The sequence below is a fragment of the Nyctereutes procyonoides genome, unplaced genomic scaffold (assembly GCF_905146905.1).
Source record: "Nyctereutes procyonoides isolate TBG_1078 unplaced genomic scaffold, NYPRO_anot_genome, whole genome shotgun sequence".
Taxonomy (NCBI): Eukaryota; Metazoa; Chordata; class Mammalia; order Carnivora; family Canidae; genus Nyctereutes; species Nyctereutes procyonoides.
In genome coordinates, this window is record NW_026575147.1 from 19,005,158 (window position 1) to 19,075,470 (window position 70,313).

The following is a 70,313-nucleotide window of genomic DNA, read 5'->3' on the forward strand; positions in this document are numbered from 1 at the left end:
ATTTCTCTGAAGGACTATAAAACAATAATGATGTAAATTATTTTATTGTAAGTGCTGCTCTACACTCGGGCACTCATCCTTGATTTTACCAAGACCACCAAAGACAGGTCCACCTCTACTGAGTTCCCCTCATCTCCCTGTGGATTCTTCTCCATCGTCTCCCCCTTCCTGGGGCCCCTAATTCCTTCCCATCCACTGGGTTTCTGACAAGCCCTGCAGCTTCTCTCTATTTGAGAATTTCATTTCTTGATCCCCACTCCATAGTGAGACATGGTCCAACGATCTGTCCAAGTCCAGCATGTGAATCAGTGACCAGATGCCTCTTTAGATTCCAGGAACCAGCAAGAGAAAAAATAAAAGTAACACTGAATTTAGACCCAAATACTCAAAACTTCAGAGACCCATCAGACACACCTACCACTTGAAGGACACAGCCTCTCCGAAGTCCCAGGCGCTAACTGGAGAGGTTTAGTTCCCACTTTCCTCCCCTAATGTGCCAGCTGTTCCCTGAAGGTCAGTATCTCTAAGGGACCTAACTTGCCTGAACAATAGATAGTTCAAAGCAAAAGTACTGAACATTGGCTGGGATTTGAGCCCAGGCCTCCCAAGGGGGAGGCCAGCACCCTACCACTGAAACACCAATACTCTCCAGTGATGTGCTATACTAGGTCAAATCAGAAAGAGTCAAGGGGAAGGACTTCGAAAAAGCAACTGTCAACTAGATTTTCACAGTGCTCTCTTTGAACAACATAGTCAAAAAAACAAAAAGACACCCAGAACAAAGGCTTGCATAAGAGATTTAATGTCAAGCAATGCTACGAAGTTTTGACATTTGAATCTAAATATAGGATTTGAAAAAGCCTAATTCTAAAGTAGGCTCTTTACAAGTTGGTAACAGATGTCTGTAGAGAAACATCAGAGATTCATCTTGTTTCTTGTCTCTGGTCCATATCTATCATGGACCTGTGGAAAGTTGACTCCTTTGCTTGCTGACACATTCTCTTTCCTCACCCATTGCTTTGTATCTCCCAAACCCTTTCCTCCCACCCTGGGGATGAACACCAGTTCTTTTCTCCAAGCAGGTGTTCAGTATCCAGTGATGGTTCAGGAGGCTAGACTGGTGGGCGAGGATGTGTCTGACTTAATCCAGAAGATCTGGGTGATAACTGAGTTTCTCTCCTTCTAGGCTTCTTTGGAGTCCCTGGAAAAGGCCAAGGATTGACTCTTGCTTTTAAATTCTTCTGCCAGACACAGACCTCTATAAAACCGAATAAAAGAAAAATTTTCCAATATTTCCTCCCTTCATCATATGCTCTGACCTGGCCACCCAGAAAGGCTAGTTCAGAGAAGTATCCCAAATTTACATAGATACTCAACCCTCCTTAACTGTGAGCTACTCACAGTGACTCCCTTTACTCCAAGGAAATGGAGTAAAAAGTGATTTTTACAGTGGAGAAGCCTAACAAACACTACCTCAGCTAGCTAATCAAGATTAACATCAACAGTGGTAAGTTATGGTAACAGTACATACTGTTAAATAAAGTTCAGGGATACCTGGGTGGCTCAGTCCATTGACAGTCAGATTCTTGGTTTCGGTGAAGGTCATGATCTCAGGTTTGTGGGATCAAGCCTTGGGTCTAGCTCTGGGCTCGGGAGGAAATCTGCTTCTTTCCCTCCTCCAACCCCAAGTCCCATGTGTGTGTTCTCTAAAATAAATTAATTAAAAAAAAAGTTCAACCAAGTAAATTTGAAGACAGAATTGGGGTTTGGTTTGTTTGTATGTTTTTGCATTTCTTCTATGCAGAATTTTCAGTTTCTTCAGTTTTTTCTGGGATATCTTTTTCTTCTGTGCAACCTTCTCCTCTGGTTTAGGAACAATCTTCTCTTTTTCAATAACGATCATCTCAATGTGGCAGGGAGAGCTCATGTATGGGTTAATCTGGCCATGAGCCCTGTAAGTTCTATGCTGCATCTTGGGGGCTCTGTTCACCTGGATGCACTTAATGACTAGAGAATCTACATCTAAACTGTTACGTTCAGCATTACTCTGCATTTTTAAGCATGCGCAGTAAAAGTTCAGTGCTCCTTCTTGGGCCACCTAACCTTGTGTCTAGCCCCACTGTCTGGCCCGGACAGGCCTACCAACTCCAGTGACAGAATGGCACACACTCCTTCTGCAAAGTGACATCTTTCAGATACTCGGTGGCTTTTTGGATATGCATCCCCTCCCCTTGACGGCCTGGGCAGTTTCACAGGTGTTCTTAAAGTGAACACCGAGGCTTGAACCTTTTGATTTGTATGATTTTGTAGGATTTTCTGGATCAAGTGATAGCGAACCATTTTCAGAGGTTACCTCATGCTGCTTCAGGGAAGAGGCTTGAATTGGCTTTTTAAAAAGATTCCTTAATCAGGCAGCATCTCAACCAGCAAGCAGAGGAGGGCTCTGCTGGGCTTAGCAAAGGGAAGTTTTGTGGTTGTTGTTGTTTTAAAGACTTATTTATTTGAGAAAGAGAGGGGAGCCCTGGGGAGGGGCAGAGCAAGAGGGAGAGTGAATCCCAAGCGGACTCCACACTCAGCGCAGAGCCCCAATGCGAGCGGATGCCGTGGCCTTGAGTTCACCACCCTGGGATAGGACTTGAGCAGAAACCAAGAGTCAGATGTTTAACCAACTGTCTCACTCAGGCGCCCCCTAAAGGAAGTTTTTAAAGGCAAAGAGAAGGCATTAAAAAAAGAAAGACAGGCAGCCCGGGTGGCGCAGCGGTTTAGCGCCGCCTTTAGCCCAGGGCATGATACTGGAGACCCCAGATCGAGTTCCATGTCAGGCTCCCAGCATGGAGCCTGTTTCTCCCTCTGCCCCTGTCTCTGCCTCTCTCTCCGTCTCTCATGAATAAATAAATAAAATATTAAAAAAAAAGAAGAAGAATCAGCAAAGAAAAAAAAAAGAATCAGCAAAGAATGTATTATTTAGGCAAGGTTGCCCTCCTAAGGTGAGAGAAAGGTGTCTACCAGTAAAGTTCCTAGTATTGACCAAGAAATTCCATGTTGACTGGTTAAAGGCTACATTACTGGGTTAAAACTGCAGTTAGATTAGGTAGTAAGTTTCAGTTTACTTACCTGGGGCTTTAACCTAAATGATGCCATTTGGGGTCTGTGGTTTTCTTTTTAACAGTACCCATAATACCAAGTGATAAGAATAGTACTTTACCTCCCCAAGCCCATAACCCCAGTCAGATCATGAGACAAATATCTGACAAATCCCAGTTGAGGGACATTCTACAAAGTACCGGACTTGTACTCCTGAGAATTTTCAAAGTCATCAATAACAGGAAATCTGAGAAACTGTGACAGTCAAGAGGACTGTAGGGAGAATATAATGGGATCTTCTAGGTGGAATCCTGGAATAGGAAAAGGTCATTATGTAAAAACTAAGGAAATCTGAATAAAATACGAACTTCAGTTAATAATAATGTATTCATTCAATTATGACAAATGTACTCTTCTAATGTAAGATGCTAATTGTAGGGGAAAAAGAATGCAGGGTACATAGGAATCTTCTGTACTACCTTCTCAACTCTTCTATAAATCTAAATCTATTCTATTACAAAGAGTAACAACAAAAAAAAAGGTCAGTCCAATTGTAAAAGTCATTGTCATGAACAAAACACTTAAAATATCTTCACAAAAGATTTCTTTATGGCCAAGGGGCATAAATAAAGAAATAACCATGATTAATTAATTAATTAATTAAAATACCATGATAAATCATTACATACCTATCAAAATGGGTACAATTTAAGAGACAGAACACTCATGCTGACAAAAATGTGTTACCAACTTTATCTCTTGTTGGTGGTGAGAGAGTAAAATAGTTCAACCATTCTGGGAAACTGATAGATCCTAATAAAGTCAAAAATAAAAATATCCATAGGTGCCTGAGTGGCACAATCAGTTAAGCAACTGACTTGGTTTCGGTTCAGGTTGTGATCTCCAGGTGGTGATCTCAGCATTGTGATCTCAGGGTGGTGAGATCAAGCCCCATGTTGAGCTCCATATTGGTTCTGTGCTGGGCATGGAGTGTGCCTGGGATTCTCCCTCCATTCTCCCTCTACTCTCTCTACACCAGCCCAGCAAGAAATATTATATTATAGGGGGTCCTTTACGTGAAGAGAGAGCCCAAAAGTAACATGGACCAGAAAGGATCAGAGACACTATACAGAAACAGTGACTTTACACGTAATACAATGGCACTAAATTTATATCTTTCAGTAGTTATTCAGAATTTAAATGGGTTAAAGGCCCCCAATCAAGAGATCCCTGAGTGGCTCAGCAGTTTAGCGCCTGCTTTCAGCCCAGGGCACGAACCCCGGAGTCCCGGGATAGAGTCCCGCATCGGGCTCCCTGCATGGAGCCTGCTTCTCCCTCTGCCTGTGTCTCTGCCTCTCCCTCTCTCTCTCATGAATAAATAAATAAAATCTTTTTTAAAAGGCCCCAATCAAAAGACATAGGTTATCAGATTGGATAAAAAAGCAAGATGCATCCATATGCTATCTGCAAATGACTCACTTTAGACCTGAAAACACAACCATATTGAAAGTGAGGGGGTAGAAAACCATTTATCATGCTAATGGACATCAATAGAAAGTGGGGATAACAATCCTTATATCAGGCTAATTAGATTTTAAATCAAAGACTGTAGTAAGGGGGCAGCCCAGGTGGCTCAGCGGTTTAGCATCGCCTTCAGCCCAGGATGTGATCCTGGAGACCCGGGATTGAGTCCCATGTCGGGCTTCTTGCATGGAGCCTGTTTCTCCCTTTGCCTATGTCTCTGACTCTCTCTGTGTCTCTCATGCGTAAATAAATAAAATAGAAAAGAAAAAAAAAAGACTGTAGTAAGGGATAGGGATGAAGAGGGACACTATATCATAATTAAAGAGTCTACTCAATAAGAAGATCTAACAATTATAAATATTTATGCCCCTAACTTGGGAGCAGCCAATTATATAAAACAATTAATAACAAAATTAAAGAAACACATTGATAATAATACAAAAATAGTAGGGGACTTTAATACCCTACTCACACATAAAAAAAAATACCCTACTCACACAATGGACAGATTATCTAAGCAGAAGATCAACAAGGAAACAAGCGCTTTGAATGACACACTAGACCAGATGAACTTCATAGATATATTCAGAGCACTCCATCCCACAGCAACAGAACACACATCCTTCTTGAGTGCACATGGAACACTCTCCAGAATAGATCACACACAGGGTCACAAATCAGGTCTCAACTGGTACCAAAAGACTGGGATCATCCCCTGCATATTTTCAGAACACAATGCTTTGAAACTTGAACTCAATCACAAGAGGAAATTTGGGAAGAAATTGAAAGACGTGGAAGCTAAAGAGCATCCTACTAAAGAATGAATAGGTCAACCAGAAAATTAAAGAAGATTTTTTAAAATTCTTGGAAACAAATGAAAATGAAAATGCAACTGTTTAAAACTTTTAGGATGCAGCAAAGGTGGTCCTAAGAGGCATGCATATAGCAAAAGAAGCCTTTCTCAAACAAGAAAGGTCTCAAATACACAACCTAACCTTATACCTAAAGGAGCTGGAGAAAAAACAGCAAATAAAGCCTAAACCCAGCAGGAGAAGAGAACTAATAAAGATTAGAGCAGAAATCATTGAAATAGAAAACAAAAGAACAGTAAAACAGACCAATGAAAGTAGGAGCTGGTTCTTTGAAAGAATCAATAAGATTAATAAACCTCGAGCCAGACTTATCAAAAAGAAAAGAGAAAGGACCCAAATAAATAAAATCATGAATGAAAGAGGAGAGATCACAAATAACATTGAAGAAATTCTAAGAACATATTATGAACAACTATACACCAACAAATTAGACAATCTGGAAGAAATGGTTGCATTCCTAGAGAAATATAAACAACCAAAACTGAGACAAGAAGAAATAGAAAACCTGAACAAACCCATAACCATCAAGGAAACGGAAGCAGTCATCAAAAAGCTCCCAACAAACAAGAGTCCAGGGCCAGATGGCTTCCCAGGGAAATTCTACCAAGCATTTAAAGAAGAATCAAAACAAATAAACAAACATACAAAAAATAAAGAAAAATCAATATCTATTCTTCTGAAGTTGTTTCAAAAAATAGAAATGGAAGGAAACTTCCAAACCCTTTCTATGAGGGCAGCATTACTTTGATCCCAAAACCAGACAAAAACCTGAAAGGAGAATGATAGATCAATACTCTGATGAACATGGATGCGAAAATTCTCACCAAGATACTAGTCAATAGGATCCAACAGTACATTAAAAGTATTATTCACCTCGACCAAGTGGGATTTATTCCTTGGTTGCCAGGGTGGTTCAACATCTGCAAATCAATGTGATACACTACATTAATAAGGGAAAGGACAAGAACTGTATGATCCTCTCAATAGATGCAGAAAAAGCATTTTACAAAGTTCAGCATCCTTTCTTTACTAAAACTCTTCACAGTGTAGGGATAGAGGGAACATACCTCAAATCTTAAAAGCCATATATGAAAAGCCCACAGTAAATATTATTCTCAATAGGGAAAAACTGAGAGCTCTCCCTCTAAGGTCAGGAACACAACAGGGATGTCCACTCTCACCGCTGTTTTCAACATAGTACTAGAAGTCCTAGTCTTAGCAATCACACAACAAAAAGAAATAAAAGGCATCCAGATTGGCAAAGAAGTAGTCAAACTCTCACTCTTTGCAGATGACTTGATACTCTATGGAAAACCCAAAAGACTCCACCCCAAAATTGCTGCTCATACAGGAACTCAGCAAAGTGGCAGGATATAAAATCAATGCACAGAAATCAGTTGCATTTCTATACACTAACAATGAGACAGAAGAAAGAAATATTAAGGAGTCGATCCCATTTACAAGGTCACCAAAACCCATAAGATATCAAGGAATAAACCTAACCAAAGAGGCAAAGGATCTATACTCAGAAAACTATAGAACACTCATGAAAGAAATTGAGGAAGACACAAAGAAATGGAAAAACAACATTCCATGCTCATGGATTGAAAGAATAAATGTTGTTAAAATGTCTATGCTACCTATAGCAATCTATACATTCAAGGAAATCCCTATCCACATACCATCAACTTTTTTTCACCGAGCTGAAACAAACAATCCTAAAATTTGTATGGAACCAGAAAAGACCCCAAATAGCCAATAGAATGTTGAAAAAGAAAACCAAGGCTGGTGGCATCACAATTATGGACTTCAAGCTCTATTACAAAGCTGTTACAAAATCATCAAGACAGTATGATACCAGAACAAAAACAGACATCTAAATCAATGGAACAGAATAGAGAACCCAGAAATGGACCTTCAACTCTATGGTCAACTAGTCTCTGACAAAGCAAGAAAGAATATCCAACAGAAAAAAAGTCTTTTCAACAAATAGTGTTGGAAAAATTGGATAGCCACATACAGAAGAATGAAACTGGATCATTTCTTCACACCATACACAAAAATAGACTCAAAATGGATAAAAGACCTAAATGTGAGACAGGAATCCATCAAAATCCTAGAGGAGAACACAGGCAGCAACCTCTGTGACCTCAGCCACAGCAATTTCTTTCTAGATCAATCTTCAGAGGAAAGGGAAACAAGGACAAAAATGAATATTGAGACTTCATCAAGATAAAAAGCTTTTGCACAGCAACGGAAACAGTCGACAAAACCAAGACAACTGCCAGAATGGGAGAAGATATTTGCCAATGACTTATCAGATAAAGGGCTAGTATCCAAAATCTCTAAAGAATCTATCAAACTCAACACCCAACAAATAATCCAATCAAGAAATGGGCAGAAGCCATGGACAGACATTTGTCTAAAGAAGATATGCAAATGGAAAAAAGACAGATGAAAAAATGCTCCACATCATTTGTCATCAGGGAAATACAAATGAAAACCACATTGAGATACCATCTCACACCAGTCAGAATGGCTAAAATTAACAAGTCAGGAAATGACAGATGTTGGTAAGGATGCAGAGAAATGGGAACCCTCATACACTGTTGGTGGGAATGCAAGCTGGTGCAGCCACTCTCAAGTAGATAGTGAGGAACAGTATGGAGGTTTCTCAAAAAGTTGAAAATAGAGCTATCCTATGACCTAGCACTACTAGGGATTTACCCCAGTTATACAAATGTAGTGATCCAAAGGAGCACCTGCAACCCAACATTTATAGCAGCTATTTCCACAGTAGCCAAACTATGAAAAGAGTCCAGATGTCTATCGACAGATGAATGGATAAAGAAGACGTGGTATACACATGCAATGGAATATTACTCAACCATCAAAAAAAAGAAATCTTGCCATTTGCAGTGATGTGGATGGAACTAGGGGGTATTATGCTGAGCAAAATAAGTTAATCAGAGAAAAACAATTATATGATCTCACTCACATGTGGAATTTAAACAAAACAGGGTCATAGAGGAAGAGAAGGAAAAATAAAAAAAAGACAAAACCAGCAAGGGAGACAAGCCATAAGAGACTCTAAACCATAGGAAACAAGCAGGGTTGCTTGAAAGGAGGTGGTGGCGGGAAAGGGGACCTGGAAGATGGACATTAAGGAGGGCATGTGTTGTAATGAACACTGGATATTTTTTAAAAGATTGTGTTTTGTTTGTTTGTTTATTTATTTATGGGAGACACAGAGAGAGACATAGGCAGAGGGAGAAGCAGAGTTCCTGCCGGGAGCCAGATGAGGGCCTCAATTCCAGGACCCCAGGACCATGACCAGAGCCAAAGGCAGACGCTCAACCACTGAGCCACCCATGCATCCCAGCACTGGGTATTTTATAAGATTGACAAATCACTGACTTCTACTTCGGAAACTAACAATACATGTTAATTGATTAAATTTAAACTAAAAATAAATAAATGTTTAAAATGAATGAGAAATAAATCCCATGAAAATTCAAAAAGAAAGAGAGAAAGGAAGGAAGAAAGGCAACGACCTCAACCAAAGGAGGGAAGTCCGTATCTAAGAGGGCTCAGTGCAAATAGAAGGTTTTCCATATACAGGCAGTGAGCACAAGTCTCTTGTGATTATTACTACACCGGATTCCGGAAGACACTGGCCCTGCCATGCTGAAATCACCCCAGGTCCTGCTTCTGAGAGCAAGCATGTCAACCTAAAATCGTCAGGAAGCAATAATTAAGCAAGAGTATTTATTTGGGATCAAATAATTGCCTTTTGGCATACACATATTTGATTAGCAACGCTAATAGTTACTTAAATATTTTAGTTGCTTAGTGAGAATTTTTTAGGCTCTACTCTGCAAAGAGTTCAGAGTCCAATGCAGGGCTTGAACTCAAGACCTTGGGATCCAGGATATGGTGCATTAATCCCCAAATGTCCTATAATAACTTTTGATTGGTGTTGATGGCAGAAAGCTAATTTTGACTAATAATTGATTGCTAAGACTATCACTAAGCAAAGTCTCTTCCTATGGCAATTTACAGGTTTTTGGAATCAGTTCTCATAATATTTGGGGTTTGACGCAATTGAAAATTTCCTGGTTCCGGAGGCCTGAGTGGCTCAGCGGCTGAGCGCCTGCCTTTGGCTTAGTCAGGATCCAGTCCCACATCCGGTTCCTTGTGAGGAACCTACTTCTCCCTCTGCCTGTGTCTCTGCCTCTCTCTCTCTCTCTCTCTCTCTCTCTCTCTCTGTGTGTGTGTCTCTCATGAATTTAAAAAAAAAAAAAAGTTCTTGGTTCTACCCAGTGGAGAGGTGCTTAATTAAAGCCCATCTCCTTAATGGCTTCCCGGCTCATTTTAAAACCCCTTCACGCAAGTGGCCCAATTCCATTGCATCTTTCAGATTTTTTAACAACTGGAAAGGCGCTCTAAATTTCTGGACTAATATAAATTTTCCCTAATTTTATCTGGATACCAGTTACTTTTAGCAAAATTCACTGGACTGTGGACTTAAGATTTGTGTACTCTATGTTCAATCGTTTACTGTTCAAAAAAAAAAAATTGGGTGGAGGGAAATGTCATCAAATTAAGATTTTATTTTATTTATCAGATTTTATTTAAAGTATTCAGGGGATCCCTGGGTGGCGCAGCGGTTTGGCGCCTGCCTTTGGCCCAGGGCGCGATCCTCGAGATCCGGGATTGAATCCCACGTCGGGCTCCCGGTGCATGGAGCCTGCTTCTCTCTCTCTCTCTCTCTCTCTCTCTCTCTCTCTCTCTCTCTCTCTCTCTGTGACTATCATAAATAAATAAAAAATTAAAAAAAATAAAGTATTCGGTTGGAGTGCAAACTCCCATTTCATCTCATTTCCCTTTTGGTCTAAAAAGGTCCCGCTGTTTGAAATATCTCGACGAGAAAAATGACTGTAGCCTCACCATTCATTTTTAGGAAGATATCAACGCCGGATGGCACGTCCCTCTCACCTCCTTCCAGGCCTGGGGCAGTGCAGCATTTCAAGATGCCTGTGACTCAAGGGTGCACCGTGGGGTTTCCCCTTGTCTGGAGCAGCACCCCGGGAGTCACAGGAAACCGGGAAACCGTGCTCTTGAGCCTCTGGCGAGGGGCGCCCCTCACGCAGGTTTTTAACCCTCGCCACAACCTGACATATTGCTTTGAGGGGGACTGGAACCGAGCTTGCTAAGAAGCACGACGCAGAGTACTTAACACTGCCCAGAGGCCCAGGGCCGGGGCGGCCTGCAGCCGTGTTTTGAAGTTCTATCTAAAAGCCTTCGGGGACGCCTGGGCGGCTCAGCGTTTGGGCATCTGCCTTTAGCTCAGGGCATGATTCTGCGGTCTGGGAATCGAGTCCCACAAGGGGCTCCCTGCACGGAGCCTGCTTCTGCCTCTGTGTCTCTAATGAATAAATATTTTAAAGCAAACAAAAGTAACTAAAAGCTTCCATATTTTGCTGGGTTTTGTTTTTAACTTGTTTACTCACGGGAGGCACATTGAGAGAGGCAGAGGGAGAAGCAGGCTCCACGCAGGGAGCCCAATGTGGGACTCGGTTCTGGGTCCCCAGGATCACACCCCGGGCTGCAGGCGGCGCTAAACCGCTGCCCTCGTTTTGTTTTGTTTTTAAGAGAGCTCCAGGTCTACGCAGGTTTTGTTCTTTCGGGGTCTCTTTTTCCTTCCTTCCTCCTCATTCAGCTACGTTAACAGCCATTGTCCTCTCTCCAGGATCCCGCCCTTACCGCTTGCGCAAGGCCGTCTAGGAGGTCTGGTTGACCCCGGACGAGCCTCCTCAGTTTCTCGGCCTCCGTTCGCCACGCTCCTCTCTCGGGACCTTTAGGCGACCACCCCCCCAACCTCTGCTCCCCCCCCCCCGCCCGGCACCGAGCACGCCTGGGGGGAAGCTGCTCGTGCGGAGCCCCACGAGCTGCTGGCGCGCGGCGGCCTTTCCTGCTGCCGGCGCTGCAGATGCTGCACAATGAACTGTGACAAGTTTGAGAAGTTTGAAAAAGAAATTTCAGCTTTGAAAAGCCTTTCATTATTCCCATTCACGGGGCTAAAAGCTAAAGAGGACAATGGAATTCATTCAACGAGCCCCAGTGGAGCGTCTTGGTGAAGGTGCAACCTGCTCCCCGCATGGGGACACAAGAGCGATCACTGCCCTCGTAGAGCTTCCCTGCTTGGCACAGGACACGAAGAAGGAAGCCACCTCTCAGGTGACGAACACGCTTCGTCGGCTCCAACTCCTAGCCCCCGGTTTACCGAGGCTTTGGAACTTACACTGCCTGGTGGTGGGCACGTCCCCGAGGTTAGTAGGTACTCACTACCTAAGAAGGCCAGGGGTGCAGAGCGACCTGTGTCTCTGTGGCGCAATCGGTTAGCGCGTTCGGCTGTTAACCGAAAGGTTGGTGGTTCGAGCCCACCCAGGGACGGAGTGCCTTGTCAGACTTTTAATTCAGTGCTGCACCTGCGTCACATAAAAACTACAGTACCGGATCCTGGGTCCCAGCCAACTCACATAAGCTCACTCTTAAGAGCACCCACCTCCCCAACCTGATTCCCTTACAGTACCTGCTGGGCTGTCAGTTTTATAGCTCTAAACAGACCTCCTCAAACAGATATAAGAACCCAGATTCCAGTGGGTAAAATTTTTCTATTCTGCCCTGAAAGAGTGGATGAATAAGTTACACTTTGATTTTTAAAAAATAAAATCTAAAATTGTTTGCAAACATTTTTCAAAACTGCTGACTTTGGGAAGATTGTTCTTAAGGGTACTTACATTTTTTTTTTTAAATTAAGACTTTGTTTTTTATTAAAGATTTTTATTTATCCATTCATGAGAGACACACACAGAGAGAGGCAGAGACATAGGCAGAGGGAGAAGCAGGGTCCCTGTGGGGAGCCCCATATGAGACTCCATTCGGTGACTCTGGGATCACGCCCTGAGCCAAAGGCCTACGCTCAACTGCTGAGCCGCCTAGGCCTCCCAAGACTTTATTGTTTTTTAGAGAAGTTTTAGGTTCACAGCAAACTGAGGGAAAGGTACAGAGATTTCCCATATACTTCCTACCACCCACCCCATGTATTGACTCCCTCATTGTCAACACGCCCCAAGGAAGTGATGTATTTGCTACAACTAGTGAACCTACATTAATACATCATAATCACGCAAAGGCCATAGTTTATTGGGGTTCACTCTTGTTGTACATTCTGTGGGTTTGGACAAATGTAAAATGAAACCATTATGGTATCACACAAAGTAGTTTCACTACCCTAAAAATCCTCTGTGCCCCCTTTCTGGCAACCACTGATCCTTTTAGCTTCCAAAGTTTTGCCTTTCCAGAATGTTATATAGTTGGAATCCTACAGTATGTAGCCTCTTCAAATATCCTTCTTTCACTTAGTGATACACATTTAAGATTCCTCAATGTCTTTTCATGGGTTGGCTACTCATTTCTTTTTACTGCTGAGTAATAATTCATTGTCTGTATGTGTCACAGTTCATTTATCCCTTCACCTATTAAACGACATCTTGGTTGCTTCTAAGTTTTGGCAATTGTGAGTGAAGCTGCTCTTGGCATCCTTGGGCAGGTTCTTGTGTGGATGTAACTTTGCAACTCCTCTGGCTAAAAGCAGGGAACCTGATTACTGGCTCACATATTAAGAATATTTTTAGTTTTGTTAGGAATTGCCAAACTGTCTTCCAAAGTGGCTGTACCATTTTTAATTCCCTCCAGCAATGAATGAGGGTTCTGTTTCTCCACATCTTCGCCAACATTTGGTGTTGATGTGCTTCAGTTTCTTCATGTGTAGCATGAGGTCAACAATGGTAACCTGTCCCCAGGAAGTGCCTGGATTTGGTAATTGCTCTATCAATAATATTGTAATCAGTGGAATCCTCATCATAATTATCCTCTGCATTTTTTGGACAGAAGCATTTCTCCCAAAGTATATGTAATATTTATTTTACCTCTTTCATATTGCTTTTGCAATTAAGTTGGTTTTATGCTTTTGTGATTATGAAATGTAAGCACCATCATTCTTGTACACATATCTTTGGCTACCTGTGCAGGTATTTCTATAGTGTACAAAACTGGAAGTGCAACTACTATATTATAGTATTCATATGCTTCCAATTTTAGGAAATCCTGCAAACTTGCCTTCCATAGAAGCAGTATCAAATTATATTACAATTTCTTTCCCAGCCTATCAATGTCCCTTTCTTCATTTACTTGCGAAGACAACAATCTTTCTGAACCTCTATCTATGATATTCTGATAAGGGAAGTGGTACCCTCCTGACTTAACTAAAGAGCAGGTGCAACAGAGGGACATTGTGAACATTACAGAGACATTCTATTGCATATGTTGGACAGCTAAACTTTCAGGATGCAGTCATTGAATACAAAGTCCTTGAATTACTGTCATTGTTTTCTGTAGTCAGCTGAGTCTAGGGCAGAGGGCTCAGGGTGATTGCTTTGCTTCCTCCCAAGTAGCTTATACAAGGGGAGAAAAATCTGACTCCAGATGGCTTTTCTTCTTTTTAAAAAGGAATCTTGGGGGCACCTGGCTGGCTTAGTTGGAGGAGTATGTGACTCTTGATCTCAGGGTCTTGGAGGTGCCTGGCTGGCTCAGTTGGAAGAGTATGTGACTCCTGATCTTGAGATGGTGAGTTTGAGCCCCATGTTGGCTGTAGAGATCACTTAAATAAATAAAACTTTTAAAAAAGGAAATCTTGGTTTTGCTTTTATTTGATGGCAAGACTCTAATGCCTGTTCTCCTTGCTATGCAGTGGTGAGTTGTCAAGCACATAACTGTCTCTGTATTTTTCCTTGACAGTTTTGTCTTGCTGTGTCCATAAAAATGAGCCCATCTGAAACATATCATTGGAGCCAGTAGAATCCTACCCTTGACTGGCTCCTCCTACACACCTGGACCATTGTTGCTATTGGCTCAGTTCTTCTGTTGAATCTCATGAACGGCAAGTGAGCTTCTTGCCTTTCATACACTCAGTCGGGTGATTGGAAAAGTTTTTTTTTTTCCTTTCTTATTTTTGCATCATTATTTCCCTCTATTAGCAGGCATCAGTGCATGATTTTTTTAAAGATTTTATTTACTTATTCATGAGACACACACACACACACACAGAGAGAGAGAGAGAGAGAGAGAGAGAGAGGCAGAGACATAGGCAGAAGGAGAAGCAGGCTCCAAGCAGGAAGCCAGATGTGGGACTCCATCTGACACCCTGAGCCAAAGGCAAATGCTCAACTGCTAAGCCACCCAGTTGTCCCATGTTTTAATTCTACAAAATCAATTCCTGAGGCTAATCTTTGTTGAGTGGTAGTTGACAGAGATCTATTCCCTGTTAGGTAGATGACAACTCATGTAGCCTGAGTCTTTTTGATTGTCTGTTGTGCTGAGGATTCTGGTCGGTATTTTCTGGCATTTGAGATTACAACAAGTTGTTCACATCTTGTCCTTCCAAAATTTGGTATGAACCTGATACTTGTCAATACTTGCAAGAGTGGAATGCCAATGATAAGGATGATCTTCATCCACAGTGATGTCCCTGTAGGAACTCTTGGCTTTAATAAACTGCTATATCTAAAAGAGATCTTAGCACAGGAAGAAAACAATTTTTTTAACTTGCAAGGGGCAACCTTCTTTGATTGGAATACTTAGGTTTCTAAACAGTTGAAAAAAATGTTAATGTCCATTAAGGATTGTATTTTAAATCAGAGCACAAAGTAAGGAAAGACATTTGTATCATAACAGACAAGAAATTAAATCAACAGCATGTGCTTTTCTGACAAATTAATATTCATTACCACTTTCTATAATTGTAAGTTTGGCTTGATAAAAATGGATGAAAGCAATGACTTCATGCACAGATCTATCACCTGGAAGAGACTGTCCTGTGAGACTCAAAAGGGTATCACAGAATTACTCAGATTATCAGCAATGGGGGTCCTTCAAGGAGGTCATTTTGCTTAATCATTTTCTTCTGTGTCCTTCACTGTTAACCCTTGTTCATAGATTCTATTGGCCTTTGTTTCCACATTAAATGCTGTTACTTACCACACTTGGGAATGCCCACTAGTCTGATGGAATTCTTCCCTTTTATACATGTTTTCTTAGAAACAAATCAGTAGGGGAATCCCTGGGTGGCTCAGTGGTTGAGCGTCTGCCTTCAGCCCAGAGCCTGATCCTGGAGACCTGGGATAGAGTCCCATATTCATTGAGTCCCACATCGGGCTCCCTGCATGGAGCCTGCTTGTGTCTCTCCCTCTCTGTGTGTCTCTCATTAATAAATAAATAAAATCTTAAGAAAGAAAGAAATCAGTATACTTTCTCTTCCTCCACAGGGAAAAAAACAGATTAGGCCTCTAAACATCTAACTAGTCAGGGTAATCATAATCACTTACATAAATTTTATATATAAATTTAAAATAAAACTAAGAATGTCTAGAAAAATGTTATTGCATATGCTTTAAATGTGATATTTCTTTTATTTTAATTTAATATTATTTATTTTAATTATTTTTTCATATAGACTCCACCCCCAAAGTGGGGCTTGAAGTCATGACCCTGAGATCAAGAGGCCCATGTTCTATCAACTGAGTCTGCCAGGTGCCCCTAAAGGGGATATTTCCTTAAAGAAAAATTTCAAAATCATATCCTTGGTGTTATGCACTACACAGCTTCTCAGACCTCAAACTGCCACCTTCATTCCTTGTCACACATTGATTTTTTTTTTTTTGCGTGGTGCTTGCTTTTATCATAGCAACCACCAAAATCCAGTTTTGTGAAGATATCATTGAAAAGAAAGTAGCATAATCTAATGTTCATGAATTTTATTGCATGTAAAATACATCTCAATAAACCTGACTTTTAAAAAGACTGACAATCACAAATGCTGACAGGATGAGGAGTATTGGAGACCCTTAATTCTGGAAAGAGTAAATTCTAAAAATTTTGGAAAAAAAATTTGGTTGTGCCAACTAAGGGTCACATATTCATGGTCATATATTTTAGCCCAGAAATACTACTTTTAACTACATACCTCAGTCCTGTGCTGTCCAGTATGATAGACACAAGCTACTTGAAGTACTGAACACGTGAAATGTTGTTAGTATCACATGTTGCAATGACAGTATTTTTGGTGTAGTAGGTCTATTACAATAATAGTAAGATAGATTTATCTCTTTCATTTTACTTTTTAAAATGTGCTAGAATATTGAGAATTATATGTGACTGGCATTATACTTCATTGAAATGGGCTGTCCTAGAGAAATATATATGGCCACTGAGAGACCTATCAAAGAATATTCATATCAATCCAAAATATCATAAATTGGAACCAACCCAAATGTCCAAGAGCAGAATACATATATTGAGATACAATTCACACAAGGAATATGGAAACAAGAAGTACTGAGAAAACATGGATAAAATTCACAGATGTGATATTGAGTAAAAGTCAGACCAGTGCTTCTCTCCCAACAAAAATGATTCAATTTATGTGAATGTAAAGGGCAAGAAGAATTAACATCTATTGTTATAGGTAGGGGTTATAATGAGGGGTGTGGTATGGAGATTACTCTGTGAGACCTGAGATGGGAAAAGACATGAGAAAGATTTCTGTGGCTTCTTAATGTTCTATACTTCAAGTGGTACTACATCAGTAGTTATTCAGGTTGGCTTACATTGGTAACGGTTTTGTAATGGCACAGGTTTATATTTAATACATCTTGGTTTAAAAAAGTTTGGGGGAAAAATAAAGTTTGGGTGTGGGGATCCCTGGGCGGCTCGGCAGTTTGGCACCTGCCTTTGGCCCAGGGTGTGATCCTGGAGTCCCAGAATTGAGTCCCGCGTCGGGCTCCCGGCATGGAGCCTGCTTCTCCCTCTTCCTGTGTCTGCCTCTCTCTCTCTCTCTCTCTCTCTCTCTCTCTCTCTCTCTCTCTCCCTCTCCCTCTCTCTGCCTATCATAAATAAATATTTTTTAAAAAATAAAAAAAAAATAAAAAGTTTGGGGGTGCCTAGGTGGTTCAGTCGGTTAAGCCTCTGACTTTGGCTCAGATCGTGATCTCAGGGTCCTGGCATAAAGCACCACATTGGGCTCCCTCCTAAGCAAGGAGTCCGCTTCTCCCTTTGCCCTCCACCCCCCCCATAAGTAAATAAAATCTTAAAGAAATGAAAGAATCTTTCTTTCACAAAGGAAGTTGGGGAGAGGGGAGTCACCATACTCATTCCACAACTAAAATTTCAAAAACTTTTGGAGCATTCACAAATGGCTTAGGTGGCTCAGCAGTTGAGGTCTGCTTTAGCCCGGGGGTGGGGGGTGTGTCGGCGGGGGGATGGGAGGGTGGGTGATCTTGGAGTCCCAGGATGGAGTCCCACATTGGGCTCCTTCCATGGAGCCTGCTTCTCCCTCTCCCTATGTCTCTGCCTGTCTGTATGTCTGTATCTCTCCCTCTGTGTCTCTCATGAAAAAATAAATAAAATCTTAAAATAAATAAAATTCAAACAGTTGTATACTTTGTCCCAGTTCTCAATAATATGGGGGAGGGAAAAATTCCCTTTAAAAAACAAAAAACAGGGCAGCCCAGGTGGCTCAGCAACGGTTTAGTGCCGCCTTCAGTCCAGGGCATGATCCTGGAGTCCCACGTCAGGCTCCCTGCATGGAGCCTGCTTCTCCCTCTGCCTGTGTCTCTGCCTCTCTTTATCTATCTCTGTGTCTCCCATGAATAAATAAATAAAATCTTAAAAATAAAAATAAAAAACAAAAAACAAATAGCCAAAAAGTTGATCTGACGGGTTGGTCAGCTTCACCAGAATGAACTGTCCAGACTAGCTATTTGCTGGCTTTCAGCTCATCTGTCTGCCAAGGAAAGGAAAAAAAAAAACTCCCCATTCTCGAACCTTCTGTGTTTTTTTTTTTCCTTTCTGCTCTCTTTCCCATCTCTTTTATAAATCCTGGCTTTGTCTTTGTTTAATGACATTCTTATAACTGTTCCAATTTCTGTAAGTCAACAATGAGAGATAACTCATTCAAAATCTCTTTACTACTAAGATTGACATATAATTTTCATATTCATCTCTGTATATACATCATAGCTCGGAGGTGGAGATGCTTCTGAGGAAAATGTAGCCATTGGACCATCCCAAGACAGGTCCTTTCTAGTCTTGAAACAAAGCCAGTTCCCAATTAGAGGGTATGGTTCACATGCCCACTGTAATTTTCTCTGTCACTCTCCATTCTGGTCCTGTGTGTCCCACTCTCAGCTTCTGGTGGATCTGAGAGACCTGCTGTTTGCTTTGCTCTAGGATACTCTTCCATTCTGGGACAGACTTGGGGAGTGAAGGGTATTGGCATCCAGAGTCAAAGCTCCTAAAGTGCCAGGGTTTTGCTGGAAACCTTTGGTTCCCATCGAAGGCCAAGACCTCCCCATCACTATTTAAGTCCTACCTCAGAACTGTGTCTTTACTTGTCCATCACGACCATTGTTTCTGTGGCTTCCATTTTTGTTCTGCGGTCTTGGCTGTGCTATAGAGAAATTAGCTTTGCAAAATTGAGTAAAAATGCTGCTCTTGGAAATCAAACGCAGTGACCTGGGGAAGGGACAAAAATTCTACCAGAGACCCTCAATGGCTGACATGACTCTCTGATTCCTTGCATCACCTAATCCACACAGAGATTGCATGGCTCTGTATGGCCTCCTGCCAGCAAGAGCCTGGAGTCATGCTCTTGTCCCAGGAACTTTCAAAAACAAGGAAACTTCTGCACCGTACAACAGTGGACCAACACAGAGCTTCAGCAACATCAGTCAAACCCGGGAGGAAAGGCATGAAGCCACCACCTGGTGGCTGGCCGAATGACCAGCCAAGGGACTGAGACCCCATCTGTGAGAGAGCAGGACTGGCTGAGGCTCCCTTGACTCGGGAAGGTGTATGGCTCTGATGAGGAAGCAGAGACAGCAGGGGACATATGGTCCCTAGGGTTGAACCAACGTTCAGCTGTACCTAGGCAGCTGAAAAAAGCCCTCGAGAATTGTTACTGGGGGCTCCTGGGTGGTGCAGTCCGTTAAGCATCAGACTCTTGGTTTTGCCTCAGGTCTTGATCTGTTGGGCTCTGCACTCAGCAGAGTCTGCTTAAGACTCTCCCTCCTTCTCCCTCGGCACTTCCCTTCACGCATGCTTGCTTGTGTGTGTTCTCTCTCTCTCTCTCTCTCTCTCTCTCTCTCTCTCTCTCTCTCAAAGGCATCTTTAGAAAGAATTGTTATTAGATGTGAAGTGTCATTACTTTGGTTACTGCCACAGAGAAATAAGGCAGATGATTTTATGGTATGATGATTATTCTCTAACCTGTGTTATCTCTGCTCTAGCCACTGGCCACGTGTAGCTATTTGAACTATGAAGTACAAAAAACAAATTTGAAACTTCGCTTTCTCAGCACTACCTACAATGCAAGCACTCAACTGCCATATGTGTCCGGTGGCCTCCGCATTTGAAAATGCACATCTGGCTCTTTCATCTGGTGTGTCAGTTACACATAAGATGATTTTATTTCAAAGTCCTGACTTCTCCTTCAGCATTAGATTCATTTTAGTCCATCTGGTACATCCCTAGCACGAGCAGCTCCTGTGTCTCTACTGATCTCTTGGTTTTTCCCTGAGCTTTATTTGAGGGGAGGGCTCTACGGTTTTCCCTTGGCTGGCAAAGAAGAACCATTCCATGCCCTGGCTACTGCAGGGCAGTGGTAAAACCGAGCATGACCGGGGTTTTCTTGTGTTGATCATTCCAGCCCCAGCATTGCTCTAGGTTACTGTAAGGCTGCCTCTGCCCACGCCTCAAGGGAAAGCTTGTGGAGGCTCCTGAGCTCTGCTGATTACCTCTGTTCTTAACTATAAATAACTACAAGATTTTTTCCTTTTATGTAATTTTATAGTTACATCCTTTTTGTGCCAATGCCTACTGCTGTTGGAATTGTGATGCTGATATACAATTAATTTTTAAAATAAATTTACTGCGTAAAAGATGTAAATCAAAGTATGGAAAATATTACCTAATCGATGCTAAAGGTCCATGGATGTGGCCAAATATGGAAGTGCTATGTTCATTAATGAACTTTGAAAAGCATGGTTCTGTCTCATCTTTATGGGATACCCTCCCTTCCGCTTGTCACTCCAAAGCACTCCCTTTGCCCTAAGTCAGTAGGCTGGAGTGCTCAGCGTCTGTCTCCTCTACACTTTGAACACAAAAGGCAGTCTTTTTTTTTTTTTTTTTTCATCGAGCTTCAAGGGAGCTTCCATGTTCAGACCATTAAGAAGAGTCGAGATTTAGAGAGAAAATGACTGGGAAAAATTAGAGAGGGTGACAAAACATGAGAGGTTCTGGGAAATGAACAAAGGGTAGTGGAAGGGGAAGGAGAAGTGGGCGGGGGGGATGGGGTGACTGGGTGACAGGCACTGAGGGGGGCACTTGACGGGATGAGCACTGGGTGTTATACTATATATTGGCATATCGAACTGCAATAAAAAATATTTTTAAAACTTTAAACATTAAAAAAGAAAGAAGAATCGAGATTTAATAAAAAGTCCTGGTTGGGACATGTGATTGCATGGTCTCTGGAGCCATGGAGTCTGTTTCGGGGGAGGACTAAATCGCTGTGTGTGTTCTTTCTCCTTTATTTCACCAAATAATTCTCAGTGTTTCGTAGGCTTTACTTTGAATTTTCTATCTCTCTCTCTCAATCTCTCTCTCTCTCAATCTTTTTCAAAATCAAAGAGGTTGGGCAAGAAGGAGGGGAAGCAAATCTTGGTGAAGTCTTCTCAGTTAACCCTGGCAGGATGGTCAAGCCCAATGGCTCTGGAGGCAAACTGCCTGGCTCTGAGTGCCAGCTCTCACCATCCCAGGGCTGGGGCCCTTTGAAAGTCAGCTCGGCCTTTCCGTGTCTGGGTATTCACACCTGCAACGAAGGGTGGTAATAAGCTATGCTATCTCAGGTCGTTATGTGGACTAGACAAGTTATACGCGGTACAGCACGGAGGGACGTTGTGCTGGTCACACAGTGAAGCTCTGAGAAAGCTGTTAATAGTATTATAATTAAGACTTTTCTTTCCACCTAACTGCACCACTGCTGACTTTCGACATTCCCCAGAATAAATGAGGAGTATTAAAAGGTTTGGTTGGCCTCTTCCCCTCCATATTGGTGAGCAGCACTTGGACAACCGATTACTTGATAATTTTGATGGTGATTTAACTGACAGTGGAGATGGCATGGCAGGGAACTGGATCCAACTTCATCAAATCCTTGTAGCTTGGACAAGCATGATGATGGTTCAGCTCATGGAGGACAGTCTTCTGCACATGCTTCTAGCAAGTGCTTTTAATATCCAGCCAGGCTTACCCCAAATATTATTAGAAAACTTCAAATATGAACCAGTGATCCCCTCCTATTTTAAGAAAAGAAGAAGAAGGAGAAGGAGAAGAAGAAAGAAAAGAAGAAGAAGAAGAAGAAGAAGAAGAAGAAGAAGGAGGAGGAGGAGGAGGAGGAGGAGGAGGAGGAGGAGGAGGAGGAGGAGGAGAATTATTTATCTGGAAGATGTAGATTTCCTCTTTCAATGATGATGGAGTATTTGTAGTAAACCAGTTTTCACCCTGAAAGGCAAGAAATAAAAATAGATAACAAGATAAAAATTTTCATCGGAGAAATAGAATCAATCTTATTTTCTTCAGGTCTGGCTGTGGAGCCACAGAGAGACTCCGAGAGAGAGACGGCCCTTCCCTCCGCAGTCACGGCTATGCCACTCGTGGGCTCTGTGCCACTTAGAACGGTTTCTCGCACTTCCTTTTCATCCCTTCGTTCCAAGGCCTGGATTTCTCTTGACACTGTTCGACGGTAATGGCCACAGGCCTCCTGTCAGCGGCTTTAGCGCAGCCCAGGAAGGAACCCAAGGGACCACTTTTGCCCAGAGGGTACCAGAGTCTCCTCCCCCTTCAGCCCAGAGGACCGCGGAGGAGCCACAGCGAAGGGCTGGGAACGGAAGAGCTCAGGTCCGGGGCCGCGGGGCCCGCGGGGGCGGGGGGAGCCGGTCCCCGGGTTCCTGGGAGGATTCCCAGCCCCGAGCGCTGACCGCCCTGCGGGGACCGCCCCGGCGACCGCCCCGGAGGGCGGGTGACCCCAAGGGGGCGGCGGGGGCGGCGGGGGCGCCTGGGGCTCGGACGCAACTGACCCGCCCCCCCTTCTCCCAGAAGGGGGTCCCAGCACTGGGGTCTCTCCAATCGGATCTGGAAACCCTGCGTTGGATGCGGATCCCGAAGCCGGACTGCCGAGGCCCCCAGAGTCTTGGCCGCCCGGGATGGTGGAGACGCGCAACCCCAGCCGGGCCCGCTCGGGGCTGCGGTCCCCCCGCCTGCAGGCTCGCGGATGCTCCCAGGGCCCTTTGCACTTGGAAAAGAAACTGGTGGGCAGGACAGTAGTGGCAGGACCAGGCTTTTCAGGGTCCTGGCAGAGGGCGCCGCCAGCGGCCTGGTTTCCGTAGTGTAGTGGTTATCACGTTCGCCTCACACGCGAAAGGTCCCCGGTTCGAAACCGGGCGGAAACAGCCCTCTTTCTTACCCCAAGTTCTCTTCTTGCTTCAAACACACAAAGGACCGTGGTCTCGGCCAATGGGGCCTCGGCTTGCGCAGCTCCCTCTGCCATTCAGAAATAAACAAAACAAACCTCACACCTCACCCCTGGGGCTGGATGGGGTTCTGCTGCTGCCTGAAAGACTCAGACTCGCCAGCACTTGACAACCTGACTGGCCTCCTTGGTCTGCTCCCCTCACGCTGGAGATCAGGCCAAGAAGAGCACACAGGGCAACCTGGACTTCAGGTTACTTTTACATCCAGAAAACCCCTGATCTGCTCCTCTGGCCCTAAGTCTCCTCTACAGGCTGACAGGTGCTATGGCTCTGAAAACCAACACGTTCTTCCCTGTGCAGCAACCTTGGGCAGCAACCTTGGCTTTCCCCCCACCCCCCACACACACACCACCATTACAGAAAGGTAGATTTGCCCGTCAGAACAAAAGAAAACCAACTGCGCCTGGGACTCAAGCCAAAGATGCCTAGATTAAGAGTTTCAGGCTCCACCTAATGAGCCCACGGGGACGCCAAAGGAGCCTTTCAGGCACCGTCCTCAGGAGGGCCCTTGGACTAGCTCGAGGTCATGAAGTAGAGGGACTCTGCTCCTTGCCTGCTGGGAGCCAAGGCCGCCCCTTACTCCTAAGGAAACGGAGGCTCAGAAAGAGAGCATGGCCCTGGCTCTGCCACACACAGGGCTAAGCTAGACCAGAATGCAGCACAGGCCAGTGCCCTCGTGGTCAGGCCTCAGAGCCCCAGGTGTGGCTGAGGCTGGGAGAGGTGAGGAGCAGGGGGTAGGGCTGGAAGCCATTGGCAGCTGGATTCAGCCCTGGGCCCATGGGACACCTCCCCACCCCGCTGTTGCTCTCTCTGACTGGGGAATCTAACCTTTATTTTCTGGGTTTTCATCTGCTGGAGCCAAAGCAGGGGTCCCTTTGGGACTACACTCTGTCACTCCTCTAAGGCCAACAAGCAAACTTTGAAACATACAGAACAAGTTGCAGGAGTGGTAATATACTGTATCCCTCCCCTAAGTGCACCAGTTAACATTTCCCCACATTTACTTTCTCCCTCCATCCTCATATTTACATCCTTATATTTACTGGACATCATTTGAAGGCACCTGGCAGACATCTCAAGACAATTGGTTGGGCCGCTCTTGCTCCCTCCCTTGGGCAATGTCCCTCCAAACCGGCATGACCTTTCTTCAGAGGCCAGGGGAGGGCTTTGTCCTCTGGAGGAGACCCCGCTTGTCCCTTCAGGAACCAGACATCTCTTGCCTCCAGGCTGCAGGGAAGCTTCAGGCAGGTGGAGTGTTACTTGCCTCTTCCGGGATAGTGCAGGCCAGGCGTGCCCTGTGCTTGTAGGAACAGGATTAGGTGGCCATGCCCCCAGCACTGCCTGCCCTCTGGGCTCCTTCTGGTGGGCAGTGGGTCTAGGGTCAGCCTGAGCTCTAGAACCTTCCCACCCCGGGGAGAGACCCTTCAGGGAAGTGCAGCTGCCCCCTTGGCTCCTGCCCTCCTGGCTCTCTCTACCCTACAGGGATCTTAGAGGGTCCCGGCCCAGCCAAAGCTGAAGAATCCTTTCCTGGGGTGGGAGAGGGAAGGGAGCAGGTGGAAAATTCTCCAAAGGGAAGGGGAAAGTTTTCAAGAGCTTTCTGGAATTATCTGCATCGGTGCTGTCAGGTAGGTGGCTGCCCTGTGATGATGGGGCTTAGTCTTGTCCTGGCCTTGAGTTGGTCCCAGCTCCAGTCTGAGTCCAAACAGACACAGGCAACCTGATTTGAGGTGTGTATGCAGTTGTGCCTCTCCCCAAAGTGGGGTAGTGACCGGGTTTCTATTTCTGGGACCCCCCACTGGGGGTCCAAAGATGCTATTGATTGATGGGGTTTCTTCCTTCCTTCCTTCCTTCCTTCCTTCCTTCCTTCCTTCCTTCCTTCTTTCCTTCCTTGTTTTCTTCCTTCTCCCTCTTTCTTTCCCTCTCTTTCTTTCTCTCTTTCTTACTTTCTTCTGGTGTTATTTTTAAGTAATCACTACACCCAAGGTGTGTCAGCTAGAGCTCACAGTCCTGAGATCAAGAATGAAGAGTCCCATGCTCTACCAAGTGAGCTAGCCAGGTGCCCCTCACATTTCCTTTCCCGCTGAATCTGTGACTCGGGGAAGGAAACAAAAACAAAACCAAGAAATAGTTTAGCTGTAGATAAATTAGTCGTCTCAGTGCTAGGTACGAGAACAAAAACTCAGGTGGACAGTAAGGATGAATCTCAAATACTTAGACACTTCAGAGGATTTTAATATTTTCTATATAATGGCACAGAAGATGTATATATCATGTCATATTTCATAAAAGGACTCCTAGTGTGCATCAGATTGGTTTGATAATTTTGATCTGAAAACTGCTTTATGTTGCCTTCTAGATTTACTAATATTGCAGAAAATATTGGTAGATAGTATTCTAGTTTATACAAGTCTTGGGCTTATTTTCTCTTCAAACTCCTAGGGACACTTAGCTGCCTAAATTTCCTATACTGGTCTAACAAACACGCTTTCCTTCCAGTACTATTTAAGAGCTTATACAATACCAAAGTATGTATTTCAGTAAGTTACATATATAACAAAATTTAATGGAGATTAAGTCTTAAAATTCTGGCCATCATACTGACTTATTATTCTTACAGTTTGGGGGTGGGGGGTGGGGACGGCGGGTAAACCTTTTAAGGTATCTTCTATAAATCCGAACATGCATTTCTCCATCATTCGTCAAGTCAATCTGCAATTTCAAGGTCTATTGTCCTCTTTAAGTTCTTCCAATGATATTAAATTGGAGGAATGTGAAGAGGTAGGAGATGGCTTGGAGGGAGGCTGGTAAGTTACAGGTGTGTGCTGCTATGAAGCCTGAAGCAGTCGCTGAAATAACCAAAGAAAGAGTTATAACTAACCCGTCAACAGGGAAAAACAAATTGGATGCTATAGGAACCATGGAAAGACTATGTTAGAGTAATTGCTCTTCCGGGCCTCTACCCTGTAGAAATATTTGTCAGGTGGCCAAAAATATGTGCACGAGAGCGAGGATGACAGCCGTTATCTGTAACCATAAACACCTAGGACCAACTTACCGGAAAGAGTATAAGGAAAGGGACAAAGGATGGCAGAAACTGCACTGTTAAAAGGCATTTAGAGGGTTGCAGCCCTTCGAGGATTTCCGGATTCTCAGCCATGGGTTTTCCTCCTCCAGAGTCCGCGATGGCCTTAGGGCCTCGGCGTCGGCCCTCCGGTGGTGCCCTTGCCAAAGCGCGTTTTCTAGGTTCTAAAAAGGCCGCCTCGTCCCTGGGTGGGCTCGAACCACCAACCTCTCGGTTAACAGCCGAGCGCGCTAACCGATTGCGCCACAGAGACCTGCGGGCAGTCCCCGCCCACGTCCCACTAGAGAGCGAGCTGTCACTCGGCGCTAGGGGGAGCTACCCGCCTTCCGTCGGCGGCCACGGGGCCCCGGCGAGGCTGACGCCGGCGGCTCCCGGGACGGTTCCTCCCTCCTGTCCCTCCCTCACCCGCCTTGGGCGCCGGTGGCGCTCGGCTCACTCCCCTCCACGGCGGTCGGAGCTGGGGAGCTGCGGTGGTGGTGGAGGGGGTGGTCCACAGGGGCAAACGCCCAGGGCCGCGCGGAGCAGCGGGGGGAGGGGGGTGGGGGGGGCCTCGGGCCCTGTGCCGAGGCTCCGGCCGGATGGGGGTCAGGAGATGGAGGCTGGGGGTTCTTCGCCGCGCAGCGGCATCCAGGGGAAGGGGAGGTGGGCCTGCAGGAGACGGCGGCAGCAGCCCTGCGGTTTCTTCGGAAGGAACGCGGCGCCATACCTGGAACGACTTTGCGTCCAGAGTCCCCGCAGCGGCGGCCGAGCCCGTGGCCGGAAGGGTGGCGTGCCGTGATCGTATAGTGGTTAGTACTCTGCGTTGTGGCCGCAGCAACCTCGGTTCGAATCCGAGTCACGGCACTCTTCCCGGGCGCTCGCCGCCTCTCCCTTTTACCTGGCGTGGAAACCCGCCCGCGGCGCTGGTCCCGGGGGGTGGGGGTGGGGGGCAGACGGCCCTGCTCGCCGCTGCCCCCGGGGCGCCTGCAGGCCTTCCCCCGGAGCAGAGGGAAACTCCTCAGTGCACTGACCTGGGCACCGTCTCCCTTCTGAGTCTGAGCGCAAGGAACCTGAAGAAATGCCCCCCCCACCGCCGCCCTTTTTTTTTTTTCCCCCTGCTAAAAGCTTCATTGTCTCCATTTGGTCCACGTTTTGGGAAAGGGCTCCAGGATGTTTAAAAAGCTGCCTAAGTGGCTGCAAGGGAAAAGGTTCAGGCACAAGCCCTGGCACGGGGGGGGGGGGGGGGGCTGGGTGTGCCAGAGGAGCCCCTCAAAGCCTGCTGGTCTCCAGAGGCTCCCAGTCGTGCTTGAGAGTGAGCCTTTCGAAAAGATAGTCGCCCAGCCCAGCCTGGGGGGCGGCCAGCCTGCGGAGGTTAGTCAGGTGGTCGCCCATCTTCTTGATGAGCTTTACCTCCTCATCTAGGAAGTGGTTCTCCAGGAAGTCACAGAGATGGGGATCCGCGCGGGCAGAACCCAGGCCCCGAATCACCACAGTCGTCGGTCCCCGACCGGCCCGCAGGGAGCCGCGGGGCTGCAGTGGCCCGGGGGCGGCGTCTCCGGGTTCCTCACTGCCTGGAGGAGCTGAGAGACCGGACCAAACTTCCGGTCGGATTAGCGACGCCTCCTCCGTAGACCCGCTGAGCCGCTCGAGCCCCGGCTCCTGGGAATCCGCTTCGGGGCCTTTTTCAGTCAGTTGCTGGCTGGCGTCCTCCCTACCGTGCGCACAGCAGCCCCTCCAGTGACACCAGCTACGCCCTCCAGGACTGCGAGATGCCGGTGGGCAGCCACTCCACGCCACAAGGTGTTTATTCCTCAGGAGACCCCCCGAGGGATCTCGGGTCCACATCTTGGCCAAGACTGGGGTTTCCTGCCTGCCCTCACAGTCTGAGCCGTGCTGCTGGGAGAGTGGTGAGTGGTGCTGTCTCCGCGGGAGGTGAATCGCCAGTGTCTCTGACGGCTGGCCACGCGGGCACTCTCTTAGCGCTTTGTTGGCCTGCGTGTCTTCTTTTCCCAAGGAGCTGTGCCATGGCCTTTACCCCCCTAAAACACGGGGGCCAGTTTTTTTAATGGCCAGTTGGCAGGAGCTCCTGACACATTGTAGTTAGAGGTTTGGGGATTTGCTCGCCTGCTTGTTTTGTCAGGTTCGTCGTGGGAACATTTTCTCCCTGTCTGTGGCTTGCTGCTTTCACTGTCTTGGTGGCCTCTGCATGAGCAGATATGCTTACGGTTGATGAGGTCTGATTCATCATGTCTTTTTTTATATATACACCTTTGCCTGCCAACAAGTCCCAAAGTCTCCTCAAAAACTGCTTTAGACCTTTAACCTTTATGTCTCATGAGGCACCTCCAATTAATTTTTGTGTGTGGTGTGAGGTAGAAATAAAGCTGCTCCCCCCGCCCCGCATATTGATCCTGTTTTCTTTCCACGAGGACGTGTTTTTATTGAAAGCGGACTCACCGGGTCAGCTGTTCGGCAGTTTCAGGGTCTCAGTCCATTTATCTGGTCGTGTCTCCTGATGCCACTGGCACATTGCGCGGTCTGAAGGGGCTCAGAGTAAGTCCTCACGTCGGTAGCGTGGCGTCAGCCCCCCCGCCCCCCGGGTCTGTGCGTTTTCACACAGCGCAGTACGTTTTGAAACGACTGGTAACTCATCAAACCATCACCCAGATCCAGACACGCGTTCGCCTCATCCCTCTCACCTCAGGGTGGGACACGACCCTCCCCCCGCCCCGTCCCCCGGGAGTCTAAGGGCCTCTGTCGTACGGAACCGCCCCCCGCCTCCTCCCCCGCACCCCCCCCCCCAAGGTGAATGAGGCTCGGGTTGTCTGCAGGGCGGATGAACAGGCCCAGCGTCGTGGGAAAGCGACGGGAGCCGCAGGTTGTGGGCGGAGAGCCGGGGTCCAGCTCCGGCCGCGCAGCCTTCCTTGAGGCGGGCTGTGGCCGCGTCCCTCGGGGTCCTCCGGGCGATGCGCCCCCCCCCCGGGGTCTCACGCCGGCGCCTCCCCTCCCGCGCCCTAGCCGCTCCTCGTGTCCGCCCGCGGCCGCCTCCCAAAGGTGCGTCTCCGCGGCAGCCCCGAGGTGCGGCCGGACGTGTGGACCTGGCGGGGCTCGGGGCCTCGGGGCCCTGGGGCGTCTCCCGCGGGCTCTCGTTTGGAGAGACGGGGAGGGCATGCCATCCTGAAAGGGCTCCTGGGAGGCCGGGGGACCTCCTAGAGGCCGGAGGCCTCCCCCAGCGCGGGGGAAACTGTCCGTCCCGTGGGAGGCCCCCGGGAGAAGGGACTGGCGCCGTCTCCCTGGTGGTCTAGTGGCTAGGATTCGGCGCTTTCACCGCCGCGGCCCGGGTTCGATTCCCGGTCAGGGAATCACCTTTTGCCCATCGCGCGAAGGGAGTTTCTCCTCTCCGGAGGTCCGCGCGGCGTGCGCCCCGCCCCGAGTCTCCAACTTCCGCGGGCCGGGCGGGGATGGGGGTGGCGGAGACGGTACCGGGCCCCTTCTCAGGGCGCACAGTGCTTGCTGCTCTCCAGTCAACCGCCTGCAGAAGCGGCTTCAGAGGCTCCTCAGCGGCCAGCTCGGGTATATGCTCCGCCGCAGAGCTTCAGATCCTGCGGGGATGCCCCAGGGGCGCAGATCCGGCTCTGCTCCGAAAAACTGAGCCCCGGGGGCCAAGCCACGTCGCGGTGTCGGTGTGTACCCCGGACAGCGGCCGGTGGGCCCAGCTCCCTCAGCTCGGCTCTCACTGAGCATAAAAGGCTTGCTACGCGTTCGCGCGTTCGCGTTCGGAAGAGGCGCCTGGACCCGACGGCCGCGAGAGTTGGGAGGAAGAGCAGCGGTGGGAGGGGTGCGGTCCTCCTCCAGGGCCGTCCCATTCGCAGATTGAGCGGTGTAGGGAAGTGATGTTACTGACCCAACAAAGGCAGCAGGTGAGGTGTGCACAAGATGGAAAACTCTAACTGCTTCCTTCAGCCGAAGGTAAGAGTAAATTACATCAACGCCAGGACATCAAAAACGATGACACCGCAGTCAGATCCCACGGTTTCTTCCGGGGCCGTTGCATTTAAACCTTGTAGACTCTTCCCAGGCGCTGGGCATACTTTCCCATTTTACCTTTGATACTGACTCCGAACACCTGTGGGGATGCAAGCGACGTCTATCCTGAAGCACGAAGACAGCAGAGGGGCCCGGGGAGGTCTGTGCACCCAGGCTGCAGACGCAGCAGGTGCGGTAGGAGACGCGGCAGCGCGGGGGTGCGGGGCGGGGGCGTTGGATGGGGTGGGTGCGAGCGGCTGCTGAAAGGCGGACGGTCTAGGCGGCGAACTCGTGGATTCAGGTGAGGCGGGGGCGGGGGGTGAGTCGCCTGAAATCTTTTGGGAAGCGGTTTGGAAGAATGGCGAGGGTTGAGTGGCGATCAAGTTGGTGTGACCCTGTGCGTCTGAGGGCGCTAGCCGGTCTTCCCCCCAACCCCTCCGCGGGGGTCCTAGGATTCTGAGTGTGGGTCTTCCAGGGGAGCTCCGTCTGGTGCATTCTGGCTGCTCTTGCCCCCTGCGGGTCCCTCGAGCGTGGGGGACTCAGCTGCACGAATGCTGTGGGTCGGGACCGGGGCTGGCGCTTTCCCGCGACGTCTCCCAGTCCCGGACTGATGCCGGCTCTTCCGTGGCGTCACCCGGTTCTCCTCCTGCCTTCTCGGGCCGCACTGCCACTTCCCTTGTGCCCGCGCTGGTGACCGGGAGTCGCCGAGCTCAGAGATGGCGGACGCCTATCACCGGCCTCCTGCTGGTTTTCTTTCCTTAGCAGCACAATTGCGATGGTCCCGAGAGCCTTTCCGGAAACCGTGGGGTTCGCGCCCTCCCCTCTCCCACGGGCCTAACCTTGGGCCGAGAGTCCCAGAATCACTCGCCCAAGTAAGTGAGGGTTTTTGTTTGTTTGTTTGTTTGTTTGTTTGTTTGTTTGTTTGTTTTTAGCCCCCTGTGTGCTTTGCGGATCTTTCCTCCTGGGGTTGTCAAAGGGAGGCCCAAACTTGCTCCTTTCCCCTTTTGTTGGTTCATACTCAGACCCAGGGCTTGTGCTCAGTGTGGCATCGAGAGGCTGCTTTTGAAGAGACGTTCCGCGGATGGAGCGTGGATGCTGTATTGCAGGTGCAGACCACCTGGCTCTGGCAGGCCAGCGGGCAAGCCGGCACCGGAGGTTCTCGCAGGCTTTCTTCCCTGGTGTTTCACTCCAAGAAGTCCAGGAATTTTAAATCCATTCCTGTCATCCTGGGTAACCATAATGGTAGACTTTTCAAAGTAAGAGAATACAGGCTATTTCATTTTCGATTGCAAAGTCTTTTTGGTGCTCGTTTGTATGTTTTTTCCTTAAGCTGGTCGGGATCTTTGAGAGAGAGAGAGAGAGAGAGAGAGAGAGAGAGAGCCTAAAGGTAGATGGCAACCTTGCCACTAACATTTGCAGGTGCCAGTGCAAAGAGTAAAAAAGAGAGGCAACAAAGCTCCTTAGGCTGCTGGGTGGATTGCCGGGATAGCTTATTTTGTCTTCTATTCGTGGTCCTCGAGGGCTAGGAACAAGGAAATCGACATTCTCAGTCCCGGCTCGCGCTAGAAGGATTATAGCAGGTCCTCACTACAAGAAGGTGGGATTCCCAAGGTCTAAGCCCTTGGGGGTAGGGGTGATCATATCTAGTCCTGCCCCTTCAGGTCCCAGGGCTCTTTGGACAAGGCGGCCTTGGCACTACAAATAATATAAGTAAAAGGAATGTTGAAAAAGCCCTTGAGAATAAATAAATAAGGAAGGAAGCCCAGAAGCCAGCAGGCACCTGGCTGGCTCACTCGGTAGACCATGGGACTCTTGATCCTTGGGGTTCTAAGTTCCAGCCCCACGATTGCGTGTAGAGATGACTTAAAAATAAAATCTTTAAAGATGAAATAAAATACTTATAAGCCCCTGAGGAAATGTGGCCACGGGCTTGACCTCTAGTGAATTTAGCCTTGAGTACACATAGCCCGGGTAGTATGGGAAACCTTAGGCCATCAACTTGTTTCCCAGTCTTAACAAACCCCAAGAGCCTGCCAGAGGACGACATATTCTAAGGAGAACATATTCATCCTGGTGCCGTAGGGGTACCCTCCAATGACATTTATTTCAAGAGAATCAACTAGCATCTCAAATTCAGTTATGAGACATAAGAACAAAATCTCATGTATCTGGAATTTTAGAGATGATTCTATCAATCCTTGTATCAAAGCAGACATGAAGACGGAAATTAGGAAATAATTCTGAATCAAACAAAACTGAAAATACTACAGCTACTGCCCATGAGGTGGCAAAACCAGTCTTCGAGGACAATACACAGCTTTAAATGTAAACCAGGACGATTAGGGCGGATCGCTAATGAGCTAAACCTCCATCTCAAAAAGTTACAGAAAGAATGACAAGAACAGCAAAAGCAGATGGGATCAGAAATGAAATAGAAAAGCAGGAATTTGAAAATTAGAAATAAATGTTATAAATTTAAAAAGAAATAAAATGTAAAAAGAACATTGGAAATAAATATACAAAAGAGAAAAGTGAACGGTTGGATCTTTGAAAAGACTGCTCTGATAAAACCGGGAAGAGGAAAGAAGGAAGTCACGACTATTGAACTGCTAGACATAAGGAAACAATACGTGAATATCATAAACACGTGTATGCCAACCAATCAAAGGCTTTAGAGGAAATGTAGGTATATTGCCATAGCGATTTGGGCAGGGGTGGGGAGGAGGACTAATCCTACAAGCTTCACTTTAAAAAAAAAAAAAAAAAGAATTCAAAAGTCTTCCTGCAAAGAAAGCTCAAGGACCAAAAAAGTTCATTAGAAGAAGTGACTCCAAAAGCAAAGAAATTCTAAAAACATCAAAGGGCGGCAGAATTCCCCAACTTGCTGTTATGAGTTTGGGTTGAAACCAAAAACTCCAGAAAGGCAATTTGTGAGAAACAGAAATGAGAGGCCCGACTTATTGCTGAATATCCATAGCTTCAAAAATTATTTAAAATACTGAATCGCGGGGCGCCTGGGTGGCTCAGTAGTTGAGCATCTGCCTCTGGCTCAGGTTGTCATCCTGGGGGGACGGGGGGGGGGGGGGGGGTGTCCAGGGATTGAGTCCCGCATCAGGATCCCCACAGGGAGCCTGCTTCCCCCTTTGCCCATGTCTCTGCCTCTCTCTGTGTCTCTCTTGAATAAATTAATAAAAGCTTTTTTAAAAAAATGAAATACTGAATCCAGATATATATTTTTAAAATATGTCGTGATGAAATTGGTCTTACATCGGGGAAACAATTGGTTATCATTAGAAAATAGAGTAATTCATCACATTAACAACTTAGAGAGGAAAATCGTAATCACTAAAAACACAGAAAAGGTGTTTGAAAAAATTCATTATCAGCTTATGATTTTTAAAAGCCTCTTAGCATAACAGGAATAGAAGGAGCAGCCCTAATCTGCTAAAGGGGAGCTTCCAAACTAAAAACAAACAAAAAACCTTCAGCGCGTTAGAGTTGATGATAAGATGACCTTCTCCACCACCACCTTACCAATTAGGAACCATCAGGAAGCAGACAAATAGGCCCCCTGCAACCACTTCTCTTCCCCACTGTGATGGAGATCTTAGCCAGTAAGAAAACGCAAGAAAAGGTATGAGAAGTGAAAATGAAAAATGAATACTATAATTATTTACATCTATGGAATAAGTTACTAAAAGTATTAAGAGAATCGAGTTTCTTTGGTATGTCCACAAATAGAATCAGAGAAAGCGGGCTAAATTGAGGATTCAAAAAACAAAGGTATTAAAAACATTATAAATGTTCAATGATTATAGCATATAATAATTCGATCCCATGTAGTAGGAGGTGGGGGGGGGTTGACAAGGGAGGATGAAATGTGATCCCTATCTCCACCATAAGCAAAATCACTTCTAACATGGATCAGGCACCAAAATGTGAAACGATAAGGCAGATGATTTTAGTTGGTATTAATGTAGCAGCGTATTCCCATGATCCCAAGCGTAAGCAAGGATCTAAAAAGTAAGACAGAAAGACTAATTCTTAATGAAGAGGCTGAATCTCTGTCCATCACAACACAGAATCGAGAGTAAAAGGTTAAGGTCAAGTCACAATCTGGGCGAACTTATTTGCAGTCAGCATAATCAACTGGTACCGAAGATACTTAATGAGATCTTGCAAAACAAGAAGAAAAAGGCAGACCTATAGGAAAATCACCAAGGTTGGGAAAGAAACAGGAGAAAATTCAACTGGCTAACAAATACATAATGGTGCTCAAATTCATTACCCCTAAGGGCTTTCACAATGAAACCCTAATGATAGAACACTACAGAGAGGAAAAATAACACCACCACCACTAAGGATTAAATGGGAGTAGGGGGACACTTCTGGGCGTCTCAGCGGTTGAGAGTCTGCCTTGGGCTCAGGGCCTGATCCCGGACTTCCCAGGATCCAGTCCCACATTGGGCTCCCTGCAGGGAGCCTGCTTCTCCCTCTGCCTTCTCCCCGTGTCTCTCATGAATAAATAAATAAAATCATTAGAAAAATAAATAAATGGAAGTAGGGGATGAGGTAGAAGGTTATGACCCAGTAAAGCATGGGAGTGATACTATTATACCTCTTCATCTGTGTGTAGATTACACAGGTGTGTGCGTTGTAATCTTTTGTGATATGATACATACAGGTTCTGCGCACTTTATCTTATGTTTGTTACAATTTTTCAACAACACCCCCTCCCCGCCAGCCTCAGTCCTCCCAACCCCCAGTCCTCCCCAGGCCACCCCCAATGAATGACAGAGAGGATGTTGTTGAGATTCCAAGATTTTGTTTCAAGAGAAAGATGTGGACATTACTCTTTATGACACACCTCCAAAGACAACCCTATGCAGACCAGGCCCATGAAGTTGACTTTTGGGTTGATGTGAGCTCAGAGACTGCTCTCCAAGAACCAACCCTAATTGAAAATACCTGTAAAGGCTAAATTCCTTTAGTCCTATTATTGGAATACTCTGAAAAGGCTACTGTAGGCAGGAGCCTCCTTTGCTTTCTCCTTGTTTATTTCACAACTCTTTTTCCTCCTCTCCTCTAAGCTTTCCAGAAATTTCTCCTGCAGTCCTGTCCTTGTGGGTCTCCTCCCTGCCCCTCCACCCCCACCCCACCAACTTCCTCCAGCTTCCTCCTTGAAGATGGAGAAGGAAGAGGGGGAGGAAGGGGAGACCGCCTGAATAGGAAACAAGCATCTCACAGGCCAGGAGAGGGGAAGGAAAGGAGGCAAGGACAATGGGTCTCAGCAAACAGTAAAGGGGAAATTTGGGGGATGGTACGGCCCTTAAAACCTTTACTCCACCCAGTGAGTGAGTCATCCATCATTTCCTTTACATGAATCAGAACTCCTCCTCCCTGCCCAGACCCCCACCATCTAAATCCCAATTCCTGTTTCCAGAGAAAAGTGTGTATCACTGTTCAGAATGTATTCATTAAAATTTCAGATTTCCAAGAGTTTAAAAATAATGGCTGAAACAACTTCTGTGGTTCTAACGTAGTATCGTCATCATTCTATACTCAAAGGTACAAGGACATCTACGGGAATAACAAAATTCTTGAAATTGAACAAATTTCAAGTTATTTTTAAAATTTTTAAAGAAAAATTGTGTCTATTTATTTGAGAGAGAGAGAGAGAGACAGAGACGGGGGGGGGGGGGGGTTGAGAGAGCCTGAGCTGGGGAAGGAGCAGAAGGAAAGGGAGAAGCCAAATCCCCCTGAGCAGGGCGCCCCAGGCGGGCTGGATCCCAGGACCTCGAAATCACCACCTGAGCTCAGGGCAGCCGCCTTAACCAACTCAGGCGCCCCTAAAATCATTTTTATTTTTTAAATGGCAAGGGGGGAACCTCCTCCAATGTCACTGATCTTCGATTTTAAGCTATTGTTAGGCAGGTGAATCCTCCAAAGATTTTCGGGTGAAAATTAATCACCCGACGTGTCTAACGCAGTGGTGCCCTCGAATCCGAATCCTTTCCGAGGAGCTTTCAAGAGCCAGAAAACAAACCCGGTCAACAGTCCCCAGAGTCTTTAGTTCCTTCTCCCTTTTTAAAAATAGACTCTCCGGACTGACACCTGTTGGGGCGCATCGCCCGGCCGGCGGCCTCCTCCCGGGGAAACGCGACGCGCCGGCAGGAGGAGCTCAGGCCTCGGCGGCCGACGCCGACAACCAGCTGGGCGGCAGGTGTGGGGGCGGCGGCGCGACCCGGGGCCTCGGGGCGCAGCTCCCCTCGCGTCCACGCGGGTCTCTCTCCGCCAGCCTCCGCCTTCCTCGGGCGGCCGGCGCTGCCGACCTCCCTCCCTCCCCCCGGGGGGTGTCTGCGGGACCCCGCGGCAGCTCTCCTCCCGGGACCTTCCTGTCTCCATCCTGGCTCAGTGGTGGTGGTGAGACGTGGACCAACAGGCGACCCCAGGCCCAGCACGCGCATCAGTGACCCGGTGGCTCTTTGGGTTCCGTGGGTCCTCCAGGGCTGGAGGCTGGAAGTAACTGTGGCCTTAGGTCCAAATGGTCTACACCGCAACCCCCGCGGAGACACCTGCTCGTGGCAAGGTAAGAACTCGCGCGTGAGGTGGTTGCTGTGCCGCGCGCCAAATGCTCTTCCACGTAGGCCCAACCCCAGTGTAGATCGACTCCTTATTGCTCATGGATTCCTCTCCTCAGAGTTGCCCTGAGGACTTGGGGTCTCATTTCCCTGCTCCTGGAGGCCAGAATCACGAAATCACGGGACTTGCCCTGTGTGACGGGAAAGCAAGGAGGGGACGCCTGGTGGGAGGTCACAGGTCTGGGTGGAATAAAAAGACAGGCGAGGCAGGATGCATTGACCGGGAATCGAACCCGGGTCTCCCGCGTGGGAGGCGAGAATTCTACCACTGAACCACCAATGCTGCGCTCGGACAGCTACCCCGGGTAGGTCGGTCTGTAGAAAGAACTTCCAGAGTGATCCCGGGGTGGGGGGCGGGGGGAGGGGTGGGGAGGAAACGAACACGTTCCACAACAGGTCTACACGGTCGTCTTTGGAAGACTGAGCTAACAAACCCACAGGCACTCGAACCAAAAGCTTGAGAAGGAGACTTCCATCAGACAACAGCACGACGTGGTGTTTGAACCAAATAGCAAAATCAGCTGTTTCGTTGGCTCACCCCACAACTCTGAGAAAGGCTCTTTCCTACTGTACGGCAGAGCCCTGCAAGAAAACGTTGGGAATTCATCCGGACCCCTTGAGGACTACCCCAGACCTTCAACCCTCAACCTCGGGCTGTCACCTTAGAGAGTCTGACAAAAGTTGCCTCGCTTGCCAGTTTAGGCAAGTGAAATCTCTAAGGGGGGGGGGGGGGACGGGGAGACGCAGAAGCAGATTGGAATTAGAAGAAGGAAAGCCCCCAAATCAAAACAGAGCTGATGGAGGGACGCATTTCGGTCAATGGAATGAAGTCTTTCGAACCATTCTTTTGCACAAGAACTAGAAGTCAGTCTTGTGATCATGATAACAATTGTGGGCATCTGCCTTTTCAGCTGTTCAAAGCATTTCAATGGATATGCGTTGTATCATAATTTTGACGAGATTAATAGTAGGCGTGTGATGTATAACTAATCGATCCTAGGAGACTCTAATCTCCTAAACTGGAATCCCTGCTGCATTTGCTGACTCTGAGATGCATATGAAGCACACGCCTTGGCATATTGAACATATAAGGAGCAGGCTGATTTTTAGAAAACTATTGATGGTTGAACTGTTCACATATTGGTCCCTTGATGACTTGAAGCATAGAGAGATTTCTTTCCCCAATTTTCCCTGGGGAAGTTAAAGTGAAGAAAGGGGACTGGAGAGCTCCCCCACCTGTTGGGACTAGGAATCATTATGACTTTTTGAAGGACAGGAAGGACCAATGATACCTGTCTTGCTAAAAGGCAAGCTAAAAGGCAAACATATTCTTGATCACGGTATTCACTACACTTATTTTTACTTTCAACTTTTGTCAGACTCTCTAAGGTGACAGCCCGAGGTTGAGGGTTGAAGGTCTGGGGTAGTCCTCAAGGGGTCCGGATGAATTCCCAACGTTTTCTTGCAGGGCTCTGCCGTACAGTAGGAAAGAGCCTTTCTCAGAGTTGTGGGGTGAGCCAACGAAACAGCTGATTTTGCTATTTGGTTCAAACACCACGTCGTGCTGTTGTCTGATGGAAGTCTCCTTCTCAAGCTTTTGGTTCGAGTGCCTGTGGGTTTGTTAGCTCAGTCTTCCAAAGACGACCGTGTAGACCTGTTGTGGAACGTGTTCGTTTCCTCCCCACCCCTCCCCCCGCCCCCCACCCCGGGATCACTCTGGAAGTTCTTTCTACAGACCGACCTACCCGGGGTAGCTGTCCGAGCGCAGCATTGGTGGTTCAGTGGTAGAATTCTCGCCTCCCACGCGGGAGACCCGGGTTCGATTCCCGGTCAATGCATCCTGCCTCGCCTGTCTTTTTATTCCACCCAGACCTGTGACCTCCCACCAGGCGTCCCCTCCTTGCTTTCCCGTCACACAGGGCAAGTCCCGTGATTTCGTGATTCTGGCCTCCAGGAGCAGGGAAATGAGACCCCAAGTCCTCAGGGCAACTCTGAGGAGAGGAATCCATGAGCAATAAGGAGTCGATCTACACTGGGGTTGGGCCTACGTGGAAGAGCATTTGGCGCGCGGCACAGCAACCACCTCACGCGCGAGTTCTTACCTTGCCACGAGCAGGTGTCTCCGCGGGGGTTGCGGTGTAGACCATTTGGACCTAAGGCCACAGTTACTTCCAGCCTCCAGCCCTGGAGGACCCACGGAACCCAAAGAGCCACCGGGTCACTGATGCGCGTGCTGGGCCTGGGGTCGCCTGTTGGTCCACGTCTCACCACCACCACTGAGCCAGGATGGAGACAGGAAGGTCCCGGGAGGAGAGCTGCCGCGGGGTCCCGCAGACACCCCCCGGGGGGAGGGAGGGAGGTCGGCAGCGCCGGCCGCCCGAGGAAGGCGGAGGCTGGCGGAGAGAGACCCGCGTGGACGCGAGGGGAGCTGCGCCCCGAGGCCCCGGGTCGCGCCGCCGCCCCCACACCTGCCGCCCAGCTGGTTGTCGGCGTCGGCCGCCGAGGCCTGAGCTCCTCCTGCCGGCGCGTCGCGTTTCCCCGGGAGGAGGCCGCCGGCCGGGCGATGCGCCCCAACAGGTGTCAGTCCGGAGAGTCTATTTTTAAAAAGGGAGAAGGAACTAAAGACTCTGGGGACTGTTGACCGGGTTTGTTTTCTGGCTCTTGAAAGCTCCTCGGAAAGGATTCGGATTCGAGGGCACCACTGCGTTAGACACGTCGGGTGATTAATTTTCACCCGAAAATCTTTGGAGGATTCACCTGCCTAACAATAGCTTAAAATCGAAGATCAGTGACATTGGAGGAGGTTCCCCCCTTGCCATTTAAAAAATAAAAATGATTTTAGGGGCGCCTGAGTTGGTTAAGGCGGCTGCCCTGAGCTCAGGTGGTGATTTCGAGGTCCTGGGATCCAGCCCGCCTGGGGCGCCCTGCTCAGGGGGATTTGGCTTCTCCCTTTCCTTCTGCTCCTTCCCCAGCTCAGGCTCTCTCAACCCCCCCCCCCCGTCTCTGTCTCTCTCTCTCTCTCTCAAATAAATAGACACAATTTTTCTTTAAAAATTTTAAAAATAACTTGAAATTTGTTCAATTTCAAGAATTTTGTTATTCCCGTAGATGTCCTTGTACCTTTGAGTATAGAATGATGACGATACTACGTTAGAACCACAGAAGTTGTTTCAGCCATTATTTTTAAACTCTTGGAAATCTGAAATTTTAATGAATACATTCTGAACAGTGATACACACTTTTCTCTGGAAACAGGAATTGGGATTTAGATGGTGGGGGTCTGGGCAGGGAGGAGGAGTTCTGATTCATGTAAAGGAAATGATGGATGACTCACTCACTGGGTGGAGTAAAGGTTTTAAGGGCCGTACCATCCCCCAAATTTCCCCTTTACTGTTTGCTGAGACCCATTGTCCTTGCCTCCTTTCCTTCCCCTCTCCTGGCCTGTGAGATGCTTGTTTCCTATTCAGGCGGTCTCCCCTTCCTCCCCCTCTTCCTTCTCCATCTTCAAGGAGGAAGCTGGAGGAAGTTGGTGGGGTGGGGGTGGAGGGGCAGGGAGGAGACCCACAAGGACAGGACTGCAGGAGAAATTTCTGGAAAGCTTAGAGGAGAGGAGGAAAAAGAGTTGTGAAATAAACAAGGAGAAAGCAAAGGAGGCTCCTGCCTACAGTAGCCTTTTCAGAGTATTCCAATAATAGGACTAAAGGAATTTAGCCTTTACAGGTATTTTCAATTAGGGTTGGTTCTTGGAGAGCAGTCTCTGAGCTCACATCAACCCAAAAGTCAACTTCATGGGCCTGGTCTGCATAGGGTTGTCTTTGGAGGTGTGTCATAAAGAGTAATGTCCACATCTTTCTCTTGAAACAAAATCTTGGAATCTCAACAACATCCTCTCTGTCATTCATTGGGGGTGGCCTGGGGAGGACTGGGGGTTGGGAGGACTGAGGCTGGCGGGGAGGGGGTGTTGTTGAAAAATTGTAACAAACATAAGATAAAGTGCGCAGAACCTGTATGTATCATATCACAAAAGATTACAACGCACACACCTGTGTAATCTACACACAGATGAAGAGGTATAATAGTATCACTCCCATGCTTTACTGGGTCATAACCTTCTACCTCATCCCCTACTTCCATTTATTTATTTTTCTAATGATTTTATTTATTTATTCATGAGAGACACGGGGAGAAGGCAGAGGGAGAAGCAGGCTCCCTGCAGGGAGCCCAATGTGGGACTGGATCCTGGGAAGTCCGGGATCAGGCCCTGAGCCCAAGGCAGACTCTCAACCGCTGAGACGCCCAGAAGTGTCCCCCTACTCCCATTTAATCCTTAGTGGTGGTGGTGTTATTTTTCCTCTCTGTAGTGTTCTATCATTAGGGTTTCATTGTGAAAGCCCTTAGGGGTAATGAATTTGAGCACCATTATGTATTTGTTAGCCAGTTGAATTTTCTCCTGTTTCTTTCCCAACCTTGGTGATTTTCCTATAGGTCTGCCTTTTTCTTCTTGTTTTGCAAGATCTCATTAAGTATCTTCGGTACCAGTTGATTATGCTGACTGCAAATAAGTTCGCCCAGATTGTGACTTGACCTTAACCTTTTACTCTCGATTCTGTGTTGTGATGGACAGAGATTCAGCCTCTTCATTAAGAATTAGTCTTTCTGTCTTACTTTTTAGATCCTTGCTTACGCTTGGGATCATGGGAATACGCTGCTACATTAATACCAACTAAAATCATCTGCCTTATCGTTTCACATTTTGGTGCCTGATCCATGTTAGAAGTGATTTTGCTTATGGTGGAGATAGGGATCACATTTCATCCTCCCTTGTCAACCCCCCCCCACCTCCTACTACATGGGATCGAATTATTATATGCTATAATCATTGAACATTTATAATGTTTTTAATACCTTTGTTTTTTGAATCCTCAATTTAGCCCGCTTTCTCTGATTCTATTTGTGGACATACCAAAGAAACTCGATTCTCTTAATACTTTTAGTAACTTATTCCATAGATGTAAATAATTATAGTATTCATTTTTCATTTTCACTTCTCATACCTTTTCTTGCGTTTTCTTACTGGCTAAGATCTCCATCACAGTGGGGAAGAGAAGTGGTTGCAGGGGGCCTATTTGTCTGCTTCCTGATGGTTCCTAATTGGTAAGGTGGTGGTGGAGAAGGTCATCTTATCATCAACTCTAACGCGCTGAAGGTTTTTTGTTTGTTTTTAGTTTGGAAGCTCCCCTTTAGCAGATTAGGGCTGCTCCTTCTATTCCTGTTATGCTAAGAGGCTTTTAAAAATCATAAGCTGATAATGAATTTTTTCAAACACCTTTTCTGTGTTTTTAGTGATTACGATTTTCCTCTCTAAGTTGTTAATGTGATGAATTACTCTATTTTCTAATGATAACCAATTGTTTCCCCGATGTAAGACCAATTTCATCACGACATATTTTAAAAATATATATCTGGATTCAGTATTTCATTTTTTTAAAAAAGCTTTTATTAATTTATTCAAGAGAGACACAGAGAGAGGCAGAGACATGGGCAAAGGGGGAAGCAGGCTCCCTGTGGGGATCCTGATGCGGGACTCAATCCCTGGACACCCCCCCCCCCCCCCCGTCCCCCCAGGATGACAACCTGAGCCAGAGGCAGATGCTCAACTACTGAGCCACCCAGGCGCCCCGCGATTCAGTATTTTAAATAATTTTTGAAGCTATGGATATTCAGCAATAAGTCGGGCCTCTCATTTCTGTTTCTCACAAATTGCCTTTCTGGAGTTTTTGGTTTCAACCCAAACTCATAACAGCAAGTTGGGGAATTCTGCCGCCCTTTGATGTTTTTAGAATTTCTTTGCTTTTGGAGTCACTTCTTCTAATGAACTTTTTTGGTCCTTGAGCTTTCTTTGCAGGAAGACTTTTGAATTCTTTTTTTTTTTTTTTTTAAAGTGAAGCTTGTAGGATTAGTCCTCCTCCCCACCCCTGCCCAAATCGCTATGGCAATATACCTACATTTCCTCTAAAGCCTTTGATTGGTTGGCATACACGTGTTTATGATATTCACGTATTGTTTCCTTATGTCTAGCAGTTCAATAGTCGTGACTTCCTTCTTTCCTCTTCCCGGTTTTATCAGAGCAGTCTTTTCAAAGATCCAACCGTTCACTTTTCTCTTTTGTATATTTATTTCCAATGTTCTTTTTACATTTTATTTCTTTTTAAATTTATAACATTTATTTCTAATTTTCAAATTCCTGCTTTTCTATTTCATTTCTGATCCCATCTGCTTTTGCTGTTCTTGTCATTCTTTCTGTAACTTTTTGAGATGGAGGTTTAGCTCATTAGCGATCCGCCCTAATCGTCCTGGTTTACATTTAAAGCTGTGTATTGTCCTCGAAGACTGGTTTTGCCACCTCATGGGCAGTAGCTGTAGTATTTTCAGTTTTGTTTGATTCAGAATTATTTCCTAATTTCCGTCTTCATGTCTGCTTTGATACAAGGATTGATAGAATCATCTCTAAAATTCCAGATACATGAGATTTTGTTCTTATGTCTCATAACTGAATTTGAGATGCTAGTTGATTCTCTTGAAATAAATGTCATTGGAGGGTACCCCTACGGCACCAGGATGAATATGTTCTCCTTAGAATATGTCGTCCTCTGGCAGGCTCTTGGGGTTTGTTAAGACTGGGAAACAAGTTGATGGCCTAAGGTTTCCCATACTACCCGGGCTATGTGTACTCAAGGCTAAATTCACTAGAGGTCAAGCCCGTGGCCACATTTCCTCAGGGGCTTATAAGTATTTTATTTCATCTTTAAAGATTTTATTTTTAAGTCATCTCTACACGCAATCGTGGGGCTGGAACTTAGAACCCCAAGGATCAAGAGTCCCATGGTCTACCGAGTGAGCCAGCCAGGTGCCTGCTGGCTTCTGGGCTTCCTTCCTTATTTATTTATTCTCAAGGGCTTTTTCAACATTCCTTTTACTTATATTATTTGTAGTGCCAAGGCCGCCTTGTCCAAAGAGCCCTGGGACCTGAAGGGGCAGGACTAGATATGATCACCCCTACCCCCAAGGGCTTAGACCTTGGGAATCCCACCTTCTTGTAGTGAGGACCTGCTATAATCCTTCTAGCGCGAGCCGGGACTGAGAATGTCGATTTCCTTGTTCCTAGCCCTCGAGGACCACGAATAGAAGACAAAATAAGCTATCCCGGCAATCCACCCAGCAGCCTAAGGAGCTTTGTTGCCTCTCTTTTTTACTCTTTGCACTGGCACCTGCAAATGTTAGTGGCAAGGTTGCCATCTACCTTTAGGCTCTCTCTCTCTCTCTCTCTCTCTCTCTCTCTCAAAGATCCCGACCAGCTTAAGGAAAAAACATACAAACGAGCACCAAAAAGACTTTGCAATCGAAAATGAAATAGCCTGTATTCTCTTACTTTGAAAAGTCTACCATTATGGTTACCCAGGATGACAGGAATGGATTTAAAATTCCTGGACTTCTTGGAGTGAAACACCAGGGAAGAAAGCCTGCGAGAACCTCCGGTGCCGGCTTGCCCGCTGGCCTGCCAGAGCCAGGTGGTCTGCACCTGCAATACAGCATCCACGCTCCATCCGCGGAACGTCTCTTCAAAAGCAGCCTCTCGATGCCACACTGAGCACAAGCCCTGGGTCTGAGTATGAACCAACAAAAGGGGAAAGGAGCAAGTTTGGGCCTCCCTTTGACAACCCCAGGAGGAAAGATCCGCAAAGCACACAGGGGGCTAAAAACAAACAAACAAACAAACAAACAAACAAACAAACAAACAAAAACCCTCACTTACTTGGGCGAGTGATTCTGGGACTCTCGGCCCAAGGTTAGGCCCGTGGGAGAGGGGAGGGCGCGAACCCCACGGTTTCCGGAAAGGCTCTCGGGACCATCGCAATTGTGCTGCTAAGGAAAGAAAACCAGCAGGAGGCCGGTGATAGGCGTCCGCCATCTCTGAGCTCGGCGACTCCCGGTCACCAGCGCGGGCACAAGGGAAGTGGCAGTGCGGCCCGAGAAGGCAGGAGGAGAACCGGGTGACGCCACGGAAGAGCCGGCATCAGTCCGGGACTGGGAGACGTCGCGGGAAAGCGCCAGCCCCGGTCCCGACCCACAGCATTCGTGCAGCTGAGTCCCCCACGCTCGAGGGACCCGCAGGGGGCAAGAGCAGCCAGAATGCACCAGACGGAGCTCCCCTGGAAGACCCACACTCAGAATCCTAGGACCCCCGCGGAGGGGTTGGGGGGAAGACCGGCTAGCGCCCTCAGACGCACAGGGTCACACCAACTTGATCGCCACTCAACCCTCGCCATTCTTCCAAACCGCTTCCCAAAAGATTTCAGGCGACTCACCCCCCGCCCCCGCCTCACCTGAATCCACGAGTTCGCCGCCTAGACCGTCCGCCTTTCAGCAGCCGCTCGCACCCACCCCATCCAACGCCCCCGCCCCGCACCCCCGCGCTGCCGCGTCTCCTACCGCACCTGCTGCGTCTGCAGCCTGGGTGCACAGACCTCCCCGGGCCCCTCTGCTGTCTTCGTGCTTCAGGATAGACGTCGCTTGCATCCCCACAGGTGTTCGGAGTCAGTATCAAAGGTAAAATGGGAAAGTATGCCCAGCGCCTGGGAAGAGTCTACAAGGTTTAAATGCAACGGCCCCGGAAGAAACCGTGGGATCTGACTGCGGTGTCATCGTTTTTGATGTCCTGGCGTTGATGTAATTTACTCTTACCTTCGGCTGAAGGAAGCAGTTAGAGTTTTCCATCTTGTGCACACCTCACCTGCTGCCTTTGTTGGGTCAGTAACATCACTTCCCTACACCGCTCAATCTGCGAATGGGACGGCCCTGGAGGAGGACCGCACCCCTCCCACCGCTGCTCTTCCTCCCAACTCTCGCGGCCGTCGGGTCCAGGCGCCTCTTCCGAACGCGAACGCGCGAACGCGTAGCAAGCCTTTTATGCTCAGTGAGAGCCGAGCTGAGGGAGCTGGGCCCACCGGCCGCTGTCCGGGGTACACACCGACACCGCGACGTGGCTTGGCCCCCGGGGCTCAGTTTTTCGGAGCAGAGCCGGATCTGCGCCCCTGGGGCATCCCCGCAGGATCTGAAGCTCTGCGGCGGAGCATATACCCGAGCTGGCCGCTGAGGAGCCTCTGAAGCCGCTTCTGCAGGCGGTTGACTGGAGAGCAGCAAGCACTGTGCGCCCTGAGAAGGGGCCCGGTACCGTCTCCGCCACCCCCATCCCCGCCCGGCCCGCGGAAGTTGGAGACTCGGGGCGGGGCGCACGCCGCGCGGACCTCCGGAGAGGAGAAACTCCCTTCGCGCGATGGGCAAAAGGTGATTCCCTGACCGGGAATCGAACCCGGGCCGCGGCGGTGAAAGCGCCGAATCCTAGCCACTAGACCACCAGGGAGACGGCGCCAGTCCCTTCTCCCGGGGGCCTCCCACGGGACGGACAGTTTCCCCCGCGCTGGGGGAGGCCTCCGGCCTCTAGGAGGTCCCCCGGCCTCCCAGGAGCCCTTTCAGGATGGCATGCCCTCCCCGTCTCTCCAAACGAGAGCCCGCGGGAGACGCCCCAGGGCCCCGAGGCCCCGAGCCCCGCCAGGTCCACACGTCCGGCCGCACCTCGGGGCTGCCGCGGAGACGCACCTTTGGGAGGCGGCCGCGGGCGGACACGAGGAGCGGCTAGGGCGCGGGAGGGGAGGCGCCGGCGTGAGACCCCGGGGGGGGGGCGCATCGCCCGGAGGACCCCGAGGGACGCGGCCACAGCCCGCCTCAAGGAAGGCTGCGCGGCCGGAGCTGGACCCCGGCTCTCCGCCCACAACCTGCGGCTCCCGTCGCTTTCCCACGACGCTGGGCCTGTTCATCCGCCCTGCAGACAACCCGAGCCTCATTCACCTTGGGGGGGGGGGTGCGGGGGAGGAGGCGGGGGGCGGTTCCGTACGACAGAGGCCCTTAGACTCCCGGGGGACGGGGCGGGGGGAGGGTCGTGTCCCACCCTGAGGTGAGAGGGATGAGGCGAACGCGTGTCTGGATCTGGGTGATGGTTTGATGAGTTACCAGTCGTTTCAAAACGTACTGCGCTGTGTGAAAACGCACAGACCCGGGGGGCGGGGGGGCTGACGCCACGCTACCGACGTGAGGACTTACTCTGAGCCCCTTCAGACCGCGCAATGTGCCAGTGGCATCAGGAGACACGACCAGATAAATGGACTGAGACCCTGAAACTGCCGAACAGCTGACCCGGTGAGTCCGCTTTCAATAAAAACACGTCCTCGTGGAAAGAAAACAGGATCAATATGCGGGGCGGGGGGAGCAGCTTTATTTCTACCTCACACCACACACAAAAATTAATTGGAGGTGCCTCATGAGACATAAAGGTTAAAGGTCTAAAGCAGTTTTTGAGGAGACTTTGGGACTTGTTGGCAGGCAAAGGTGTATATATAAAAAAAGACATGATGAATCAGACCTCATCAACCGTAAGCATATCTGCTCATGCAGAGGCCACCAAGACAGTGAAAGCAGCAAGCCACAGACAGGGAGAAAATGTTCCCACGACGAACCTGACAAAACAAGCAGGCGAGCAAATCCCCAAACCTCTAACTACAATGTGTCAGGAGCTCCTGCCAACTGGCCATTAAAAAAACTGGCCCCCGTGTTTTAGGGGGGTAAAGGCCATGGCACAGCTCCTTGGGAAAAGAAGACACGCAGGCCAACAAAGCGCTAAGAGAGTGCCCGCGTGGCCAGCCGTCAGAGACACTGGCGATTCACCTCCCGCGGAGACAGCACCACTCACCACTCTCCCAGCAGCACGGCTCAGACTGTGAGGGCAGGCAGGAAACCCCAGTCTTGGCCAAGATGTGGACCCGAGATCCCTCGGGGGGTCTCCTGAGGAATAAACACCTTGTGGCGTGGAGTGGCTGCCCACCGGCATCTCGCAGTCCTGGAGGGCGTAGCTGGTGTCACTGGAGGGGCTGCTGTGCGCACGGTAGGGAGGACGCCAGCCAGCAACTGACTGAAAAAGGCCCCGAAGCGGATTCCCAGGAGCCGGGGCTCGAGCGGCTCAGCGGGTCTACGGAGGAGGCGTCGCTAATCCGACCGGAAGTTTGGTCCGGTCTCTCAGCTCCTCCAGGCAGTGAGGAACCCGGAGACGCCGCCCCCGGGCCACTGCAGCCCCGCGGCTCCCTGCGGGCCGGTCGGGGACCGACGACTGTGGTGATTCGGGGCCTGGGTTCTGCCCGCGCGGATCCCCATCTCTGTGACTTCCTGGAGAACCACTTCCTAGATGAGGAGGTAAAGCTCATCAAGAAGATGGGCGACCACCTGACTAACCTCCGCAGGCTGGCCGCCCCCCAGGCTGGGCTGGGCGACTATCTTTTCGAAAGGCTCACTCTCAAGCACGACTGGGAGCCTCTGGAGACCAGCAGGCTTTGAGGGGCTCCTCTGGCACACCCAGCCCCCCCCCCCCCCGTGCCAGGGCTTGTGCCTGAACCTTTTCCCTTGCAGCCACTTAGGCAGCTTTTTAAACATCCTGGAGCCCTTTCCCAAAACGTGGACCAAATGGAGACAATGAAGCTTTTAGCAGGGGGAAAAAAAAAAAAGGGCGGCGGTGGGGGGGGCATTTCTTCAGGTTCCTTGCGCTCAGACTCAGAAGGGAGACGGTGCCCAGGTCAGTGCACTGAGGAGTTTCCCTCTGCTCCGGGGGAAGGCCTGCAGGCGCCCCGGGGGCAGCGGCGAGCAGGGCCGTCTGCCCCCCACCCCCACCCCCCGGGACCAGCGCCGCGGGCGGGTTTCCACGCCAGGTAAAAGGGAGAGGCGGCGAGCGCCCGGGAAGAGTGCCGTGACTCGGATTCGAACCGAGGTTGCTGCGGCCACAACGCAGAGTACTAACCACTATACGATCACGGCGCGCCACCCTTCCGGCCACGGGCTCGGCCGCCGCTGCGGGGACTCTGGACGCAAAGTCGTTCCAGGTATGGCGCCGCGTTCCTTCCGAAGAAACCGCAGGGCTGCTGCCGCCGTCTCCTGCAGGCCCACCTCCCCTTCCCCTGGATGCCGCTGCGCGGCGAAGAACCCCCAGCCTCCATCTCCTGACCCCCATCCGGCCGGAGCCTCGGCACAGGGCCCGAGGCCCCCCCCACCCCCCTCCCCCCGCTGCTCCGCGCGGCCCTGGGCGTTTGCCCCTGTGGACCACCCCCTCCACCACCACCGCAGCTCCCCAGCTCCGACCGCCGTGGAGGGGAGTGAGCCGAGCGCCACCGGCGCCCAAGGCGGGTGAGGGAGGGACAGGAGGGAGGAACCGTCCCGGGAGCCGCCGGCGTCAGCCTCGCCGGGGCCCCGTGGCCGCCGACGGAAGGCGGGTAGCTCCCCCTAGCGCCGAGTGACAGCTCGCTCTCTAGTGGGACGTGGGCGGGGACTGCCCGCAGGTCTCTGTGGCGCAATCGGTTAGCGCGCTCGGCTGTTAACCGAGAGGTTGGTGGTTCGAGCCCACCCAGGGACGAGGCGGCCTTTTTAGAACCTAGAAAACGCGCTTTGGCAAGGGCACCACCGGAGGGCCGACGCCGAGGCCCTAAGGCCATCGCGGACTCTGGAGGAGGAAAACCCATGGCTGAGAATCCGGAAATCCTCGAAGGGCTGCAACCCTCTAAATGCCTTTTAACAGTGCAGTTTCTGCCATCCTTTGTCCCTTTCCTTATACTCTTTCCGGTAAGTTGGTCCTAGGTGTTTATGGTTACAGATAACGGCTGTCATCCTCGCTCTCGTGCACATATTTTTGGCCACCTGACAAATATTTCTACAGGGTAGAGGCCCGGAAGAGCAATTACTCTAACATAGTCTTTCCATGGTTCCTATAGCATCCAATTTGTTTTTCCCTGTTGACGGGTTAGTTATAACTCTTTCTTTGGTTATTTCAGCGACTGCTTCAGGCTTCATAGCAGCACACACCTGTAACTTACCAGCCTCCCTCCAAGCCATCTCCTACCTCTTCACATTCCTCCAATTTAATATCATTGGAAGAACTTAAAGAGGACAATAGACCTTGAAATTGCAGATTGACTTGACGAATGATGGAGAAATGCATGTTCGGATTTATAGAAGATACCTTAAAAGGTTTACCCGCCGTCCCCACCCCCCACCCCCAAACTGTAAGAATAATAAGTCAGTATGATGGCCAGAATTTTAAGACTTAATCTCCATTAAATTTTGTTATATATGTAACTTACTGAAATACATACTTTGGTATTGTATAAGCTCTTAAATAGTACTGGAAGGAAAGCGTGTTTGTTAGACCAGTATAGGAAATTTAGGCAGCTAAGTGTCCCTAGGAGTTTGAAGAGAAAATAAGCCCAAGACTTGTATAAACTAGAATACTATCTACCAATATTTTCTGCAATATTAGTAAATCTAGAAGGCAACATAAAGCAGTTTTCAGATCAAAATTATCAAACCAATCTGATGCACACTAGGAGTCCTTTTATGAAATATGACATGATATATACATCTTCTGTGCCATTATATAGAAAATATTAAAATCCTCTGAAGTGTCTAAGTATTTGAGATTCATCCTTACTGTCCACCTGAGTTTTTGTTCTCGTACCTAGCACTGAGACGACTAATTTATCTACAGCTAAACTATTTCTTGGTTTTGTTTTTGTTTCCTTCCCCGAGTCACAGATTCAGCGGGAAAGGAAATGTGAGGGGCACCTGGCTAGCTCACTTGGTAGAGCATGGGACTCTTCATTCTTGATCTCAGGACTGTGAGCTCTAGCTGACACACCTTGGGTGTAGTGATTACTTAAAAATAACACCAGAAGAAAGTAAGAAAGAGAGAAAGAAAGAGAGGGAAAGAAAGAGGGAGAAGGAAGAAAACAAGGAAGGAAAGAAGGAAGGAAGGAAGGAAGGAAGGAAGGAAGGAAGGAAGGAAGGAAGGAAGAAACCCCATCAATCAATAGCATCTTTGGACCCCCAGTGGGGGGTCCCAGAAATAGAAACCCGGTCACTACCCCACTTTGGGGAGAGGCACAACTGCATACACACCTCAAATCAGGTTGCCTGTGTCTGTTTGGACTCAGACTGGAGCTGGGACCAACTCAAGGCCAGGACAAGACTAAGCCCCATCATCACAGGGCAGCCACCTACCTGACAGCACCGATGCAGATAATTCCAGAAAGCTCTTGAAAACTTTCCCCTTCCCTTTGGAGAATTTTCCACCTGCTCCCTTCCCTCTCCCACCCCAGGAAAGGATTCTTCAGCTTTGGCTGGGCCGGGACCCTCTAAGATCCCTGTAGGGTAGAGAGAGCCAGGAGGGCAGGAGCCAAGGGGGCAGCTGCACTTCCCTGAAGGGTCTCTCCCCGGGGTGGGAAGGTTCTAGAGCTCAGGCTGACCCTAGACCCACTGCCCACCAGAAGGAGCCCAGAGGGCAGGCAGTGCTGGGGGCATGGCCACCTAATCCTGTTCCTACAAGCACAGGGCACGCCTGGCCTGCACTATCCCGGAAGAGGCAAGTAACACTCCACCTGCCTGAAGCTTCCCTGCAGCCTGGAGGCAAGAGATGTCTGGTTCCTGAAGGGACAAGCGGGGTCTCCTCCAGAGGACAAAGCCCTCCCCTGGCCTCTGAAGAAAGGTCATGCCGGTTTGGAGGGACATTGCCCAAGGGAGGGAGCAAGAGCGGCCCAACCAATTGTCTTGAGATGTCTGCCAGGTGCCTTCAAATGATGTCCAGTAAATATAAGGATGTAAATATGAGGATGGAGGGAGAAAGTAAATGTGGGGAAATGTTAACTGGTGCACTTAGGGGAGGGATACAGTATATTACCACTCCTGCAACTTGTTCTGTATGTTTCAAAGTTTGCTTGTTGGCCTTAGAGGAGTGACAGAGTGTAGTCCCAAAGGGACCCCTGCTTTGGCTCCAGCAGATGAAAACCCAGAAAATAAAGGTTAGATTCCCCAGTCAGAGAGAGCAACAGCGGGGTGGGGAGGTGTCCCATGGGCCCAGGGCTGAATCCAGCTGCCAATGGCTTCCAGCCCTACCCCCTGCTCCTCACCTCTCCCAGCCTCAGCCACACCTGGGGCTCTGAGGCCTGACCACGAGGGCACTGGCCTGTGCTGCATTCTGGTCTAGCTTAGCCCTGTGTGTGGCAGAGCCAGGGCCATGCTCTCTTTCTGAGCCTCCGTTTCCTTAGGAGTAAGGGGCGGCCTTGGCTCCCAGCAGGCAAGGAGCAGAGTCCCTCTACTTCATGACCTCGAGCTAGTCCAAGGGCCCTCCTGAGGACGGTGCCTGAAAGGCTCCTTTGGCGTCCCCGTGGGCTCATTAGGTGGAGCCTGAAACTCTTAATCTAGGCATCTTTGGCTTGAGTCCCAGGCGCAGTTGGTTTTCTTTTGTTCTGACGGGCAAATCTACCTTTCTGTAATGGTGGTGTGTGTGTGGGGGGTGGGGGGAAAGCCAAGGTTGCTGCCCAAGGTTGCTGCACAGGGAAGAACGTGTTGGTTTTCAGAGCCATAGCACCTGTCAGCCTGTAGAGGAGACTTAGGGCCAGAGGAGCAGATCAGGGGTTTTCTGGATGTAAAAGTAACCTGAAGTCCAGGTTGCCCTGTGTGCTCTTCTTGGCCTGATCTCCAGCGTGAGGGGAGCAGACCAAGGAGGCCAGTCAGGTTGTCAAGTGCTGGCGAGTCTGAGTCTTTCAGGCAGCAGCAGAACCCCATCCAGCCCCAGGGGTGAGGTGTGAGGTTTGTTTTGTTTATTTCTGAATGGCAGAGGGAGCTGCGCAAGCCGAGGCCCCATTGGCCGAGACCACGGTCCTTTGTGTGTTTGAAGCAAGAAGAGAACTTGGGGTAAGAAAGAGGGCTGTTTCCGCCCGGTTTCGAACCGGGGACCTTTCGCGTGTGAGGCGAACGTGATAACCACTACACTACGGAAACCAGGCCGCTGGCGGCGCCCTCTGCCAGGACCCTGAAAAGCCTGGTCCTGCCACTACTGTCCTGCCCACCAGTTTCTTTTCCAAGTGCAAAGGGCCCTGGGAGCACCCGCGAGCCTGCAGGCCGGGGGACCGCAGCCCCGAGCGGGCCCGGCTGGGGTTGCGCGTCTCCACCATCCCGGGCGGCCAAGACTCTGGGGGCCTCGGCAGTCCGGCTTCGGGATCCGCATCCAACGCAGGGTTTCCAGATCCGATTGGAGAGACCCCAGTGCTGGGACCCCCTTCCGGGAGAAGGGGGGGCGGGTCAGTTGCGTCCGAGCCCCAGGCGCCCCGCCGCCCCCGCCGCCCCCGCCGCCCCCTTGGGGTCACCCGCCCTCCTGGGCGGTCGCCGGGGCGGTCCCCGCGGGGCGGTCAGCGCTCGGGGCTGGGAATCCTCCCAGGAACCCGGGGACCGGCTCCCCCCGCCCCCGCGGGCCCCGCGGCCCCGGACCTGAGCTCCTCCGTTCCCAGCCCTTCGCTGTGGCTCCTCCGCGGTCCCCTCGGCCCAGGCGGTCCTTCCCATTCCTGCCGCTGTCACTTTTTCTACTGGACTAAGTCCAATATTTTATTTTTCTAAATTTTATTTAAATTCAATTTGCCAACATAGAGTACCACACCCAGTGCCCATCCCATCACATGCTTTCCTTAATGCGGTCACCAGTCAGGACATCCCCTCACCCTCCTCTCCTTCTGCAACCCTTTGTTTGTTTCCCCGAGTTAATAGTCTTTTATGGTTTGTCTTCCTCTAATTTTACCCCATTCAATTTCCCCTCTTCCCTTATGGTCCCTTTCACTATTTCTTATATTCCACGTAGGAGTGAAACCATATTATGATTGTCTTTCTCCAATTGTAAATCCAATATTTTAATCACACTTTCTCTTTTAGCAGGTTCGTAGCAGAAGGTGATGTCCTTAGGTCATTTGTCTGTTTGAAGATGTCCAACATAGGCCAAACCATGTATTGTGGCCTGTATTAAATATACCTGAAGATCAGGCTGTCAGGTGGAATACAGACCACGGAGATTTCAGAATTTGCCTGAAGGTGGAGGACCCAGGGACAGCCCATGCAGATTTCATGATCACAGGATTTCTCCCTCATTGGTCTTGGGATTCTTTTTTCTGGGCAGTTTTATTTCAACTTTTGCAAAAGCCCAGATTTTTTATTTGCCTTTTTAGTTTTCCTGCTCAACAGGTCTTGGAGTGTGAATTTTAGCAAAGAAGTAATGATAGTTTTCAGAGAAAGGTAATGTCTGGTATGTTTTCAGGTTTGCCTCTGTTAAAGAGCAAAAATGCAACTTAATAATTTGAAGATCTAATGGCTTTATTAGATACCAGGCCAAGATCGTTGGCCTTTTTCAACTATGGCTCAAGCTGGAGATGGGGACAGGAATAGACCATATCATTCTCATCAGCAACTGTGGGTAGGAGGGGAGGGCATTTTCAGACCAGGCCGACTTAGATCAGGAAATTTCATGACATGTTCCCCCTTTCTTTCCCTTCTTGATCTCTGTGTTTCCCTGCCCAGTCAAAGGAGAAGATCTATCATTTTTCCGTTTTGTCAGACACTTTTGAGGTCCCTCCTGGACAGAACAAAGGGAGCAGCTGCCTTCCCTCTACAGTTGTGTGAAGGTTTGCAGTCACTGGAGAAACCACAAACACTCTGAGCGCACGTGCACCTCTCAGGATCCTGCCATTATCTACCAAAGTGCAGCCTGTAGCTCCCCTGAAGGCTGAACTGGAACGTGTTGGGTTCCTGATTCCTCTAGGGGAGAAGCGGTACAAAGAGTGGACAGACCAGTAAGAGGCTGAAGTTGAGGGCAGAGCCAAAGAAAAAGTGCAAAGACAAGCCAACCCCAGGGATGATATAACAAAAGGCAAGCTCTAGAAGGGAAAGGCAAACTGATACTCCACATATTCCTTCCCCTCCCACCCTCGGTAGGATATGTGTGACATCCTCCTGAGAACAAAGAAATAAAAAAACACATGGTCAACTGATAAAAGATCACAGCCATGCAGGACATGAAATTCCATCAGTTTGTCACTGTCTTACTGATTTACAAGAAAAACACCATCTTAATAATAGCCAGATCTCCAGGAACCCATTAGGCTCAATTTCCTGGAGCCCTAACATCACCTTCCCCTCCACACAGGATTGAAAAATAAACAAATGAAGGAACAACAACAACAACAACAACAACAAAACCCTGCATAATCAGTCACCTCTCACAGTTAAAATGTGACTTTTTCTGCCCATGAGTCCTAATCCTGTGCTGTAATAAAACCACCTTTTTGCACTGAAAATGTCCCAAGAATTCTTTCTTGACTGTTCACTATCAGACCCAAACATCGAATCACATTTACCCAACCATTCTGAGACTAAGCTTCTGGAACCTCAGACTTTGAGAGAGCCAAGGATAACTTATTTTAATTGACCTCTCCATGTTTATCAAGAGAGTTTGCTCTAATTCGGAGATCAAGAATGAGGAGGATAGCATAGACCAATATCCATACTTGACTGACAGGAAAACATGAATTCTGACATGATGTGGAGGTTGAGCAAAACACTGAAGTCAGGGATCCCTGGGTGGCGCAGCGGTTTAGCGCCTGCCTTTGGCCCAGGGCTCGATCCTGGAGACCCGGGATCGAATCCCACGTCGGGCTCCCGGTGCATGGAGCCTGCTTCTCCCCCTGCCTGTGTCTCTGCCTCTCTCTCTCTCTCTCTCTCTCTCTCTCTCTCTCTCTCTCTGTGTGTGTATGTGGCTATCATAAATAAATAAAAAAAATTAAAAAAAAAACACTGGAGTCAGAACTCTTAAGTGTTTTTGCTCAGAGCATTGGAAAGATGGGAACAAAGGATTCCAATGGAGATGGAAACACGGTCCGGTACAAATGTTCTAGGGGAAACACCAGGAGTTCTGTTCAAGACCTTGCTTGAAAGAGATCTCCATCCACCCTGTCCGCATTCCTGCTCCGTCTGAATCCTCCTTTTGTCAATCCTTAGTGCTCATCCCCTCCTCACTCTGGGTGCCTCTCCTCCCGCCACCTCCTCCTTGCAACCTGGTCTCCTCCTTGTTGCAAGGAAATGGTGAGTTTCCAGGTCAGTGCTGTGCTGTAGCTGAGAGGTGCAAATTCCCTCTGTGACTTGGGCACCTGGCCGCCTAGGAAGCGTTCTACTTGGGGGACAGGGTACCTGGGGCATCGCCTGTGGGCTTGCCTTTTAGAGAAAATTTGGAAGGTAGGATCTTTTAGATTATCCCTGGAGGAGCAGGCGAGACAAGGAAAGATAGGGGAGGAAACCAGCTAGAGTACTATTCCAATGTTGCTATCATGAGAGGGCAGGAGAGACCTAGACGTCAATTCCCCGGTGGTCTAGCGGTCAGAATTCAGTGCTTTCACAGCTTCGGTCCAGCTCGATTTCCAGCTAGGGGATGTGCTTGCTTGTTCAGCCTCAGCACGCAGGAGCCATCTCCTTTGTGTACAGAGGAGTTTGATGGTATACCATAATGGGGCAGATGCAGAAGGGTCTGGTCTCCTTGCAATTTGTGAAGCCCTAAAACTGATGAAGAAAGAAAAGTGGTGATGCTCTGCTTGAGTCCACTGCTGGTGACCCAGCTCCTTACTCTTTGGAGGGGTCAATCCCTTTACTTGTGTCCCTATTTATCTTCTTCCACACAACTTGGTTTTTGTCATATCTCCTTTTCACACTCGGGGCAGTGACTTTAGAGATCTATTAAGCAGCTTGTGCCAAACGTAGACAACCATGCAGAGATTCAAGCCCGATTTGCTAAGCTGCTATTACTGAGAGAACGAGTTAAGCTTCTGGTAATGACTGCTTACTTTTTTCAGAGTACTCATACAGATAACAACTAAAACTGGGGAAACATATGTTTCTAAAATATTATTTCAAGGTGCCAGGGAGATGAACAAAGCCAGCAGACACAAGGTAGAACCGCATATGGTGAGTTTTCCACTTTGCAGTTTTGGCTGAGAGCACACCTTGGTCTGCCCTATTTGGGTCAGCTAAACCCCAGTACACAACCAAACTGTCTTATTGGATTAAAGGAACAGAGGACAATGTTTAGGCAAGCATAACAGTTGAGAAACCAAGAGGTGGAGAGGAATCTCAAAAAGGAAAAAGCCACTGAAGGGAAGTTCTAAATTGTGTGTGAACTTCTGCCCAAGTTTCTGGCTGACTCCTGCATAATACATGTTGGGCAACCTCCAAGTAGTTCTGCAAAAGCTAAAGTGACAACTGAGATTTCACCTTCAGGGATCCCTGGGTTTAGCACCTGCCTTTGGCCCAGGGCGCGATCCTGGAGATCCGGGATCGAATCCCACGTCGGGCTCCCGGTACATGGAGCCTGCTTCTCCCTCTGCCTGTGTCTCTGCCTCTCTCTCTCTCTCTGTGCGTGACTATCATAAATAAACTAAAAAAATTTTTTTAAAAAAGAGATTTCACCTTCATCCATTGCGAGGCAGAGAATTTGCAATTTGATATCAACTAACCTTGTTTTTATAAAAATCCAATGCTTTTGTAATACATAGCAATCCAGAGTCTGTATGTGTGCCATTCGCAGTATCCACAATACAACCCAAAATATTCTGGTATATTACTCTGATATTACTCTACCCATACTCAAGATAAGACAATCATGGAAGACTGACCTAGACTTCATCCAAATGTTGAAAGTAAGAGGTAAGAAATACTAAGCCAGAATTATAAATATTTTGAGATTGTAAAGGAAAATATAACCATAATAAATAAAAAGTTAGAAAAAAGTATCAGGAAATAGAAATAGTAAATGAAGGACCGAATGTAAATGTTGAAATTGGAAAGAGTTCTCAAAAAACAATCACTGGATGGATTTAACTGCATAATAGAAATGGCAAAAATTCAGTGAATTTCAAGGGAGAGAAACAGAAATCATCCTACCTGTAGCACAAAGAAAAATAATTGGAAAAAAAGAAAATAAACAGAACCTTAGCAACCTATAGGGCAGTATCGAAAGTTCTAACATGTAGAGTTCAAGAAGAGGAAAAAGAATAAAGCAGGGGGAAATTTTGACATCTTAATTTGTTGAGAAATATATACTTAGTACACAAAGAGCCTTTCATTGTTGGCTACAGCCTACAAAAGTCTGTCCCGTTTCAGGAGAGGGTAACAACCTGCGAACAACTGCAGCTCTTCTGCTGAGCGAGGACCTCACCCACCGCTCCTGTGCCTCCCTTCCTCGCCCCACGGCCTCCAGGCATCTCCTCCACACGCCCCCAAAGCAGTTCACAAGCACAGAGAACCAGACCCGCTGAGCAGAGCAGCCCATTTCCACTTCCAGGGGATGCCCGGAGGCTGTGACTGTCGCTCACCGTCCGCAGAGCGGCTCAGGCGCGGCGACCGCTAGAGCGTGGGGTTGCCCGACCCAGGGCGAGGTTCCTGTCTGCGCTTGACCGGGTCAGTTCGCACAAGCGCTTTGGTCGCTTTTTAGGCACACAGCCCGCGTGTGAGATGCAGACAGGACCAGAGCAGGGGTCCTCACGGAACTCAGAGCGCGCACAGGTCAGAGGGTCCCCTGTGGCGAGCGGAGGGGCCGGGTGCTCAGCACTGAGTCTGAGAAGCCACCAGGGGACCCCCATCACCTCCCCTTCTTCCCCGGAGCCTCTTCTGCAGCCGTCTTTTGCAACACACCGAGGACTCAGGGGTAAACAGAATTCCCGCGTGAAGGGAGACGTGGCCAAAACTCCTGACCCAGAATCTAGCCCAAGCCGTGGCGGGGAAAAGCGCCGAGTCCCCGCCACGACGTCACCAGGGCACCGCATGTTACTTGGTTTTCTCGCCCCCTCCGTAGACCTGCGCGCCCAGAAGCTCCGACCACTCACCCATCCTGGGGGCCGCCGCCCTTCCTTCCCGGGAAGATCCAGAGGACTGTCCCTTTCCTTCTTCCCCCAAAACCAAGCCCTCGGGCCACGCACTGAGCGTTCTGAGAAAGCAAACGCGCGCCCGAGCCCCGCCAGGTCCACACGTCCGGCCGCACCTCGGGGCTGCCGCGGAGACGCACCTTTGGGAGGCGGCCGCGGGCGGACACGAGGAGCGGCGAGGGCGCGGGAGGGGAGGCGCCGGCGTGAGACCCCGGGGGGGGGGGCGCATCGCCCGCAGGACCCCGAGGGACGCGGCCACAGCCCGCCTCAAGGAAGGCTGGGCGGCCGGAGCTGGACCCGGGCTCTCCGCCCACAACCTGCGGCCCCTGCGGTTCTTCCGCTTTAGCTAATGCCAACTCTGTCTCCCCATGATGTGCCCAGGCCAAAGTCTTCTCTCTGACACCAGTTTTCCTCAGACTCTATATCCAGTAAGTCAGTGATTGGTAAATACAATGTGGACATTGATCTACACCAGGAGGTCTCAACATCGCACCACCGACACTGATGTGGTAACTCTTCTGGAGGGATTTCTGTGCTTCATGCTATTTGAATGCACCTTAGGCTGGGGCTTCCCAGGCCTCTGCTTACTAAGTGCCAGTAGAGGCCAAACACACTCTCAAGTTTCCAGACCTTAAGCAATGTCCTAATGGGGAAGGGGAATGGGGATGGGGGTAGGCAAGCTTGTCCTCTGTTGAGAAACACTGATGGGCGCTAGGACTCCTATCCAGTCACTGAATTTGGGCTAATGACTCTCTTCATAAATGTGGGAAAGCCATCCAATGCATGGCCCTTACCTTATTCAGAGGTTGAGATTTGAGACTTTGGTCTCCGAATCCTCCAGTTGTGCTACCATTGCTCCTTTTCTTTGGTTTTATCCTAAAATTAGCCCCATTCAAGCCTGTCCTGGAAGGCCAGGGCAGTAAAGTTCAGTAAAGTTGTTCTTGAACTTTTTGAAACCTCACACCTTATTCAGTTTAGCCTGCAGAGAAGATTTAGAGATAGTATTTTCTTTACCAGAAACCCAGGGAGCAAGTGAACAGTACCCTCAGGGCAACCTGGGCTGAATTGTAGTCTCTACAGCCTGCACTGCTATCCAGATCCTTTGTCCCACAGGCAGGGGTTCTGTCATGGGTCACTTCTGGTCATTGAAAAACAACCAGATTGGGAGAGACACCTAGAAGTCAGCTACCTACCCTGGACATGTCTATGAGGGACCCCAAAAGAGTGCTGACCAGAAAAAAAGGCAGTGAATCCCTCCTATTATTAGCTAAGACTTCGTTCAAAGAGAAGGGAAGAAATCCTATGAGTTTTCAGGATCTACTGTTACCAAAAGTCAACCTCATCAGGATCCCTGTTGGCTCATGGCTGGTGCAAATGAGTTGAGTCTCTTTGCCAAAGTAAAGCAAACAGACATTGGCCAGACTATAGTGAGTGGACAATCTCCAATCTTGCCCTGAACTTCCTTCGCCAGTATTTCTGTGGATTCCAAGGCTGCAACTGAGTATTTTTCATCTGCCCTTGTTCAAAGAAGAAAGGAAGTGTTGGCTAGCTCAGAGGAGCATGGGACTCCTGATCTCTGGGTTATGAATTCAAGCCTCATGTTATGTGTAAAGATTATTTAAACTTCTCAAAAAATAAGGAATCAGGTATGAAGGGAATAGGAAAACTGCTACATTAGGGAAAGCTATCTTTGAGACAGTCACTACCTCTCTCCTTAATTTTAATTGCACTTTCCCAGGTAGATCTCCAGTGTGAGCCCATTTTACCCTCAGTGCACAGCTGACAGGGCCATGTATGTGGTTATGAGATTCACAGATGAATATCTAGTATAACTTTTTAAAAATACACATTCCAGGGGTGCCTGGTTAGCTCAGTCAGTAGATCGTGCCACTCTTGATCTCAGGGTCGTGAGCTCAAGCTCACATTGGGCATAGAGCTTACTTTAAAAAAAATAAAAATAAACATTCCAAAGAACATATAATACATCAAGCTCAACTTTGCCACATTTACAAAGATGGAAAAGAATTATATATTAGCAAATAAACAATGTCATAAAAGGGACTTTAAATGTCGGTTTTTCTAAGTAGGCTCCAAACCTGATGTGGGACTTGAACTCACAACCCTAAAATCAGGAGTTACACACTCTACCAGGTGAGCCAGCCAGGCACCCTGAATATCTGTTGTTTCCACTGAAGTTTTTTTCCCCTAGTTATGTCCATCCAATCTCTTCCCTTTCTCAAACTGACATTTACTGCCAAATCCTAATATTAGTATTCTGTTTCCAGACTATTCTTCCCCTTCTGTATCTTTGCCTCTCTCCCATCTTCTTTCATAATCTTCAGTTTGCAACATAGATCTTATAATCTGGTTAGCAAATTAGGGATCCTATATAGGACTCTATTTTCTGGGGCACCTAGGTGGCTCGGTTGGGCATCTGCCTTCAGCTTGGGTCATGATCTTGGAGTCTCTGCTTATCGGGGAGTCTTCTTCTCCCTGTACTCCTCACCCAGCTGATGCTCCCAACAAATAAATTTTTGTAAAAAGGCTCTATTTTCCAAGAAAGAAAAATTATAAATAACACAAGACTTTATAAGGTTTTATTTCACAGTTAGAAATAAGTAAAGGAAACACACCTAAGATCAAAGACTAGAAAAGTGATCTAAATTTTTTTTTGTTCAGGAAAAATCCAGAATCTGCTGAGTGTCACAACAGACATTTTGCCTGTTCCTCAGCCTGCAGATAATAGATCTACTTTTCCTAGAGAATACAACAGAGAATCTTTGACCACAGGGGTCTACCAATACATAAGTAAGCATGTGTCCTACAATGAAATGAGATGAAAATGACAGCACATCTTAATCTGTTACACAGAGTTTTACATTTTTCAAAATTGAGCTGTTGAAAAAGAAGGCCAGAAGTAGAGGACTTGCACTACCTGATTTAAGACTTTTTGGGGTGCCTGGGTGGCTCAGTCCATTGAGCATCCAACTCTCAGTTTCCACTCAGGTCATATCTCAGGATCATGGGATGGAACCCCCCAGACCTGCCCTGCAGCAGTAGGCTCCATGCTCAGTGGGGAGTCTGCTTGAGGTTCCTCTCCTCTCTCTCTCTTCTTCCCCCCACCCTCTCCCTCTCTAGAACAAATCTTTTTTTTTAAAAAAAGACTACTTATTATAAGCTATGACAGGCAAGGCAATGTGCTAGTGGCAGCAGGATACATACACTAATAGGCCGAATTGAGAGCCCTGAAATTGACATCTATTTGGTCAACTGGTTTTCAGTAAAATGCAGTTCAATGAGGGAAGGAAATAGATCCAATAAATGGTGCTGGAAGTAATAGTATCCCTATTGATGGGGAATGGAGATAAACCCATGTAGACCTATGGCTAGAGGAGTTTGGATTTTATTTAAAATGCACTAAGCTCATCCTCATTTCTCCTAAAAAGTCCCCACTATTTAAAATATCTCAACCAGAAAAATAGCTATGATGGCACTATTCCATCAGTGGAAACTATAGACAGGACTCCTTGAGAGGCAGCATTTTGGAGTAGTCTCTGCACATGCTCAGACATGAGGCATGTCCAAGTTTCCCAAATGCTTGGCTCTGGAAGTGCTTACTGTGGGTTTTCCTTCCCTTCTGACCACATCTGCTGGTGAGTCAGCAGTAAATCTCTGCAGGCAAAACATGGTCACAGTCAGTGCTGGGATTAAAAGCAAACCAAAAGACTAGTCACAGATGCCAGACCTAGTTTTGGATTGGAGCTGAGGCTACTGCTGCCACAACACAGTTTGCTGTGCAGATGCTGCATTTCCTTTAGTATTTTCAATGTAAAAGTATTCACAATATTTTGTTGCTTTGTTCTTGAACAGCTTGCTTGTTGACAGGATGCAACAGGAAACACAAATACCAACATTTTTGAAAAATGTTGATCAGAAGGTAGGATACTGAACAAGATAACTAGCCTGTCCTCTTCAAAAATGTAATGCCATCAGAAACAACAAAAACAAAGATATCAGAACAGAGTTCCAGGTAATAAGGACTGAAGTGTAAGTTAATTAGAGTCAGGTAGGGGGGCCCCTGGGTGGCTCAGTGGTTGAGTGTCTGCCTTCAGCTCAGATCATGATCCCGGGGTCCTGGGATCCTGGAATTGTGTCCCACATCAGGCTCCCTGCAGTGAACCGGCTTCTCCCTCTGTCTGTGTTTCTGCCTATTTGTGTCTCTCATGAATAAATAAATAAAATCTTTTAAAAAATATAAAAATTAAAAATAACAATTAGAGCCTGGGAAAATATCAGTACCATAACATACACTCTTTTTTTTCCCTAAGATTTTATTTATTTATTCATGAGAGACACAGAGAGAGAGAGAGAGGCAGAGACACAGGCAGAGGGAGAAGCAAGCTCCATGCAGGGAGCCTGACGTGGGATTCAATCCTGGGTCTCCAGAATCACGCCCTGGGCTGAAGGCAGGCACTAAACCACTAAGCCACCCAGGGATCCCCCATAACATACACTTTTTTTTTCATAACATACACTCTTAATCCTTAATCTCTCTCATATATGTATGATACAGCCACAGATATTAAATGCATCTATATCTATATACATATATATAGATAAGACATTTTCTAAACAATGGGAAAAGTTATAAATGCAGCATATATTAGATATAGTTCTTAAATTTGATAATTGAATTGTATTATGGTCATACAGAATAATGACCTTAATATCAGGAAACATATTCTGAAGTATTTAGCGGTGAAGTGACCTTGCATTTACCAAATCAATGGGAATGCAGGTTTGGGTCTATGTAGACAGAGAAAAGGAACAAGCAAACATTGTTGAATTCAGATGAACAGAATAGAGTGATAATTGTATTCTTCCAATTTTTCTATAGGTTTGAAATGTTCCAAAGTAAATTATTTTGAGGGAAATTGATTGTAAAATATGGGAGACTGAATGACTGAGTCCTGAACTAAAAATGTCCCTCTATGGGTCTCCCCCTTGCTGGAGGGTATGACAGTTCTCAATACTACCTTCCAGTACAAGAAAATGTAAGTCACTAGTTTGCTGTGACTAGTGACTCATCTAAAGAATCCTTTCCTGCCATCCAGGATTTATCTTAATCAGCTTTACAGCCTGGAAATCTGGTAATTTTGGGGCTACTTTATATGTTTCATAGCTCCAGAATAAGATGTCTGGCTTTTATATTTAATTGCAAAAGACTAATCAATGGATACTTATTTTCAGAAATAAACTGCAGAAAAAAAAATCCAAATGAGAGTGATCTGAAACCTGCCAGTTCCTATGGATATACTACTTCTCCCTGTGTATTCTAGAGACCTCTGGGATGTAACTTTTGCTAGACCTGTACAGGAAGTACAAGAGTGAACAAAAACTCTCAGGATTCTATCATTATTTCTTTGGGTCCTCCACAGGTAGACATGTATAAGACTGCTGCTCTGCTTACAGATGCCTGTGAAGGCAGAATTTTTGCCTGACTTATCTCAGTTCCCACAGTGTGAGACACAATGTAGTTTTGGTATCTGATACCAGGTGCTCAATAACATTTAATTTTGGAATGAAGTGATGCACCCAGACTTGGTTGCTGTCACTCTGGGATATAAATACAGTGGACATATTGTTTGAGTTTCCTGCTGTTAGCTGGAGAACAAAAACTTTGTAATTTTGATTTGTCAAAAAAAAACAGGCAACAGAATGTTATAAAATAAACTCTATTATCTGAGATTTCTAAACTTTTATCGTTCAATGAAAATGAACACATGCTGAAGAGCTGATGAATAGTCTGCAACAATGACATTCGACATTTGGACTTATTCTTGATCTAAGTCCTTGACATTTTCTTCCAGCCGCTGTTGACTCCAGTTATCCATAGGATGAGGTAGGGAGAGGAAAGGTTAGGCATCTCAAGATCATCTGTGAATCTAGGTGTTGATGTCTCTTACATAGTTATCAAATTTGCAGACTGAAAGGGCTATTATTTCTGCAATCAAGCTATCCCTTTGGGGTAAAAATCTAGAGTGGCTATGAAATCTGAGTCTTAGAGATGGAGCCCTCTTGCTTTCAGATTTAGGACTTTCTCTGTTTTGTTGTTTTAGTTTTTCTCATCAATGGGGGAACTGTTTGTGACTAAGCTTTGTTGAAATAAGAACTTTTCATATTTCCACTATTAGTTCTTACCTGAAACAGAAGAAGGGGAGAAAAAAACTAAATTAAATGAGAATCTTCCACTGGTTCTACTGATACCTGAGGCTGAAGTGACAGCTAAGGAAGAAAAGAGGCCAAGTGCACCCTGAAAAGTGGATAAGCCATGGAGGTAAACTACAGTGTGGAGTTATATGAGCAGATTAAAGGTAAGAAAAATTAAGGGCCCTCACACCTCCCAGGAGATGTGCCTTGTTTCAAACATGCACATTCAAAAACAGTCTGTTCTAGAAATGAGAGGATATTTTGCATGGAAATCTTGCTCCTAAATACATGTTTTTTTTTGTTTTTTTTTTTTGTTTTGTTTTTATAGGAAGGTGGTGCCAAGGGAAGAGTCCTAGAATGTGAAAAATAGCAGAGTCCTTAGATACTATCTGTAATATTGTGGTTTATAATAAGAAATGTAAATTTGGTCTTTGTTCCAGCTTCAGGCAGAACTCCTAAAATGCTTATAATTACTCTTGTTATGTTAATGAGGTGACTTTTGGAAAGTGCTGGAGGGCTGGAAGGTGATTCCCCAGGGAACCAACCATGATTTGGAAGACTGAAACTTTTACTTTTTTTAAAAAAAGGTTTTATTTATTCATGAGAATACTTAGAGAGGAGAGAGAGGCAGAGGGAGAAGCAGGCTCTATGCAGGGAGCCCGACGTGGGAATCGATTTCAGGTCTCCAGGATCACGCCCTGGGCTGAAGGCGGCGCTAAACCGCTGAGCCACCCAGGCTGCCCTGAAACTTTTTTTTTTTTTTTTATGACAGTCAGAGAGAGAGAGACAGGCAGAGGGAGAAGCAGGCTCCATGCACCGGGAGCCCGACGTGGGATTCGATCCGGGGTCTCCAGAATCGCGCCCTGGGCCAAAGGCAGGCGCCAAACCGCTGCGCCACCCAGGGATCCCTGCCCTGAAACTTTTACTCTTATCCTCCTGACCTCTGAGGATGAGAGAGGGCTGAAGTTGATTTCAGCTGTCCGCTGCCAATGATTTATTCAATCATGCCTATGTAATGCAGCCTCCGTTAAAAACCCAAAAGAGGGATGCCTCGGTGGCTCAGCAGTTAAGCATCTGCCTTCAGCTCAGGGCGTGATCCTGGAGTCCTGGGATCCAGTTCCACATCAGGCTCCCTACATGGAGCCTGCCTTTCTATGTGTGTGTCTCTTGTGAATAAATAAATTAAATCTTAAAAAAAATAAAACTAAAAGGATGGGGGCCTCAGTGAGCTTCTGGGTTGGTGAACACACAGATGCTGGAAGAGTGGAGCTCCCAGAAAGGACATGGAAACTCTGCACCCTTTCCCCATGACCTGCCCTATACACCTCCTCCTTCTGGCTGTACCTGAGTTATATCCTTTTGAAATTAACCAGTAGAGCTCCTGGGTGGCTCAGTCCATTAAGCATCTGCCTTCAGCTCAGGTCATGATCGATCCTAGGGTCCTGGGATTGAGCCCCGCATCAGGCTCCATGCTCATCGGAATCTGCTTCTCCTTCTACCTCTGCCCCTCCCCCTCTGGTCATGCTCTCTCTAATAAAATCTTTTTTTTTAAAAGATTTTTAAAATGTATTTATTCATAGACACACACACACACACAGAGAGAGAGAGAGAGAGAGGCAGAGACACAGGCAGAGGAAGAAGCAGGCTCTATGCAGAGAGCCCGACGTGGGACTCGATCCAGGGTATCCAGGATCACACCCTGGGCTGCAGGCAGCGCTAAACCACTGCGCCACCGGGGCTGCCCTCTCTAATAAAATCTTAAAAAAATTAAATTAAAATGGGATGCTTGGGTGGCTCAGCGGTTCAGAGTCTGCCGTTGGCACAGGGCATGATCCTGGTGTCCCAGGATCAAGGCCCACATTGGGTTCCCTGCATGGAGCCTGCTTCTCCCTCTGCCTGTGTCTCTGCCTCTCTCTCTGTGTCTCTTATTAATAAATGAAATCTTAAAAAAATTAATTAATTAACCAGCATTCAGGGCTTCTGGCAGGCTCAGTCAGTGGAATATGCGACTCTTGATCTTGGGGTCATGAGTTCCAGCCCCACCTGGGGTGCACAGATTACATACATACATAGAAAAAAATAAACCTGTAATCTAGTAAGTAAAATGTTTCTGAGTTCTTTGAGCCACTCTAACAAGCTAATCAAACCCTAGGAGGAGGAGGTTCTCAGGAAACTGATTCAGTCAGATGCACAGGTGAAAACTTGGATTTGCTACTAGAATGTGAAGTGGGGGCCAGGGTGGAAGCAGTCTCACAGGACTGAACTATTAAGCTTTGGAATCTGATGCTATCTTCTACGAGGTAAACCTAGTAGGTAATGTCAGAATTGAGTTCAATCGTAGGACACCCAGGTGGTGTCCCCAAAATTTATTTTTCCAAAATTTTTCTGTTGGTGTGGGAAGCACCCATTCTATATTAGAATTGGTACAGGAATCTATTTACCATCCAAATACAGTTCCACTTTTGCCATGAGGAAAGAGTGGTATCGAGAGGCTAAGTATTAACTAAAGCCACAAGACCTATAAATGAAAAATTTGAAACTAAAATCCATACCTTGAGCCCTTTCACTACATCTCAAAGTTTAAGAAAAGAGAGAGGAAAGGCTCCAATCTAGAAGAAGCCAACAGACTCTACAGTTTATTGGGTACTGCGGCTGGGACAGGAATAAAACATTATAGAAAGTCTCTTAAGTATTCTTCTTAAGAGATTAGAGAGAAAGAAAGGAATCATCAGAAAGAGAAAAGGGAATATTAATAAAGGGCAAAGTTAAACCTTGGACTGATCTATTTACACCCTGTAGAGACCATTATCCTGTAACGTTAATTCTACAGCAGGTTGTTAGAGGAGGCAATTAGGTTCTGACGGGGTACCTGGAGGTCAACAATGAGGAAGTCACTGGCAGCTACTGGGAAGATTAGAGGCCTATCCTGGCAGGGCTCCACAAGAAGCAAGATCAAACCTGACTAACCAAGATGGCAGATGCCATCCATCCCAGGAAACCCCTGCAAATTAGGAGGAAAAAGCCAAAACTCTGCTTCCCGCCCCAGGTAATAAATATTCCACCCCCTAAGTTAACAACTGTGAATAGAAGAAACCCAACCTGAGTTGGTCTGGTCTGCCTGAGTTTCTGCCTCTCTCTGTGTGTGTTCTCTCATGAATAAATAAATAAAATCTTTTTTTTAAATAAAATCTTTTTTTAAATTTGTTCCTCAAAGTTTTAGGTTTCTGGGTTGTTGTTGTTGTTTTTTGTTTTGTTTTGTTTTGTTTTGCTATCAATTCTCTTTATGACAGTAAGATCTAGAAGTTTTTGAAGGTATCATATATTTGGTGTAAAGATTATTTTAAAGTTAAAATATCTAAATCTTATCTGAATTTCATTTATCTGACTAGAGCAGAACATCCCCAAAATACAGCTGCCACTTGAACCTCCCCCCACTCCAAGGGACTTTCCTGAGAATTCAGCTGCATAGCCACAGACCAATAGCATCAAAAAGTCCAAGAGAATTTTCCATACTTTTCCACGGAAACCCTGAAACCCTTTAAGTTGCTTTACAAACTTTTACCTCTGGGTATTCTGGGAGTTCTTCATTACTATGCAACTCCCACATGCATATGTAAATGAACCTTGTCTTTTCTCTTATCTAATGCTAGTTAATTCAAAGGTCCTGGATCATTCAAACCTAAGTGGGTAGAGGAAAAATTTTGCTCCCAATACTCCTTTAGAATTTTGCTTAATCAAAAGCAAAATTTTTCAAATTGCAATTGGGAACCACTAATAGGTTGTAAAATCAATAGACTAGACTGTTTACTGCGGGTTTTACTTAAAGAATCAGGAAGGGGGCAGCCCTTGTGGCTCAGCGGTTTAGCTCCGCCTTCAGCCTAGGGTGTGATCCTGGAGACCGAGGATCCAGTCCCACGTCAGGCTCCCTGGGTGGAGCTTGCTTCTCCCTGTGTCTGTGCCTATCTCTCTCTCTCTCTCATGAATAAATAAATAAAATATTTAAAAAAAAAGAATCAGGAAGGAAAATAGACACATTACATATAATAAGGTCTTTTGTTTGTTTTAAATATAATATTGGGTTAATAAAGATTTGTGTTTTTTACTGTGTCTTGTGGTCAAAAAAATCTGTAAAACTGCTCCAGAAAGAATATAGATCTAATCCATCTACCCCTTCTTTTCTCTTTTTTCATGCTATACAAACATGATAGTTGAGAGAGGAATGCAAATCCCATCAATGGCTAGTGTTAGTCTTTCATAAGTAACTGTACATTTGGGATATTTCTGTATTGGTGACAGAACATCTCAGTAGGTTGTGGTCCTTCTCACATATTTCAGTTACCTAGTAACCTTTAAAAAAATACCCCAAACACATGTGAAACCATTTTAATCAACCTCTAGCTGTGATATCTAGGCATTTGTGTCAGGCAAAACCTTACCAGGTTCTTATAATGACAGCATGATTTAAAGCTACTTAGGAGGCCTGCCCTATTTCCCATGGTTCTCTTTATTTCTAACTCTTCCACCATGGGCTTCTTTTCCATTGGGCCTAAAGATTTTAACCGTCCTTTTTATGATCTGAGATGAATCTCTCTTTCTTAATTGGATTGCCAAGGCAAGAATCTCCTTCTGTTTATCTACCTGGGTCTTTACAAAGTTCACCTCTAGATTCCTCTTTCCAAAGCTAATTCACCACAAAGTCTTCCTCAAGTCAAGTAGCTGGGCTTCCCTATGCTTGTACTTGTCAATCATGGATAATGATTTACAGGTAGGGTCACTGGGTGCTGTGGGATTAACATAAACTTCCAGGTCCTTCCATTTTTCTGAGCCACAAGGCAACTGGTTCTAGTAATCTGAGAATAGTCCTATTCAGAAGAGGCCTTAGAAACAAAAGCAACATAGGTACAAGAGGGTAGAAGGAGAAGTGCCTGGGTGGCTTAGCCACTTAAGTGTTTGCCTTTGGCTCAGGTGATGATCTTGGGGTCCTGGAATCAAGCCCCACATCAGGCTCCCTGCTCAGTGGGGAGTCTGCTTATCTCTCTCCCTGTCCCCCTCCTCCACTCCTGCTCTCTCTCTCTCAAATAAATAAAATCTTTAAAAATAAAAAATAAAAAAAAAGAAGGTAAAAGCAATCTTAGGTGACCTTTCTTAACTGGTACCTAACAGATCAGGCAGGGATGTCTATCGGGGTGGGCACTGCACACAGCAAAAGCTCAGTAAATACCGAGTCTGGTGTTTAGGGGATAGGCTGAAGATATTTTGGAGGTTTGTAAATATTTTTGCCAATCTGAAGGTAATTTGGTTTGGTTTGG

General features: G+C 47.5%; 11 non-coding genes and 1 pseudogene across 11 annotated transcripts; 6 read left to right on the forward strand and 6 right to left on the reverse strand.

Moving 5' to 3' along the window:
• Positions 1-1,807: 1,807 nt before the first annotated feature.
• On the reverse strand, positions 1,808-2,323 carry LOC129501488 (60S ribosomal protein L17-like; annotated as a pseudogene).
• A 9,539-nt stretch (positions 2,324-11,862) lies between these two features.
• TRNAN-GUU (transfer RNA asparagine (anticodon GUU)) lies at positions 11,863-11,936 on the forward strand. The gene has a single exon. It is a non-coding gene; the product is annotated as a tRNA-Asn (tRNA).
• Positions 11,937-23,037: 11,101 nt separating this feature from the next.
• TRNAV-CAC (transfer RNA valine (anticodon CAC)) lies at positions 23,038-23,110 on the forward strand. Its single transcript has one exon. It is a non-coding gene; the product is annotated as a tRNA-Val (tRNA).
• Positions 23,111-26,452: 3,342 nt separating this feature from the next.
• On the reverse strand, positions 26,453-26,526 carry TRNAN-GUU (transfer RNA asparagine (anticodon GUU)). Its single transcript has one exon. It is a non-coding gene; the product is annotated as a tRNA-Asn (tRNA).
• A 518-nt stretch (positions 26,527-27,044) lies between these two features.
• TRNAH-GUG (transfer RNA histidin (anticodon GUG)) lies at positions 27,045-27,116 on the forward strand. Its single transcript has one exon. It is a non-coding gene; the product is annotated as a tRNA-His (tRNA).
• Positions 27,117-29,542: 2,426 nt separating this feature from the next.
• On the forward strand, positions 29,543-29,614 carry TRNAE-UUC (transfer RNA glutamic acid (anticodon UUC)). The gene has a single exon. It is a non-coding gene; the product is annotated as a tRNA-Glu (tRNA).
• A 7,517-nt stretch (positions 29,615-37,131) lies between these two features.
• On the reverse strand, positions 37,132-37,202 carry TRNAG-CCC (transfer RNA glycine (anticodon CCC)). Its single transcript has one exon. It is a non-coding gene; the product is annotated as a tRNA-Gly (tRNA).
• A 1,484-nt stretch (positions 37,203-38,686) lies between these two features.
• On the forward strand, positions 38,687-38,757 carry TRNAG-CCC (transfer RNA glycine (anticodon CCC)). The gene has a single exon. It is a non-coding gene; the product is annotated as a tRNA-Gly (tRNA).
• Positions 38,758-46,268: 7,511 nt separating this feature from the next.
• On the reverse strand, positions 46,269-46,340 carry TRNAE-UUC (transfer RNA glutamic acid (anticodon UUC)). Its single transcript has one exon. It is a non-coding gene; the product is annotated as a tRNA-Glu (tRNA).
• Positions 46,341-48,763: 2,423 nt separating this feature from the next.
• Positions 48,764-48,835, reverse strand: TRNAH-GUG (transfer RNA histidin (anticodon GUG)). The gene has a single exon. It is a non-coding gene; the product is annotated as a tRNA-His (tRNA).
• Positions 48,836-49,353: 518 nt separating this feature from the next.
• TRNAN-GUU (transfer RNA asparagine (anticodon GUU)) lies at positions 49,354-49,427 on the forward strand. The gene has a single exon. It is a non-coding gene; the product is annotated as a tRNA-Asn (tRNA).
• A 3,346-nt stretch (positions 49,428-52,773) lies between these two features.
• Positions 52,774-52,846, reverse strand: TRNAV-CAC (transfer RNA valine (anticodon CAC)). Its single transcript has one exon. It is a non-coding gene; the product is annotated as a tRNA-Val (tRNA).
• Positions 52,847-70,313: the final 17,467 nt, after the last annotated feature.